General features: G+C 42.1%; 2 protein-coding genes and 1 pseudogene across 3 annotated transcripts; 2 read left to right on the top strand and 1 right to left on the bottom strand.

The window, feature by feature from the left end:
- Window positions 1-32,526: 32,526 nt before the first annotated feature.
- Window positions 32,527-60,244, bottom strand: CHIC2 (cysteine rich hydrophobic domain 2). Its single transcript, XM_053404442.1, has 6 exons — window positions 60,068-60,244; window positions 43,713-43,767; window positions 43,410-43,565; window positions 38,844-38,900; window positions 38,615-38,674; window positions 32,527-34,441 (listed from the first exon to the last, which is right to left on the bottom strand). The coding sequence occupies exons 1-6, from the start codon at window positions 60,184-60,186 to the stop codon at window positions 34,391-34,393; spliced, it is 498 nt and encodes a 165-aa protein (XP_053260417.1). The 5' UTR covers window positions 60,187-60,244; the 3' UTR covers window positions 32,527-34,390.
- Window positions 60,220-64,385, top strand: LOC128421524 (scavenger receptor class F member 2-like). Of its 2 annotated transcripts, none has more exons than XM_053404445.1 (2): window positions 60,220-60,633; window positions 64,259-64,385. In XM_053404445.1, the coding sequence occupies exons 1-2, from the start codon at window positions 60,236-60,238 to the stop codon at window positions 64,260-64,262; spliced, it is 402 nt and encodes a 133-aa protein (XP_053260420.1). In that variant the 5' UTR covers window positions 60,220-60,235; the 3' UTR covers window positions 64,263-64,385. The 2 variants fall into 2 exon arrangements, with proteins under 2 accessions (XP_053260420.1, XP_053260419.1); XM_053404444.1 differs by having other exon boundaries at window positions 60,220-60,660.
- A 2,633-nt stretch (window positions 64,386-67,018) lies between these two features.
- On the top strand, window positions 67,019-67,759 carry LOC128421522 (translationally-controlled tumor protein homolog; annotated as a pseudogene).
- Window positions 67,760-72,089: the final 4,330 nt, after the last annotated feature.

Below are 72,089 nucleotides of genomic sequence, written 5' to 3'. Positions count from 1 at the left end.
CGGGAGTTCACCCTGCCGACCTTCTGATCAGCAAGCCCTAGGCTCTGTGGATTAGACCACAGCGCCACCCGCATCCCTTTCCCCTAACAGTAAAGGTAAAGGGACCCCTGACCATTAGGTCCAGTCGTGGCCGACTCTGGGGTTGTGGCGCTCATCTTGCTTTATTGGCTGAGGGAGCCGGCTTACAGCTTCCAGGTCATGTGGCCAACATGACTAAGCCACTTCTGGCGAACCAGAGCAGCACACGGAAACGCCATTTACCTTCCCACCTGAGCGGTACCTATTGATCTACTTGCACTTTGACATTCTTTCGAATTGCTAGGTTGGCAGGAGCAGGGACCGAGCAACGGGAGCTCACCCCATCATGGGGATTCGAACCGCTGACCTTCTGATCGGCAAGTCCTAGGCTCTGTGGTTTAACCCACAGCGCCAACCGCATCCCGCCCCTAACAGTAGCTGGTTGCAAAGAGAGATGGAGGCTGTTGAACTGATAGCCCTCCACAGTTCAGGCCACTCCTGCCACCACCAGCCCACCAAACTACATCCCACATGTTCAAGGTTTGGATATTGGGCCCAGCATGTTGTCTGAAACAGGCAACTGAGAGGAAGAGATAAGTAATGTGAAGTCTTGAGAGGACACATTTAAAAACTTGGGTGCTATCCAAAAGCTTGCTTCAGAGTTATAAGTGGTTGTTGTTTGATGCAAACAACACAGGGATGTTTAGAAATGTGTTAAGAATTCCCCTCAGGAGCTTGGATAGGTTTACCTCTTAATTACTTACGAAGCTGCCGTACAGTATGCCATTCCTTCCTGATGTTTAATAATGCTTTTGAAAGAATCCTTTATGAAGATGGATAGTATTGTAATTGTGCAGCTGAGGAACTCGCGGGCTGTCAAAGAAAACAGAGGCCAGTTTATCACGGGTGAGGCTGCGTTTTTCATTATCCGCCACTGTCTTCCTCAATAGAGTTTCTATTAAATAAAAACAAATTGACCACTAGGGAACAGATATTATTAATGATCATCTTTATTGTTGTTAGCCATGGGCCATTGCAACTTGCCAGTGAATGATTAGATTGCATATAGCAAAATATCCTGTACTGAAATTGTGAATAGCAAAAGGCTCCTCTCATCAGATGAAGCCCAGCAGAAGATGTCACAAAGCAAATACAAATGTCAACAAATGGATATATTGTGCGATTGAAATCCAGCCCCATAAGGAGAGATTCAGTAATGTGCTATGCCTTATTCCTACCCATCCACCAGCAACAGACATCAATGCATGTTACTGCTAAACCAAGTTGGCTCATAATTCTAAAGCAGTTAATAGAACTAGGAGAGATTGCAGACCCATGATTCGGTTTCCAGTCAACTAAAAATGCTATCTTCTACTGGACTGAGCAATATAGTAAGACTTGAAGCCAAAAATGTGTACAGCCTGCAAAACTGATGAGCCACAACTGCATCCTCTGCATGGTGGATTCCGGGTGATATTTTGGCTTTTTGCAGGTCAAATGGATTACTGAGCCCCTGGTGAGCTGCCAATCACAGCTAGTAGTTTGTATTTCTGGTTCCGATGGTTCACAAAGTGTGTAAGCCTGAATGTACAACTTTTACAGAATTAGATACAAATTAATATAATTATTTTTTCAGGCTTTTTTATATGTGATTGAACTAGTATTTCAAGACACAGAAATACTCAGCACTGCACCAACAAAGGTATAGTTGTACACATTTGAACTTTACACATGCTCATTGGGGCTAGGTTAGCTGAAACTCAGAGATGTTTCTCTTTCCCTTTCAGAATTTGTATTTAACAATACCATAACTATATGGGGTGGCATTCAACTAAATTTTACTCGAAGTGGACTCAGAGTAGTCATGTTCATTACTTTCAGTGGGTTTGCTCCGCAGAAACCTCAGTTCTATCCAGTTTTTAAGACAGGGTTTGATACACTGGTGGAGTTTAGTGAAGTTTAAAGAGAATGTGACATTTCCCTTAGAATGCTTCACTATTTATTATGCAGTAATAGTGACCTAGAATAGAGAAAGACTGCTAAACTTGGAACAGATCATGTCAGGGGGTGGGTAGGTGGGGAAAACTTTTGAAGGTTTCAACTTCTAAATGTTCCAGCAGCTGGCAACCTCCCACCCCCAAATGATCACCACAGAAGAGGCAAGGGTAGGTGAAAAGATAATAAATGTTAATTTTATGTGTTGACCTCTGCGGCCTAGTTGCAGCAGGGGGAGTCATTAGGCAATCTCTCGCCAGACCACCCATCACCTTGCATAAACTTTAGCAGAGAGGCTGTTGAGGACAGCAGGATTGCCAACGTCTTAATGAGCCACTGTAGATGAGCCTTTAAAAATGGGTCAGTGTGGTGATATTTTAAAGTGTGTGCTAAATGTCTGCATCTTTGGTTATAGAGAAATGGCTGCTTACTCCTGTAAGTCTTGTTTGGCGACAACAAAATTGGGGGGGTTCCCTAGCTATTTTCAGGGAGACGGGGTGAAATTCAGGGAGGAGTATGCGAATTTCACCAGCATTCCTCTGTGTTGCCAGTTGTCATGTTCGTAAATCCCCATAATTCCCTCAGAACACCATGGTATAACATTGTTCCAGGGTATTGTGGGAAACGAAGGCTGTGTACACGCTATACCTGTGAAGCACATTCAAAGCACATCGTTTCCCTCAAAGAATTCTGGGCCCTGTGATTTGTTGATGGTTGAGGTGACTTGTTAAGTCTGTGAGGGGTAAACTACAGTACCCACAATTCTTTGAGGTGAAAAGGGTACTTTGAATGGCTTTAAAGGTGTACTGTGTACATAGCCTAAATATGGTGGCCAGCTTCACAGTAGAACCAGGAAAGTGTTGCTGTGTGTGTTGCACACCCCAATTTAGAAATTTATTCCACACCAATGTTCCAAATGGGAACCCATGGAGGGGGTGGGGGGAAGTCACGGGATTTGGAGTAATCTCTGTATATGGATATATATTTGAATTTTTATACTTTTGTATTTGTAAAATCAAATAAAAATGTTTTAAAAATAAAAATAGAAATTTATTCCACACCACTGCTTTCCACCACCACCCCAACTGCAAAAGACTGGAAGTGGTTCCGTCCTCATATTTTACCTCAGACTCCCCATAAGATTTGATGGTTCTTTTGACACCTGTTGAAGATGTTCATCTTTCATTAAGCCTTCAAAGCTGGTATCTGTATTAGTTTTGAATTGATTTTATAGATAGGGTGTTGTTTTTATACACACACATATTTTCATTGTTTTTATACATGCAGTTGTTCTTGATAAGTTTTTATTGCATTGTAAATCACTTTGGGATGCCACAAGGGAAGTGATTCATAAATGAAAAATATAAATAAATAAGATTCAAACTGAACATTTAAGTATTTGAAAGCTTGGCCCAATCCTAGTTTAATCTTAATTCTATAAAATGTGTTACCTTCTGATTTCTACATATCAAGGCACTGTTAAAAGTCACAGTCTCAGCCCAGGCTGTTTTCATTTGCTTGTTTTAAATAGTCAATTGGAAACTGCAGTTGGAACAATAGTTCCTAGCCAACAAGGAAAAACAACCCAGGCCTAGCTCTAAAAGTCTTCCTGACAGCCCAAACTTAACCTTTTCTTGCTGCTGACACATAATGCAAAAGTCTTCACACCCAGCCCAGGTTTTTAGTTTTTTTAATTTATTTCAAGAGTTGTAAACTTGGGATAAACAATCCACTCCCCCTTCATGTGTGGAAATTTTGTAATGTGCCCACAAGTTAGGAACGGTAATGTGTGTTCCTCACCTTCGCTATATTTTGTTGGACTGATTTTACATGCTCACCCATCAGTAAATATTCTTTGGGTGGTTTACACCAAAATAAACAGTAAGACAGCAAAGAACTTCCTTTCAAAAGAGGCTGCCTAAAACAACTTACGGTCCAAACTGAAACCACAATTAAAGCAGAATTAGAAAACCTAGGTCTTTATTCACCTGGGTTATGCTTCAATTTATTTGGCAGAGGCACCCAGAACAGGGCCGCTAAAGAAGGTCCAGGTAGGCATATGTGGGAGGAGGGAATCTTTATGTAATCTTCTCCCAAGCAATTTAGCGTTTCATCAGTTAAAACCAGCATTTTAATTGAGCCCTGAAATAGAGCATTGTTTCAGAGCTCCAAGGCACTGAGCAAGTCATCAGTTGATTGGCCAAAGCCAGTGGTGTAACATGGGGCAGGCACAGGGGTGGCTGCCCCAGGCACAAAATTGTTAGGGGCACAAAATTTCAGCACCCAGTGCTGCCTCAATATACTGTAGCTGTGCACTTCAGTCACCAAGCTCCCTTGAAAATGGCTTCTCCATGTGAACGAGGAAGTGACCTCTCCAGACAATGGAAAGGCTCTTCTTTCCTTTGAATGCACATCGATACTCTGTCTGTTTCCCTCCCACCCACCACCCACTTCATGGAGTCCCAGACACTGGCAACCCAAGCTACACCACTGGCCAAACCTCCCTCCATTGGTCATTTCCCCCACCCCCCACTTGCTGTGACCAGCAGCAGGACTTTAATTTTTCTCTGTAGCAAATGAGAAACTAAGCAGTAGGTCCTCGCAACCTTAGTAGTCAGTCTACCGGTGGGGTGGGAACATGCTTGCTGGAAAATCAGATACATCAAAATAGTTCATAAATGAACTTTGGGGATCTGGTGTCAAGCCTCACCATCCATTACACCCTGGTGCTTGGGCTGGAAATAGCAAAAGTGTTATGCTCTTCATTGGGTGTAGATGTTTTTGCAAATGACATTTCAGAATGTAAATATGCGACTACATTTCCTGGAAGAGTTTGCAGCAGAATAATTTGACTTCAATTTTCATCTCCTTTGACCCACATTTGGCAGCAGTATACATTAGTCCAGAGGATTCTCAGCCGAAAATAAAAAATATTACTCTCGCTAAAATCCGGTGCTGACACAATCTGTTGCACTGCTTCAAAAGTGATCATATTTATCGCCGTCATTGTGGTGTCCATCTGCTTTCACTTCAGGGGCTACACATGTTTTCTTAATCAAAGCCGTTGCTCTGTTGTGTTTATGGAGGATCATTATTTTCAACTTTAGACCTTCCTAATCCCAGGAGGGGAAGCTTTAACCACAAGTTTGCTTCCACGCCGTATGACATGCAAGTGACCAACAATTTCTAGTTTGTCTCTAGAGATTACAGAGTGGGCTGTTTGCCCAAAGTGCAGGGAAAAATTGTTTCTGACATCAGGATTAAATTGGCTCCAGAGATTTCAGCAGCTGGCAGCCAAGCCAATCACATGCAACTGTACGTATTGTACTGTATGCAGTTTGTTTAAGAGACTGTCTGCAAGTTGTGTGTATCTGTGTAAATTAGTCCTAGCGTTGTGGCAAATTCTGAAATAGAGAGGTAGGCCAGGCACAAGATTTTACATACATTCCCACTCAAACCCTCTTGGATTGATCCCCAGATTATGAAGGATCAGGCCCAATCTGCATTTATCTATATTGCTTCAGTTCCTACAATGACATAGCCCCACCTCCATTCAGTAAGTTGCATAATTTGGGGGAGGCAAAATGATCTACGAAACTAGTCTACTCATACTGAAGCTGATTTCGACGGCATTACCTATAGCTAACAAGCACTAAAGTAATCCATTCTGAGTGAGAAATTCAAATACCTGAAATGCTTCCTAACTGGCTTATTTTTGGTAACACAGAACTCCACTATTTATATATATGAAGTTTACATTCAGTTGTAGAACAATACATAACGTTGCAGACCTAGGTCAAAACAATCAGCAGCTAATGGAAATTAAAACCTCACCGTTTCATTGAAAACCACAGCCTTGGGGAAAATGGCAGACTATTTCCCTAATAGGTATCATCACTAATAGCAAGGAAAGTGCTTGTTTGGGCTTTTGTTTCATTTCAAATAAGTTCTAATTCACAAACTCACTATGGATGGTCTGCAGAGCTGTATGATGACCAGGTGCAGAGATTCTATTTTGGTTCTAATCCCCTCCCTAACTCCTTACTGCTTGGCAGTTAAGCATTTCCTGGGGTGCGTGGTAATAACAGGCAGCTGTCCTGTCAATTCCTCTGAAAAATGAGCTAATAAGGCAAGCAAATGATTAGCCTTTCATGTCCTGCATCTATATATTTTCTGCAGTTGTCCTTAGAGATGGCTCAGGTAAACACCCCGGTGTTCCTTAAAGCACCTGCCAGTTTCAGGGAAAGGGAGAAAGCTGTTGAATATTATTTGTTAAAGCAAAGGTGTGTTGTGGTAAAGAAAACTATAGTGGTAATAAAAAATGCCGTCACTTCAGTGCTTTTTTTGGAAATGACACCTATAATTGCTGAGCAGTGGTGTAGCATGGGGGGAGCAGTGGGCCATGGCCCTGGGTGCAAAATTCTGAAGGGACGCAAGCAGGTGCTCACACTCAAGTGCTGGCTTCCATCGGGATCCCTGTCTCACCCCAGAGAAAGTGGCAGAGCAGCCCATTGAGGGCTGCTGCTGCTGCTGCCCAGGCACATCCTGGCAAGCCCCCTCCTCAGCTCCCTGTCCTTCCCTGCCTTCTTGCCTACAGAAGGGGGTCTCTGAGCCCTGGAGGCCAAACTGGCCTCGTCTTGCTACCACATCCCTGGCAGAGGCTGGCAATCGTGGAGGCACTTGTTCCTTGCTCGGGGCATTGCACTTCCCAGATGGCAGCAGGAGCTGCCCAGGCCCACGGTGAGTGGGCACGGACGGAATAAAGTGGGAAAAGAGTGACCCCATTGTGGGGATTCACCTGCCAAGGGCCATGTCAGCAGGTGGGACTCCCCAACTTCATTTCAGGGGAACGTTCCAGCGGCATTGGCGGCTTGCCTGCCCCGGGCACCAGCAAACCATGTTACACCACCATTGTTGAGCATTCATTTAAAGAGGAGTTTGGATCATAGTTGGTTTCTACACAAACAGATCAGCAACCTCAATCTTTTCCTCTTCATACCATTATCCTATGATTATTTTTTTTAAAAAAATGTCCAGACAATGTACAAGTTGGGCCTGCAACAAAATGTTATGGTCTATCCTAACATTTTAGCATGCATGCTTCTTTTTGTGGCTTTAGTCAACAGGACAGTATAAGCTGCAAAGAGTTGAAGCAGGCTGCTGCATCACCATTTCTGAATTTTGCTTTCCCAACTGGCATTCAACATTCGATAGAACTACTGAGCATGCTAAATCCTTATTGGGCTCTTTTGCCTCATCCCCCATGCCCACCCCACACTTGGGTACCTCTGCCATAGTTCATTCCTATAGTGGAATCTCTGGTTTCCCATTACATTTGAACAGGGCTGTTGATTTCAAGGAAGAACCTCTCTAGTAGCAAAGTTTGGCTGCTGAACACAAGCTAACAAGGCTATCTAAACATGCTTATACATTATTTTCAGGGGAAAGGACATGCCAATTAAACTTTGTTCTCCATTTGCTTTCTGGATGTCCAAGCACTAAATTTGCATAAAGTGAAATTTGAGAAAGAGGGAGAAAGAAAGGGGGAGAGAGGAAGAAAAAGACAGAAAAAGGAGCCCCAAAATTTACCGCTGCTGCCCCCATCTCTGCCGACAGGAAAAAAGAGGAGAGGTAGGTGAGCACCAGGAAGGAAAAAGAGGCTCCGAAAAACACGTGGCTGAGCCCCACCGGAGCTCCAGCGGCAAGGAAAACAGCGAAAAGCCTCATGACAAAGGAGAGCACAGAGGGCAAGAAACTACCCTCTTTTTCCCCCTTTCTTTTTCTTTTTCTTTTTTTTTATTTAACCCCCTTTTTGTTAACCCCTTCCTCCTCCCCCTCTCTCTCCCCCTTTTTTTTTTAAAAAAAAAATATCTAAAAATCTTTTCTATCCCCCCCCCCATATACCTACTTTTATCACTCTTCTTTTTAAAAGAGGGGCCACTGCTGCTGCAGCCACCCTTTACTTGACTCCAATCTCTCCTCTCCCCCCCCCGGCTCCCCCCTTCTTCTTTCTTCTTCTTCTTTTTACTCCCTCCACCCTTTACATATAGCCTATCTGTCTGTCTCTGCTTCTGAGTGCACTCCCAACCCCAACTTCCACCTTAACTGGACCCCAGTACAGTACCCCGTTGGGGTATATACAACCCCCTCCGAAACAAATATTTCCCCTGGCCCCACCCCCTAATCTTTTGCATCTCTACCTGCTGACCCCCTCCCTTTATATGAACTGTCTGTCCGTTAGTCTACTCATCTTCTTACCTGCCCCCCCCCCGCTTTGGCGGCACCGCTGAGGCAACTACAGAAGCCCTACAGAAGTTCTTAAAACACAGGCTAGAAGTGACACAAATGACCACCTAATCCAAACGCTCTGCACAAGCCACCAGCCAAAGCCTGATCAGCTTAGCAACCCAACAATACTCAGGAACCACCACTGCCACAACTCCTAACCACCGCTCTACTCCAAGAGGATGCCAAGCCAACCTCAAACCAAAACCATTAGGGAGACTGAGATGCCACCAACCAGGGAGATGGCAAACAATGCTAAGACCGTAACTCCCCTTCAAGACGATGACCGCCCAGTAACGAAACGAGATCTGAGGGAAATGGAAGCAAGATTAGAAGCACGATTAGAAGAAACACTGAAGGCCACAATGGCTCCCATGCAGGTACTAATCAACAATCTAACCTCCAAAGTGGAAGCTCTAGAGAACAAAAACCAAATGCAAGAAAGAATAATAGAGCAATACCGGGAGGAGAATGCACGAGTGAACAAGAAACTGGACGAACTGGTAAACCAAATGGAAGCAGAACACAGAGAGATGAAAATTAAGCAAGCCGACCTTGAAGACCGCAATAGACGTTGTAACATCCGCTTCCGCAACTTTCCTGAAAAAACAGAGGAGAAAAGCCCAGCAGACCTAATTATACACTGGCTGAAAAACACAATCCCAAGCCTGAAACTTGAGGCAGATGACTTGGAGAGGGCTCACAGAGCCCTAAAACCTATGCCAAAACCCAGCGCCCCCCCAAGAGACATCATTGTATGCTTCACACGCTACAAAAAGAAGGAAGAGGTATGGAACAGCATCAGAAACTTAACCAACCTTCGATATGGAGAAACCCCCATCCTGGCCTTACAGGACTTATCCCAGGATACCCTAAACCGGAGGAAAAGCCTGCGCCCATTCACCCAGCGCCTCCAACAAGCAGGGATCAAATACCGATGGGGCTTCCCCTTCCGCCTCATTGTAACAACTAATACAACACAACACACGGCCACCAACATATCTGAGGCCCTGCAACTACTAAAGAACCTTGAACTCGACCTCCCACCGGAATGGCAACCGACAAACCCACCAAGTGACAGCCCCAACCACGAGGAAACAACAGCAAACAACTGGACGACGGTACAGAAGAAAAAGAAACAACAGAAGCGGCACAACAACGCAAACCAATACAGGCAAGCATCATGCTCAGAACCGTCCCGCCGGCCATACGACACAAGAAAGCAGACCAAGATTAACCAAACCAATTCATCGCAGATGGACAACCCTACAACAACAACCCCAGCTGAATGAAGCAACCAGGAAAAAACCACAAACTGAAGGACTGGTGATTCCCCCCCCTTTTCCCCCTCCCCCCCCCCCCAAAACATAGATTTAATTAACACCATCAACATCCCCCCCAGCCCCGCACCCCCACAGAAATCCTCACCCCAACACCAGTCCAGACGACCTCAACCATACTCCCCATCACCCACACCTTCAACATCCCCATACTCCATACTAAGGAAAAACAACTCCAACCTCAATAACACAACCCACAATCAGGCTAAAATCTGATACCCAACCAGCACTATGGTGGCACCAGAGCGTACCAGCACCCACATCCCCACCCCAACACACCAACAATGTTGCTCAAAACATTGGCAACATTGCTTATGAACCTTATACTTGACAGCGACGTTACAAAGTCACTTCACACTGTCTCGCTGATCACCCCCCATCGCAAACAACAGGGGGGATGGCCTGCCCTTGAACACGGCCCTCCACACCAGCTGAGACCTAGGACCAACCGGCTAAATGCCAGATGGCCCAAAACACCCCAAACAAACACCTATATGACTACATATAGGAAACTCTCCACAACTTACCCCCTACTCTTTAACCCAAATCTTACTCTAATCCCACTAGCCCCCCACCCACCACACCCTAGGTCAGCGCAACCCCACTGGTTCTTTAAACAACACGAAGAGAGAGACACAAGACAACCCGAACGGGTTGGCAGGGAATCACCCCACATAATAGATAAGCAAGATGGCTAACCTTAAAGCAATTACATTAAATGTGAGGGGGCTGGGAAACCCCATCAAAAGAAAGCGCATCACCTCATACATAAACACCATGAAACCACACATCACCTTCCTACAAGAAATACACAACCCACCCAAAGGCAGCAAACTCCTGAGCGACCCCCGCTTCAGTCAACAGTGGGTCGCACGAGGCTCAGGGAAAGCACGTGGTGTAGCCATAATACTTAGTAGAGACCTGAACTTCACTGCCACAACAGTCCTCAAGGACAAAAAAGGCAGATTCATTTTCGCTAAAGGGACACTAGACGGCAAAATCAAACTGACAATCGGCTCCATATATGCCCCAAACGCGAAACAATTAGAATTCTTCCAGAAGACACTAAACAAATTCCTCTCCTTCTCTGAAGGGGAAGCAATCCTAGGAGGGGACCTCAATCTAAATATGAAAGGTATATCCCTGAAAGATATCCACCCTACAACCCCATGGGCAACCTTCCTCCGAAGGAAACCTCCAACAACTAGGAACTCTTACAAATTACTAAAATTGCTAAAAAACAGGGGTCTCTACGACATCTGGGGTGAGCAAAACCCGGGAGACATCAGCCATACATTCCAATCGGGACGCCATGATACAGTGTCCAGACTGGACAGCATTCTACTCACACAGGGTCTGATCCCCTCAGTAGAATCAACAAACATAGGTAACATTAAAATCACAGATCACGCCCCAGTAGAAGTCATCATTAAAATAGGAGAAGGAACACAAACCACCCCATCATGGTCCTTCAGCCCCATCCTAACTACAAACAAACAAATTAGAGAGAATCTCACAAAAACCCTCCAAAACTACTTCGAGGAAAACGATGTAGACAATATAACAACCCCTCTCCTATGGGACGCAATGAAAGCGGTCACCAGAGGAGCTTGCATAAAAGAGAAAACATTCCTTAAAAAACAAACCACCTCAAAAATTAGCAAAATAGAACAAGACATCACAGCCCTCTCATCACGCTACAAACAAACAGGATCTAAAAAACTTCTCAAACTTATAGAACAAAAAAGGAGAGAACTAGACTCCTTAGAAATCAACAAAACAATGATCAACATTCTATACTCTAAACAACGTTTCTATGAATATGGAGGGAAAAACTCCAGATTACTAGCAAATAGATGTAGGAAAAAAGCACTCAAAACAAGAATACACTGCATCACCAAAAAAGACGGCAACATAACATTCTCCCCCAAAGAAATAATCTCAGAATTTGCAGAATTCTACTCCAACCTATACACCTCCCATAACCCACCAGAGAGGGAAATCAAAAAATTTCTAGCAGGACTGACCATGCCTACCCTAACTGATGAGGAACAGGAATTCATGGACAGCCCTATCACCCCAGAGGAAATAGATGCAGTCCTCAAAAATCTGAAACCACACAAAGCCCCAGGCCCAGACGGCTTCACAGCAGAATTCTATAGGAAATTCAAAGAACCCTTGATGCCTTACATGACCCGCCTATTCAACGACATCATAAAAGGGGGTCCCATCCCCAAAACCTGGACCCACTCCAAAATAGTCTCCATCCCAAAACCACTAAAAGATAGCCTCAAAGTAGAATCATACCGCCCAATCTCATTAATAAACCAAGACTACAAGATATTCACATCAATCTTGGCCAACCGCCTAAAAATCTTCCTACACAAGTTAATAGCCCCAGACCAGACTGGCTTTGTCCCTGGTCGCAATATAACAGACCCCATCAGGAAACTACTGAACCTGATCGAACACAGCAAGGCAACCAAACTCCCATTGACAATTATGTCCTTAGACATCCTCAAAGCCTTTGATTGCTTAGAGTGGAAATACATATTAGCAGTACTAACTAACATGAAATTTGGCCCCAACTTCCTACAAATACTCAAACAAATATACTCCCAAGCCTCAGCAAGATGCAGAACTAATAATATGGATTCTAATACTATAGCTATCCAAAGAGGCACGAAACAAGGATGCCCACTGTCTCCCTTCTTATTTATCTTGGCTCTGGAACCCTTAGCAATCCGCATCCGAGCAGCCACAGACATCAAGGGAGTGGAAATAAAAGGCAGAATCTATAAATTAGGGCTCTTTGCAGATGACCTAATGGTCACAACACCAGACCCCATAAACACAGCAACCTCCCTAATCAGAGAACTCAACACATTTGCAATGGTGTCGGGCCTACAGGTAAATTTCACAAAGTCAGAAGCTATGTGCTTCAACACCCCTCCTCACACCCAAAAAGAACTCACGAAGGTCACCAAAATAAAACTTTGCCACACCAAGTTCAGATACCTAGGGGTACAAATAACCAGAAACCTCAATAAACTGTACCTCCACAACTACAAGCCCCTGTGGCGACAAATTAACAAAGACCTAAAGAGATGGAATAGCATGAATTTCACTCTCGCAGACAAAATAGCCATGATCAAAATGAGCACACTCCCAAAACTAACCTACCTATTCCAAACCCTCCCAATCTGGATCCCCCCAACCCAACTCCGCAGTTGGCAGAGAAAACTACACTCTTTCATCTTCTCACATAAAAAACCAAGAATAAGCCCCAAATGCCTGCACCTCCCCACCTCAGAAGGAGGATGGGGAATCCCCAACATAGAAGCATATTACATTGCCAACCAAATACGACATATAATCCCATATATACTCAAAGATGAGACAAAACAATGGGTACACCTAGAGAGGGACACAATTGAAAATACCTGCACCACAGCATACCCACTCCTCCCAAACAAACTAAAGAAAATTCCCACAACACTCAACAGGTACACACAGACCATGCTCAAAGCATGGAAAACACAAATAGGCAAACTATCCCCAACCCCATCCCCACTAATCCCCCTGGCGTACCACCCATTATTCCACCATGCAGCACAAAACCTCCAGATAAAAACCTGGCGAACCAAAGGCTTATATCGCCTAATAGACTTTTATAAAAATAACAAACCTTTGTCAACACAAGAAATACAAGACAAACTAGAAGACACCCAAATGCCCTGGTTAACACAACACCAACTACATGCCCTCTTAAACAACCCAACAGTAAAATTAGCAGCAACTAGGCCCCTGACAACCTTCGAAAACCTCCTCCTAACAACAAAGGGAAACAGTAAAGGGACGGTATCCGCAATATACAAAATACTACTCCAAAACCCCACAAACCCCCTAGACGCAATCAAAAAACAATGGGAGAATGACATAGGCTATGAGATTAACCCCACGCAATGGGCCAGAATGTGGTCTAAACCTCCCTTTAAATCCATATCAATGAAAAGAAAAGAACTCACACTGAAACTCACCTACAGGTGGTACCTAACACCAAGGAAACTAGCGCTAATACGCCCAGGAACCTCACCAAAATGCTGGAGAGGGTGCACCTCCACAGGCACATACCTCCACATGTGGTGGGAATGTCCCAAAATCCAACTATTCTGGGCAACAGCCATACGAGAAATATGTAAAATAACTAAACAAGTATTAGATATCACCCCAGAATTGGCCCTACTAAACATCTTCCAAGACAACAACGCCCATTTACACCACAAAGAACTCATAACCCACCTACTTTCAGCAGCCAGAAACACCATAACCAGACACTGGAGAGACCTGTCAGGAGTAAGCATGGACCAATGGTACCAAATAGTATGGGAAACAGCCCTACTGGAAAAATTAACTAATAAACTGAAACTGACACGGGGACAAACAGAAGAAGACACCTTCACTCCGATATGGCTCCCCTTTATCACATACACAACCCAACAGGACAATGACAATAATCCACCAACAGCATACAAATCAATATGGCTAACCTGATCCAAAACACCCACCCACCTCACTCACACACGAAAACAAAGATCACCACAGCCAATCACAAACAAACAATCACACCGTACGCCAACCCCAAACTCTCTCACCACCAAAGGAACACAAGTGAACAACACAAACAACGCTGACACCAAACTCTACATACACTAAGCATAATAGAAACACCGCCACCCGACCCCACCCCCATCCATCTTCCCTCTCTCCACCCCCCTTTCTTTTTCCTTTTTTTTCTCTTCTCCTCCTAATGCCTCAACAAATGAAACGGATTTGTAAAAATGTTACATGGGGAAAAAAAAATACGAGGCATTACACTTTTGTAAAACAAGAAAATCCTAAATAAAAAAAAAAGTAAAAAATAAAAAAAAAATAAAGTGAAATTTGAGGCTCCTTGGGGGTTACAACTTGGGCAAAACATCAGAAGAATTTCATGGCAAGCAAAATATTTCTTGGACTGGGAAGGTGGGGATTCTCATATTTTAAAAAGAAAGAAAGAAAAAGAAAGCAATTGGCATAAGTCAAAGTGTAGAATGACTGTGATAAAACACCACAAGTACGAAAGGAAATATTGGGAGAGTTTTTTTATTTTAAAAAATCTATCAAACAGTCAAGGCAATCAGGATGAAGCTAAGCCATTGTATCAACACGAAAGCAGGCAAACGTTGCTCGCCAATTGGTTGGCGCTAACAATGCTTGAAAAACAATACGCTGCACAGAACATCTGGCAGGTTGAAGAGACCTGGGCACTCGGTGATTTTCAGCATGCTACAAAAGAACATTTATTGTAGACACACCAACTCTGTGTTATAATGGCTGCTATCCAACATCCAATGAGTTGCAATTAAGCTCCTCTGTAATTATGATATGAATAGCATAATCCACAGGCTCTGATGAAGTTCACATTTGGTTAATTGTACAGTCTTGGTTGTGCAAATCAGTATAAACAGTGGCTATTCACTTAATTGAAATAGTTATGGAGAATCTTCAGAATTGGAGAAGTTATTCTGGTTGAGTACAGAAGCGTTTGTTTCATGACGCATTTTAAGCACCCGTCTAATAGTGCTTTCGTCCACCTCGAATTCTCATCCAGCAAACCTGTCGATGTTTTCCATGTCACAGTAAAGGACACTACTTAGGGGAGGATGCTGATGGCAGATTTATAAAACGTTACTCCAATTTGTTTATTTGAAACAGGTAAAATCACAATTACTACAATGGGGGGGAGGGGTACAAAAAAAAAAGATCCTGGGTAGCTGAAAAGACCTCCCCTAGTCAGCTGCAAGCGGAAAGATGTGTTATTCTGTATCTTTCCACCTGCATCTCAAAAGCCAGGATGGCTAATTTCCAAAACATGATGGCACATTGTGCTGCACAGGCCTGTAAATGGAATTTTGTGCAAGAAAAACAGTTCTATACATTACAAGCTTAGCCTATTACAGTAAGATTTTGTCAGAATTGTTTCTGAGAAGAAAATCCGAACCAAAAATCTGTTTCATTGGGTTAGCGTGTGTATGTGTATATATATATATATATCTATATATCTATATATCTATATATATATATCTATATATCTATATATATATATCTATATATCTATCTATATATATATATATATATATATATATATATATATATATATATATATACATATACACACACACACACACACACACACACACACACACGTACATACACACACAATAGAGAAGGGCAGGATTTTCTTAGGAGGGACAGAACATAGCAATGAATAAAGTTGCTACAAATCAGGAGGAGGGGTAGGAGAAAGGCCTTTGTCACAAGCGGTCTAAGTTGTTTGAAATGTCACTTTAAAAGGACTGTCTAGTGTCTCGTGAATAGACCAGGATTTTCAAATTTTCTATTGACCTCAAGTCCTCCTTTGTTTTGTTTTTACGTTGAGAACAGCGGTGCCTATTCCTAGGAAGCCGCAGACTGCAAGTTCGTAGGTATTTAGCTAAGTTCCAGCCTATTTGAAAGGTATTTAGCATTCTCTGTTGTTCTGTGGGATTTGTCGTAAATCTTGAGTAAATATACTTAGCACAAGCTCAAACAACTGAAGTTTTGAATTCTCAGAGGGCTCAGATCTGTAAGCCCTTAAAAAAAAAAGTCCCTTGTTTAAAGAGAGATAAAGGAAAAGAACCTATTTGTCAAAACAAACATTTCGGTGTGGGTGTGTGGGTGTGTTTGCGCATGAGAGAAACGAATACCAGACATTATCTCTCTAGGAAGTGGCTGTCCTCCTGGGCTTTGGGGTAGCATCTTTTATCTAAGGAAGGAGACCTATTCTAGGAATTAGGCCCATGTTTCTTGAAGTGGTAGCATCGCTAAGAAACCCCTGAATCTTATTTTCCTATTGCCTTCTGTTTCTCTCCCTCAGATGGCATTCAGAAAGTTGTCTTCAAAGGGCTCCTATCCTATCTCTGGTTGCCAGGAGCTCCCTCAGACAGGGATAGACATTTTCAGAGCGAATGTCTCATCGAAATGCTTTGTTCCCAGAGATAGCTGAATCACTATTGGGTTGAGTGAGCCGGAAAAGAAGACATACTGACCATTTTAGCTGGTGCCCTGATCCTAGGGAGCAGCGTGACATGCAGCACCGGGAAGTAGGAACTTGGCTCTGTGCCTGGGATGCATAGCAAAGTCAGCTATGGCCGTTGCAGCTTGGGGATGGCATTTTGACGCTCACGAGTACAATGACTTGGATCCTAAGAGAAGTTAACTGAAGGAAGTTTGCAGGAGAAAAGTTTTCCACCTCCCCCTTTGCCCTGCCTTGCACTCCCACCCCCCACCCCCACCCCACAAAGCAGGATGGAACATTGGACTGCTGTTGCCATTTTAAAAAAAAAATCAAAAACAGGGCTTGGCTCCTAAGATAAGTAAACTAATGTTGTTCATGAAAGGAATATTTCCCCATCCCTTCCCTCCACCTGCTTCCTCCCCCTCCCAATGCATTGACAAGAAAGAGGGTGAAGATTTGCGTGGTATTTGCATATGTTAAATTGCGTGCATAAATGCCAAATCAGAGATTGTTACTGTAATTTCAAACGGAAACACAGCACGGCTCTTGATGGGCATCTTTAAAAGCCTTACTCTCTCTTCTTATGGTTCTTTTTCTGTAAAACAGACTTGAATCAGACAGTCCTTCAATCTTTCCCCTGTAAAGTAGGACACATGGCCACCTTACCTCTGCCCTCATACCATGACCAACCAAGCTGAATACATCCCATGCATCCTGGCCCACCAGAAGTTTGATAAGCCTCCTGTTTGAGGCATAAAGAATATACATTACACAGGGTCCTGTTTTCTTTCCTCTCCATTTTTTACTGAACAGAAATCTGCCTAGACAAGGCAAAGAGGCAGCTTAAAGTGTTCCCCACCCCACTCCAAAAAATGAAATATGGCATAAGGGACTGGCTTTCCTGAAGGAAGGAAATTCTTCCTCTTACAGGTTTTCAAAGTACTGTAAACCTTTTTGCATGCAATTGTAAGTCTACCTCTCATTTAAATTCAGAAGAGAGATGGGGAAAGCACTGGGTGCCACAATTTAAGGATATTGACAAGCTGGAACATATTCAGAGAAGGGTGGCTAAGATGATCAAGGGTCTAGAAACCATGCCTTATGAGGAACGGTTGAGGAAGTTGGGTATGTTTAGCCTGAGTAAGAGGAGACTGATGCATGATATAATATGATATACTGCATGATATGTGATATGTGATGTGATGCGATGAGATGAGAGCCATCTTCAAATATCTAAATGGCTGTCACATGGAAGATGGAGCTTCTCTTGCCCTGGAGGCCAGGACTCTTAACCAATGGCTTCAAGTTACAAGATAGGAGATTCCAACTAAACTTCAGGAAGAACTTTCTGACAGTATGAGCTGTTTGATAGTGGAATGGACCCCCTTGGAAGGTGGTGGACTCTACTTCCTTGGAGGATTTTAAGCAGAGGTTAGACGGGCATCTGTCATGGATGCTTTAGATGAGATTCCTGCATTGCAGGGGACTGGACAAGTAAACCCTTGCAGTTCCTTCCAACTCTACTATTCTACGCTTCTAAGAAATCCAGGTGTTCATCAGGCAAGGCCAAGACGTTGGCAACAGTTTGCTGCTCTTGCATGTGTACATACCATATACATTTAGAGGACATGACTTCTCCCAATGAATGCTGGAATCAGTTGCCTGAGGCAGCTGCTTCCCTCTGCCTCAGGTAGGGCTGGTCCTTCAATTTTCAGAAATTTGGGAAATGCTGTGTTAGACTCTGCGCACAGTGGGTGGTGTCTCATTGCTCATAGAGACTAATCACGTAAAATGAAAATGGCTACTGTTCAAAAGGACAGAGGCAATCAAACTTTTTTTAAAAAAGATTTGAGAAGAATTAAAACCAAACAACATGGATTGCCACAGTAAACATTTTAAAAGAGAAAACTTCCAAATTGCCTTGTAATGTTTAGGATAAAAATGCAAAGCTTTTGAATTGGTACTGCTAAAGAGCCTCTTGTAAAAAAATCCTACACAGATCTGGCTCTGGGATTGTGCAATCTGCCATGGGAATGCTTAGCTCTGTGATTGGTAGAATGCCAAGCATTTAAAATGGTTTTGTGTCAGCATAATGATTGCTCCCAAGAGCTTTGCTGGGGAAGGTTGACATTAATTAAACTACTAAGTAATCAAGAACTTGTATTGTAGGATCAGGAGAAGGGCTTGGATCCAATTGTTTTCAAGGTTTACTTTGGCCTCCCTCCCCTGCCTCAGTGCACCATATATGCCAAATGTCTCCCCATTGATGAAGTGTGACAGTAATGTCAAGCGAGTGGCACTGAGCCTGCTATAGACCACCACGACTTATCCAAGCTACGTTCTCAAACTAGGAGGCTCAAAAGCTAAACATCTAAGGACAGCCTGTGTAGTCCAGTGGCAAAAGTTCCGACTTGGGTGCAAGGGATTTGAAGTGCAACCACCACACAATCTCTGTGAAAAAGGAAAATAATATTTAACAAAGACTGCACTCAGTCACTAGTTTCCTCAGAGGATCTCTTTGAAAGGGGAGAAAGGGGTTGGGGGCGTCAGTACTTGATTCTCCCTCCCTTAAAGTGACCCACCAACAAATAGAGAGGGAAAGTTCATTTCCACTCTGTCTCTATTTAAATTTGCCCTCCCATTGCCACGTCAATCTGATTTTTTTTTAATTTAAAAAATACATCATGAAAAATTGAACATTTTCTACAAAATGTGCATTATTGATATGCATTTTACCTCAGTATGCATTTTTTGTAAGCACTCTGTTCTCAATATTTCTCATGTATTTTAAAATGAAATAAAATTATATTTTGTACACTATTTGCTTTTCTTTGCAGACTTCACTGTTTCCCTACACAATTTCCCCATGAGGAAGGTAATTTGTATTCCACTTTACTGAGGAGCTAGGAGTATTCATTTTAACCAACACCACCCAAATCTTAACTTTTATTTTAATAGCCCTATCTCACGGCTTAAGTATTATCTGTACTGTATTACCAGGTGTGTGTGTGTGTGTGTCACATGAATCCACACAATTTCTGATGCATAGGACACAGGATGCTGGAAAGAAAAATTAAACTAGAATTCTCCTCCTTGACATATTGGGTGGTATTCAACTAAATTGTACTTAAGTAGCCCTGTTGAAATGAATGGATCTAACTTAGTCATGTTTACTAGTTTGAATGGGTCTACTATGAACACTACTGGTTTTCCCAGTAGTGATGTATGGAAGTGAGAGCTGGACCATAAAGAAGGCTGATCACCGAAGAATTGATGCTTTTGAATTATGGTCTGGAGGAGACTCTTGAGAGTCCCATGTACAAGAGAGTCGGCTTGTACAAGAGATAATTCATAAATGAAATCCAGCCTCTTTCCCCATTGCATGTCTTATGTTGACAGATGGTTAATGTTCCAAACTCTGGTCCATGGGGTCACGAAGAGTCAGACATGACTAAAAGACTAAACAACAACAAGACTATGAACAAAATGTGGTTGAATGCCACTCCTCAATATTTTAAACCTTAGTTAGAAATCAGTTTTATGAGTGAGTTATGGATGCCACCCCAAATTGAAAAGCCAGATAACCCCATTGCTACTGTTTCCTTTCCACATTACTTTTGCCTCCAATTTGGCAACGAACATGCAACGATGGTACATCTGAGAGGTCTGGATTTGGCCCTAGGTTCTCCTATGGCTGCTCCCTATTCTCAAATGACTTCCATAATCAAGACACTTGAAGAAGAAAAAAGTAACACTATCAAAACCTCAGCTGAAACCCATTCCATCACCCACGCACCCAATCTCTATTGAGTAGCCCTAACTGAAGCCACTTAGATCACTTGAAAACAATGTTGTGATTGCAGTATCTGGCCTTATCTGTGAGAGAGCTGAACTAGTTTTATCTTCAAAGTGCACGAGAGGCTTCATTTCACGTTCTCTGAAAGCCATTCAGAAAGATTATCTCTGCGTATGGAAGGACTTTAATTAAGGCAATCATCGTGCTAATGGAAAGTGGTGGAATAAAGGCGGCGAATAAAAGCTAATGGTAAAATTATGTTGGCAGTGGTTTTTAATGGAACATTTACCTCCTTGCCTTTTGTTCACGGCAGATGAGTCATTTAAAACGACTCCTTCCGAAATTAAATATATGTATATGTATACGGTTGATCTATTGGCATTACAGACTCTGCTCCTAATTCAAGAAGTGTACCTCTAACTGTTATGAGTGATCCCATTTGAGCACAGAGATTTGTGTCATAAACACTTTAGGAGGAGAAAGGTTGTAGCAGAACATGAAAGCAAGTTAAGAACAACTGGAAAAATGATTCTGCTTGGTACAGAATACTAAAATGAGATGCTTCCGTTGTTGTTGTTGTTGTTGTTGTTGTTGTTGTTGTTGTTGTTGTTGTTGTTGTTGTTCTTCTTCTTCTTCTTCTTCTTCTTCTTCTTCTTCTTCTTCTTCTTCTTCCTCCTCCTCCTCCTCCTCCTCCAACTGTGCACAGAAATTGCATTGCAAATGTACATCAGGCAGGTTCATTATACATCTTATCACCTAGAAAACTGATCTCTTCACCAAATCTTTATTACGGTTAAACACAAATTGTATTGCAATCTCACAGTATGACTTCAGAGTTGAGTGACATCCAAGAAACTGGAACAGTAGGATATCTTGAAGAGCAAGTTTCAGTCCGCATGAAAGTTTTACTATTGCCACTATTATTAATTCCAGGAAAACTGGAAAAGGGTAAAATGGAGCGAAGTGTAGGAATGATAGTTCATTTCCCCCCCTCTTCATTAATGCTATTCCGAGTTTTCTAAGCCAAAAGGTTTCTCTTTGGAACACCTATACTTTTAATGCTTTAAAACAAAGGTAACCAAAGCAGTGTCTTCCAGATGTTGTTATTGGTCCCCGCCAACATGAGCAGTGGTCAGGGATGGTGATTATTGGAATCCAACATCTGGATGGCACTGCACTGGTTACCCCTACCTTACATTCAATTTTGGTGGAGTTCAGCTCATTCTCTTTTCTCAGAACTATATGCAGCATGCTTAGATGTATTACTGGTGTTATTTTCAACTTGAAAGCTGGTCTCAAGTCCATAAGCAGTATGGATTGGATTGAACTATTAGCTTTGTTACTTACTCTGGGCTCACCCCCAAGTCCTTTGCAACTCAAATGATGGTGAAGATGCACGAGTCTGCCTAGAAGAACTGTTGCAAAACATATTTTTTAGGGTGAGCTTTCTTCTCCTCTATTAGCCATGAACTGGGTGGGAGCAAGCATAGTCATAGTCAACCAAGATCTACATGTGGGGTGTAACATAAGCAGTAAAATACAACATTTCCTGTTTGCCCAGAGTGGACACACAGGGGAAAGTTGCTCCAGCCAGGAGGACTTCCTGTCACACCTGGTCTGAAGCATCCTCCCCCTGCCTGTGACCAGGTAGATAGGTGTGACCCTGGCAGACCCTATAAAGAGGCTAGTCATGCAGCCATCTTCCTCTCTTGACCCTTTTTCACCTTCTCCCATTGTGATGCTTTTGCTGTGTGCCGGCTTTCAGCCAGCAGCACATGGGCTCATCCCTCACAAAGAATGAACTCACACTTCTCTGTAACTACAAGCTAAAGCCTGCCTGTGAACTGAACGTAAGTAAACCTTATTACTTTTAAAACACAGACTGTTGTGTCATTATTGATTTTAAGAGGGAGCAAAAGGGGATTTACCTGGAACAATCCAATCTGGACAAGCCAGACTGGACTGCTTAACTCAAATGGTTCTAACGAATCTACCAGCTAGCTTCCTGCTATGTACAAAGGAATGTGCTCTGCTACAAGCTCACTAGCGTGAGTGAGGAAGGATAATATTTAATCAATATATTGTCTCCTACTATCCACAAAATTCCCACACTATAGGGCATGGATCAGCCTGTGGATCAAATTTCCCCAGTCTTTGGTTCTTCAAGGTCAGTTCAATGTAGAGTACATTACAGAAGTCCAAGTGGGAGGTCATTAATTAATCACTGTGCCAGGCTATTCCTGTGGAAGAATGGTCATAGTTGGTGCACCAGCTGTAGATGCTGGGCAGACGCTTTATGCCACTGAAGTGACTTCACTAACAAAATGGTGCCAAGGGGAATCCTCCAGAATATACACTTGCTCCTTCATCAGGAGAGGAACCCATCAAGAAGAGGGCATTCCCCAAATTCCCAGACCTGGACCCTCTAATCACAGCGTCTTCACCTTATCAGGAGAAGTTCAGTTTCTTTGTCCTCATTCAGCTTATCACAACAATTAGGCAACAGCTCAGAAATTGGATGGTGTCACCTGACTCTGATGAGCTGGAGAAAACAGAACTGGGCGCAAACCACATATTGGCAATAGATGCTGCCATGCAATAGTGGTGAAAATGTTGAATTATCTCATGTCCTTTTTAACTCTTATTTTTTTACCAGGGGGCTAGTGCAATTCTAATATACCCCATGCAACTTTTAAGGGTCGTTCTTTAGAGTCTCTGCTGATTATTTTCCTTGAGGGACCTAACATTTTCCTTACAGAGCAAGCTGCAAAGAATTTTAACGTAACAATAGCACTACGATCATTTCAGTTTCTTGAATGTTTTGTATGAGATTTAATCCACTTGTAATTTCATACATTTCCAAGTAAACAACTTTCATTTCTAAGGTTTATGGTTGACGGGGAGCAAATAAATGATGACATGTTATTTTTATAGACAAGTTAGAAATAGCCAACAACTATTTAAATTTTTGGAAACCCACTTAACAAAATCTAGCTGTATGTTTTTACACATATGCACTACTTAGGAGAAAGTTTCCCATAAAATTCTAATTTTATTTTTATTGCATTTTACAACATCCCCTTCCTCCAAGAATTTTGGGGGTAGTGTACCTCACTCTCCACCATTCCATTTTATCCCCACAACAACCCTGTGATGCAGGTTAGGCTGAGAGTATGACTAGTCAAAGCTCAATGAGCAAGCTTCATGGCTGTGTGACGATTTGAACCTGGGCCTCCCAGCATCTACCCTCCCAGCATCTATCCTTTATTGACTCTCAAGTGACAAGGCATAAGTACAAAACGGGTGCTCTAAAGGTATTTGGTAGACATTTCATTACTTTGCTGTTAGTGGACAGTTTGCAGTAAATAGGAAAAGGTTTCACAACTTTCTCCCCACCCCCAAAATGCATTGCATAATTGAAAACATTTTCTGGGCGTATCCCAACACAAATGCTTTGCTCACATTGACTCATCCACCTCCATAAGATGGGGCCTGAAACGCTACCGCTTCTAAAGCAGTGTACCATATTCTTCTAACATGGAGACTGGCTCTACAGCTAAATCACCATGTTAAGTTACCGTATTTTTTGCTCTAGAAGACTCACTTTTTCCCTCCTAAAAAGGGATCCCTCTTGCTGTTCTGGCTTCTGAGATTCAGAATATTTTTTTCTTGTTTTCCTCCTCCAGAAACTAGGTGCGCCTTGTGGTCTGGTGTGTCTTATAGAGCGAAAAATACGGTAGGTGCTGGCCAGCTCTGAAAGAGCTGAAGTGCCATAAAGTCTGGAGAGCTGCATGTTCTTCAACCCTACTGTAGGCCAAAGAGAGAACCTTAGGTGATATGTACCTGCCTTGGTGCCTTACACCCAGAGATGGTGAAGCTTGATGCAATGTCCTGTCTCCTACATGAAACAACGGAAAGCCCCAAATACTACAGGGTAATTTTCTCTGCCTCCTTGGAATGCTTTTCTACATAAACTCCAATGGAAGGGGGAAAATAAATCTGCGCTTCTTCCTTAACATTAGCTGAACGGTTCTTACAGACACTTACCACCCTAGCAACATTGTTGGCCACTGCTAATCTTGACTTTGTTTCATCATTTTAGGCATATGCCCGGGGCTGTTTTTTCACAGGAACTCAGTTCCAGCACCTCTCAGATGGGCACCATTCCCATTATAAGAGAACAAAGGAGGTGTTCCCGGCGAGTTCCAGCACCTCTTTTTCTAGAAAAATAGCACTGCATATGAGTTCATACTCACCAGGCTTTTCATAGTGGGACGATCCTTCCCATCACGCACGGCAGAAACACCCTATTTGCATTATCACCTTTTTTTCACGAGAGGGATGAATTACAGTGGTACTTTGGTTCTCAAATTTAATCCGTTCTGGGAGTCTGTTTGACTCCCAGAACAGTTCAAAAACCAAGGTGTGGCTTCCGATTGGCTGCAGGAGCTTCCTGCACTCAACTGGAAGCCACGTTGGACGTTCGGCTTCCCAAAAACGTTCACAAAACGGAACACTCACTTGCGGATTTGTAACATTCGGGAGCCAATTTGTTTGACAACTAAGGCGTTCGACTAACCAAGGTACCACTGTATGTGAAAAGTGTGTCTGGGTAGCCCACCTAAACCCTGTATGAGGTTGTGTACCTGGCGAGGGTAAGCAAAAGCTGAGCAATTTGCGAACTCAGGCTACTGTGTAGCCAACACCACACTACAGCGGTACCTCGGGTTAAGTACTTAATTCGTTCCGGAGGTCCATTCTTAAGCGTAACCAGAGGTACCACTGCACATAAAAAATGTACGCACAATATTACATACGCTTCAGGTTACAGACTCCGTTAACCCAGAAATAGTACCTCGGGTTAAGAACTTTGCTTCAGGATGAGAACAAAAATCGTGCTCCAACGGCACGGCGGCAGCAGGAGGCCCCATTAGCTAAAGTGGTGCTTCAGGTTAAGAACAGTTTCAGGTTAAGAACGGACCTCCAGAATGAATTAAGTACTTAACCCGAGGTACCACTGTAACAGGAAGGATTCTCATCTTCTTAGTGGCCCAACTCCCCAGGAAAGTTAGGATCTATCTTGGCGATCAACCATGTGCTATGGGGTAGCTGAGGATTAGCTCCATTTCCCATTGGGAAGAAAAGCTCCACCTAGCTCCACCTGTGCCCTCTATGGCACACCCCACCGAAGCCAATTTGTATCTCTGAACTTCCACATCAACACCTAGGCTTAGAGTTCAATACTGGACAGGGCTTTGAGGAAGAGGGTGTGGGACACAGAGAGAAAGTGACAGCTTCTCTCCATCTTTCCCAAGGAGGAAGAGTCTTCACTCACAGTTAGACCACAGCTTTGTGATTGCCCATATTAAATCAATGAGGTAATCCACAGAGAGCTGGGTCTGCAGAAAGTGGGTGGTCTTTGCGGATGGAGGCGCTCTCTCCCTTCACCCTCTCCGAATCTCCCTTTGGCCCAAGCCAGTTCCTGCAGCTGGAGGGAAGGCAGGCCGCAGACTGTCCCGGCACATTTCTTCATTTCTCACTTGAGTGCTCTTCTTTAGTTGCTTTTCAACTGCCCACTTTATATCGGCTTCATTACACCACCGCTCCATTTGTCATGCAAATCGGGAAACTCAGGGAAGTTTTTCTTTTGGCCTTGTCTACGAAAGAATACCGAGAGGTATTCAAAACGTATTAACACAAATCAATGGCACCAATAAAAGCAAGATCTCCTTAGCAACATAATCTTGATTGCAAAGGGAGAACTGAGAGCATTTAGCAGAACAGTGGTCCGCATGGAATACGCATTTGTCTGGAAGAATGCAGCACAAAGCCTAAAAGAGGGATGCTGAAAAAATCCAAAATTAACTCACACTGAACAGTTACTCTTTTTTTTCAGATGTGAACAATTGGCTACATTAAATCTATCATGGGCTTTTCTGCTCAGCAACATTGTATCATACCTCTTTGCAAAGTGAAATTACAACACCCTGCATGCTTCAGAGTAGCTCTGGGGTGTTTTTTTAATTATACATAAAAAGAGGCTGTTAGGGATTTTTTTTTTTTAAGAAAGTAACTAAAAGGACTCCTAAGGGGGAAAGCATCACACAAAGATAGAGTATGTTGTTTAAATTTAAGATCTTGCTTATAGCGCTGGGCAACATTTGGGTATTGTAGAATATGGCCCAGGGTTATTACTGAGGATGTAATAAAAAAGCATGTATTTAAAAATAGTACTGAAGACGCTAGGAAGTATTCACAGATATAATATTAACTGGAGGTTTTGCTGCTAATGTTGTATTCTCTATATGTAGCTGGAGCTTACTTTGAGGATACAATACTTCTGACAATCTCCTACACAAGTGAAAAGACAGAAACTGACACTCTGAAGCCCCTTTACAAGTGAGAAATATGAAAAAAAACATTTTAAAATTAAATGGAGGAAATAAATCTTTATAGAGCATTGCTGTTAAACAGAATTTTGCAAAATGTCTGATCATTCCTGATTTCTGACTTAGCGAATTCAAACTTTGTTAGACAAAAACACTTTAGGATTTTTAAGAGCAGCCCAACTTGCAGAAACGAGTTAAAAGGTTTTCAGCAACATCCATTCTCTCTCCTTTGCAAAGGGATTTCATCAAATGTAGACCATTCCATGCTCAAAACTTCCAAAGAGATTTTTGGGCATCTTTTGAAAAATGTATTTGAAGAATAGGAAGCCAAGCTCATCAATGAGCATTAAACCTGCTTGTTTAAAGAGAGTCCAGTGTTAATTGTGCCACCAAGTTTAAATTTCCTTTGCTTTTTTAAGGCATTTATTACTAGCAATGTTTTCAAAATAAGTTTTTTCTTTTCTATCTAAGAGTGTTAGCTGAAATTCTAACCACGCTCACTAGGAAACAAGTCTTACAAAACTGGGATTTACTTCTGAGTAAACCTTTTAAGGACTGGGATAATTAAAAACATTCTGGTGAAATGAAGCAAAATGATTGTGCATACCACAAATAAATGAAAAAGAATGCACCATATTGAGGTTAGAAAGGAAAACAAGTCTTGATAAGATAGCTTCACAATTTTATTAGTTTGTAACATACAATTTAGGAAATTCTCTAGCGAGACTTCCAAGTGGAATACATTCTAAATTTGGGTCAGGTCAGGAAAAAAATGGTTGATATTTAGAAAAAAAATTGTGGAATTTGGCTAAATGGATTAACTTAAAGCAACCATAACAAATGTAGTTAAATATGCACATATATATTTTAAAACCCATCCATCTTTCCTGTCTACCTATGCACTTCATACCCAAATTGTAGCATCTAACTGCAGATATTGGATTTGATGCACTTTTTATGAAAAAAAAAATGATACTTTTATTAAATGATCTCTAGCTTGGTCTTTTAACTATGTTTTCATATGGTGGCAAACTGAAAGATTATCTATGATTAAGACAATGTCATTTCATATCTATTTTCTGATATACTACATGAGATTAACAGGATTTCCAAAGATACAGTCAAATGCATCCTATGTGTCAGTCATGTAGAAGAATCAACTGAGCTACACACAATGACAACAATCCAGAAGGCCGAAAGTGCACAGGGCTCCCATTGGCTGGGTATGAAAAGGCTAAAAACCATGGCCAGGATCCAGAAAAACTACTTAAAGCACGCCCAAGGGCTTCGGCATGCTCATTGCAGATATTTTCTTTTTAAAGAAGTTCACTTTGAACAGCAGACTACCATGCTATATGACAAGCAGGTTTCGAAACTTCCTCTGTTTCAAAAATGGTTTGCCATCTATGGGTTACAGCAGGGAGAGAAGCTGCTGTTTGGGAAACACTTTGGATGCATGGAAATAGTCACAGAGTCATTTGGATCATTACCACAAAGAAACCAGGTGCTCTTTGCAATACTATATATATATATATTCATATATTCTGTATTACAGCCAACAGGTGCTATCTAGAGAAATGTAGGAATGCATGAGTAATTAACAGCTAAACCTTTGCTTGTTTACTCAGAAGTGTACACTGGATTGTAGTCTACAATTCCATGGGGTTTACTTCTGAACAAACAATGTGACTGGGCTGTTGGCATTCTCTCTTTAGCTTACTTCCAATATTAGTCTGTTGAGAAGGATATCTAACATTACAGACCCATTTTGCAGTAGGGTATACTGGGAAAATATCGAACATTCTAATTAATCCTTGCTATCAATGTTTGTAGCTTCTCACCTTTGAATGGTATACATGACTATACAAGCTCCTAGCAGCCTTGTAACTAACTTTTGCCTTTCATTAGCAGCTCATTACAAGACTCTTGGTTGTTTCAGCTCATCCAACTTTAGTGAGGCGAATGCCACCGGAAACTGGTGTCAGTGGAGGAACGATATGCAGTGTTGAAAGATCTCCTTGTGTGTGTAGAATGGGAAAGGAGCAGATTGGGAAGGCAAAACTGGGTATGCATAATGGAAAAGCTTTCCATGCTGACACAGGAAGGTTCATCTCCTTTCTGGATGCAGGTTATCTGAGGGCTCGCTATGCAAGGTGACTTGAGTCCGCGAATGGGAACAGTCTCCTTGGGATTTTCTTATCAATATATTGCAATCCACTGCAGGAGCCGGGAATTCGTGAAGCAAATTTCCCTGATTCAGTTCACACCAGTGAGGGCTGTCAGCAGAAGAGCTCACTTCAATTTGTACGGTAAGTTGCGCTGAGCGAAATAGGAGATAAAATATTCGCTATGGGAATGCTGGTCTGTATGACAAACGTAACATCTAGACCTATGTAACATCTAGACTTGCTGTCTTTAGGACTGAAGGAAAGGACTAGAAATAATTGGCCCTATATCAAACCTGTCACTCCATGCTAAATATTAGCTGCTCACAATACCACTGCAATATCTCTGCCAAACTACCAAAATGACATGCTTTGTCGCATTGTCCTATTGGCATAACCTACTCTAAATTGCCCTGTGTTAGTTTTCCAAAAACCTTGAGTGTCAAGCCAGAAGTCACACACTGAAAAACATGCATTTCACTGAAACATACATAGCGCATGATGTTTAACTATGTTAACAAAGCAGGAATTAAATTTTCAACAAAAAAACTACAATTCAATCAAAACAGGCAGCTTATTTAAATACAAACCCATATTCAACTTTCTAAAGATGATACTGTACAATACGTTTGTTTTGTTTTGTGTTAAGAAGTTTTATATAGGCTGCTAGACTGAGATTTTAATTTTCAGGAAAATGGTACAGTTGGAGCATGTTTATTTCTAAATTTTATGCTAGCAGTTACAGCTGGCTGACATGAAACCCAAACTTTGAAAAATGCAGTGCACAGAAACATTAAGGAAACACTTTGTTATTCCCTCTACTGAAGGTAAGTTACATTCTCTAACCAAACTAGCACATTTTCACTGAATATTTCAATTGGGCCATTCATCTGACAGGAATAATTGGCACAAAACAAAGAACAATTGAAATGTAATATGCAATTTATAGTTGCCCGTGTGCTTATACTGCACTCAAATCATTTTTTTAACTGAAGTGTTATGTTACAGAATAATTGACCAAATTTCTAATGCATAGCCTTTGGACAGAATCATAGGTAACTGCTGAATGTGCTGAAGAACCAAAATATAGGGAGGAATTCAAACTCCTGCTTACCTAAGTAGAAGTAATACATTTTGATGCAACTTTCATCTTTCAGTGCTACATATACAGAAGGAAAAAGGTTATTTGAACTGGCAGAGAGCTGTTAATTCTTACTTAATCCTTACAAGAGGGTTCTTTCATTTTGTTTTTTTGCTGTCAAAAGGTTTACAGTGCAATTCTACGCCAGTTACTCAGAGAAGCATGTCTTCTTGAGTTGAATGGGACTTGCTCTCTAGTTAAGTGTGTAGCCTTAAGCTCTCCTGGTAACTGTGAAATGAATAATAGGGCACATGTTCTTAAAGCCTGTACTACGAAAATGCTTGCTTTACTGGAGGGCAGGGGAACAAGTCAGACATATAGTAACCTATCAGGGATTTGATATATCAATTTTTGCTACCTGCCCGTAAAAGCAGGAAGTCTGTGAGGCACCTGATGGGCTGTTTTCAGTTTTCTGCGTCATCCACAGTTCTGAACCAAACACACTTCAGATGAAGATGGGGCAACTTGTACTGTGACATCATGCAGCACATTAAAACTGTTACAAAGCTGGGGGGAAATGCCCATGTTTGAATACTTATGGGCATGTACCCAGCTGCTCCTTTAAAATGAACAAAAGGTATCAGCCACCTTAGATGACATCCCACAACACTCTCACTTGAATAAATCTGAACATGCCTCTGAAATATCTTTACATGGAATTGAGGGGATATAATTGGGATTTTTTATTTGCCTCCGTGTTTGTGTCTTTGTAGCGTTTTTCACTATCATGTTTTCAAATATATTGCTACCACTACATGGGATAAAAAATGGTTGATTTTTTAAAAAGTGAGCCATATAGTACCCCCCCATTAGCAGCTACATATCAAAATATGCATACTGGAAGAATTCAGCTACTACTCATTTTTGTGCTTGTAAGTGCTGGAGGGTCCAACTTCCCCTCCCCTCCCACGCTTCAAAAAGCCAAGCAGATAAAAACAACAACATGGTAAGTGAAATGCATACAAAACAAGAAATAACAAGCAGCAATCCATATCATTCAAACAGACTGCCAAATTAGCAGTTACAGAAGAAGCCAAGAGGGTGGTCAAATGTGGATTTAGAGCAGGTTGAAGCAATCTCCTCCTGCTGACTCATGCAAGTAACGCTTATCCACAGGGTTGGATTGCCTGAGTTGCATAACATGAGATGTCTTCCATGAGATCTGTGACCAGGAAAGTTGCATGTGATTTACGTTCACAATTCCTCTCCTCTGTGATGACATGCAAGACCCCTCATTTCAGGTTCTGCTGCTCGCACAAGGAGACCACCCGTGTGAGTCATTCTTTTGCATGTTAAGCCACCCAGCAGATGGTCTCAACCCACTTAGACATGAAGGTTAGTGAGATATTGAAGTGGTTCTCACCCTCCTTGGGGTCTACCTAGTCCAAACTAACTTTACATGCAAGATGTACCCTTTACAGAAAACAGAAAATACAAGTCCTATTTCAAGCAGGCAGTATACAACTGCCCTTGGGAAGATTAGTTTGACGAAAAGTCTGCTGAATGAAGTAACAAATAGGACAAGGAGTTCTACTGAATAATGCACCAGTGACTCTAAAATCTAGTCTCTGCACACCAGCAACTTACATACACAGAGGAACTCCAACATGCAGATAGAGTTCTTGCACATGCAAGGGATTCTCCATTTGCTTCGATAGACATGGAAACTCAGCACATGCAAAGAGATGGAGAAGAATTCCTACCTTTATGAAAGTGAATGGAGAAGCCTAAGGCCCCAGAGTTCTGGAAAGGAGCCAGTTTTTACAAAGGCTCTGGTCAGTTGAGCAATACCAATGGATTTTCCGTCTTAATCAAGGCCACAATCCAACACAGATCTAGCCACAATTAAGCCTCCTCAGATAAACCAACTTAAGCAAACTGTGTTAGATTATGGCCCAAGTCTGTATTATGAAGGTGTTTCCAAAGCATGCAAATGTTTTAACACATACAATAGAATTCTCATCGATAAGGGGAAATGCTTTATAATTCTTTCTTCAAGGAAAAGCAGATCATGGGACAGCAAATGATCGTTTTTGGATATTTGTTTAAGACTACGCATTTTTAAAGCCCTTATATTTTAAAAAGCATATAGTAGGCAGATACTGTCTGCAAAGAGCAGTGCACATGAGCCAGCCAAAGCCAACTGCATGGTTTTCAGTGGGAAAGAGTCCCACTGAAATAAATGTGATATAGAAATGCCTACCTTTGGCCAGATCATGCCCAATTATTACCAGATTAAAAGAACATTTTGGAAGAACTGTATATTGTGATATGCAAAAATAGAGCCCAGACAAAAGGTGATTTGAAATACTTTCCTGGAAATTCTTTCCTTTACAAAAGATGCTTCTACTAATGAAGATCTGCTATGAACAGCAAGCATTGAAAAATACACAATAAACATATCTGTATAATGACAATAAAGTGAAACTGTATTTAAATGAAGGAAAATGGAATCCTTGCAGTGGGGTAAACTTTTCATAGTACAAATAGTAAGCAGAATGCATTTGTTGGCTATTCACATTATTGCTCTGCTACATGAAGAATGGGCCCTTAACATATGTTATAGTTCATGTACGTTAAGCTAAAAAAACAACCCCAAGCTTTTCAGAAATAGTTGTATTAAGTAGGCTTTAACACAATATATGAAGATATGCACAGCCAAAAAACTAAAAACTGCCCTGACCAAAGCATACTATCACATATCCATTTCTTTTAATGCTTTCTTGTGCAATCAATAAACAGAAAGCTAACCATGTAAACATAGAAAAGAGAAAAAAAGCTGGGATGCAGTAAGTATTTATCCAGTACATTCAGTAAGCTATTCAGCCAAATCACTAATTTTTGATTTGCACATCTGATAAACAGATGTAAAAATCATCAACACATCTGTAGCTTCTGGTACAATGTTGTAAATGTTTTACATACAAAGACTCCACCTGAAATAATTATAGAAACTTAACTGTGCTCAAATCCCGCTGAAATTAATGGGATTTCAAAAGTTAGTCACAACTAACGTAACCCATCAATTTCAATAGGAATTGAGACTGCCTTTCTCTGACCTGGAGCCAAACACTGCAACATTTAAAAACTCAAACTACTGAAGTATTTAACAAATATTTTTCTGACAAGCTTGCATCCTTGTGTACTATTAGATCTAGTAAACAATAAAAACAGTAAAGCTGTTACATGGCATTAGCCACAGTATGTACATACATAATTCTCTCTCTCTCTCTCTCTCTCTCTCTCTCTCTCTCTCTCTCTCTCACGCACACGCACGCACGCACGCACGCACACAGAGTAGGTGCACACATACAAAAAACTGGTCTATTCTGAACCAGGATTAAGAGATTGGGATCAGGTTTGGAAATCACAAATTCCACTTCCCCCTCAATCCCAGTTCTCTTATTCACATCAGGATTGACCAGTGTTTCGTGTGTACCAGTCCCCCATGAAATACTAATTATTTTTATGATCCTGAGCAGTATTAACCACTGAACACATGCAAATCTATCACAAATTCTTCTAGTGGAATACTAGCAATCCAATTTCAAGTTTCTTGAGAAGAACATCTTCAGAGTAGATGGTACTTCTTCATGGAATAGAGAAATGCGCAAAGGTGAACCAATGTTTGGGTGTCAAGAAATGCTGCTTGTCGCCTCACAGGTGGCTGATTTACGTTCCAGAAAGGAGAAGGAAAAACTCTGATATATACAAGTATGTCGCTGGCAAAATATGCAGAGATTCAGAGAAGATGCAAGTGCATAGATTAAAGTGATTGCCAATTTTCACAATTTATATGGGGTTAAAAATAACTTCTCACTTATAGCTATTTTTGGTTTTATGTTTATAGCTATATATGTATATATACACACAGAGAAACACACACATACATAGATATATGTATATATAAAGTCTCTGGAAAAATCAGGATACATCAACAACGGAAAAGGGACAGGAAATAAATTACACTGACGTCTGCGTGAAATGACTTCCGCAAAATTTGACAAAATGCACTTTGAACATGCCGTTACAAAAGAAAAGAATGAAGAAACCACAATATTATGTAGAACCAATGCTATATCATCACCAGGAGAGCACCAAGCAAGGCACCATTGGAAAAAAAGACAATATACTTGGGTAAGTCTCTAAAGTAAAGCAAATGCTAATCTGGTCGGAAAATTGGTGTCTTTGGTAAAAATTCTATAAGAATGACCTGTGTAAAAGAGAGAAAGAAAAAAATATATACATTTAGTGAGTAATTAATGGCACTGTCCATTTTTAAACATCTCAGCAATGTTAAAGCTTTTACTGTGCTAAAGGAAAAACTATGGATGGGATCCAAACAGTTATGTGAGGCACATGTACCCACTTGCAATTCCCAGCAACTACTACTACTACTAGTAGTAGTAGTAGTAGTAGTAGTAGTACAGACGTAGCTTTGAAGTCAAATGGAATCAGTTCTGGAAGTCTGTTTGACTACCAAAACATCTGAAAACCAAATCATGGCTTCTGATTGGCTGCAGGAAGCTCCTGCAGCCAATCAGAAGCCACGGAAGCCCCACTGGACGTTCAGGTTCCAAAAGAACGTTTGCAAACTTCCAGGTTTGCGGCGTTCAGGAGCCAAAACATCCAAGTTCCAGGATGTTCAACAACCAAGGTATGACTGTCGTAGTAGTAGTAGTAGTAGTAGTAGTAATAATAATAATAATAATAATAATAATAATACCCCACCCATCTGGCTGGGTTGCAGATGTAGCATGTAACCACCTAGAACTAGGGTGGTCCCTTTTCACACAGTGCAATGTTTTTGCTCTTGCAAGAGGTTGTGATGCTGCTATCTTTACTAATTATCATCATCATCAATTAATTAATTTTCTATCCCGCCCTTCATCTGAGGACCACAGGGCAAATTACAATATGAAGATACAAAAATGCACAGCATAGTAACAAACAAAAATAATAACCCCACCACCACCTAGCACAGTTTAAAAGGACATAATAAGCCAAATGGCAAGGGAGACGGAGAATGTATTTGGCTGGCACCTAAATGAAGGCACTGGGTGAGCCTTCCTGGGGAGAGCACTACACAAGTGGGGAGCCATTCCTAAAAAGCCCGTTTTTGTGTTGCTTCCCTCCGGACCTCTAACAGACGAGGCACACAAAGATTGGTTTGATGTGTGAAAAAACACAAGTTCAAAGCCCTCCTTGTGCACACAGAACTAGTTGTCTTAACTATTTGCACGACGGCTTACAGATACATGCACAAGACTCATTCATGAATTTCTGAAAGAATCAGTTGCTTGGTTCGTAAGGTTTTAGCCAAGTAAAATAAACACAGTTATTAATACAAAAATACCGACACAGGCAAGTAGTCCTGCATAATGAGGGCAACTTTGGCCTGTGCTTGCCTAACAGAGCCACAATGCCATAGGGTAAAAATTTTGTGAAACTGAAGATAATTTTTACAAGAGTTTCAAAGGAAACATGCCAGTGAGCAAGACTTTCTGTGCACCTAAACAATTACAGCAGCATTCAAAAAGCTAACAACCATTTAAGTGTGACCCTTTAAAAGGAAGCTTTGTTAAATGTAAAAGCAGCACTAAGACTACATCAGTTGTGTATCTCAGTTAAAATTAAGTTAAGCTTACAATTTCAACATTTTCATCCCCAACCCCACCATTCCCTTTTCTTTTGGCATTCAAGGGTTACTGTCTTCACCTACAAACATTTCTTACTTTAAAAACTGTTCCAAGTATATCCATGAATACAGAGAATGATCACTTCATGTATTGTTTTGTTTCAAGCAGGAGCAGGGAGGTTATATCCTATTCAGTTAATTAATTTTGGTTTACAGTCTTGGGGGAATAGTAGGAAAGTAGCTAGATTACTAAAACATGTTCCCTCAGTCTTTTGGACTACCACATTTGGCCCCTAGTTACACATGTGATTGTTTCAACAATTAAAATGACGCTTTAGCAGGACAAGAGATGATCTCCCCAATGAAAACAAACAGGTAAGGCAGGAGGAACTGTTTATTCCATTTCCCAATTTATCTACCTTCCTAACTGTGGCAACACTGAGATGCTTACCATGTTATACAGCAGCAAGTCTCTCATTTTACTCAAATGCTTACTACCCTTTGCAGAATTGTGAAAGATTAATATTCGGCTGGTTCTGAGGGCACATGTGTTTCTATTTGAGAATAACTTATATAACTATAATGAACAACACAGAAAGTGACCCAAGTCTGCAGGCCTCCTAGATTGATCCAGAAGTAGTCTTCAACTACATATTGCCTATTTTCATAAGGGGAGGGGAATGTTCCACTGAAGACAATAGCATGGACCCAAAGGTTCCCCTTCCATGAATGGCAAGTTTCTGTTTTGGAACCAACACATTGCCCTTTTCACCAAGTAAGTGTGCAATTTAGTTGTAAAAAGTTTAAATACAGTGCTGTTGGTCTATCACAGTGGTTCCCAACTGGTGGTCTGTGTAACCCAGTGGTTCCCAACCTTTTTTCTGGCCATGCCCCACCTAAGCATCTCGAAAATCTTGATGCCCCCCCATGGCATATAATTCTTATTATTCAAAAAGTGAACTTCTTTAGGAAGTTCTTTAGGAAGCCTAAAAGGCCATTAACTGTTAATAACTCATTCTCAAATTGTCCCCCTTAAAAATCAAACTGCCCCACTGTGGGGCGTGTGCCCCACATTGGGAACCACACGTGTAACCCATTCAGGGGGTCTGTGGCACCATTCACATAATAAAAACTAACATAGAGGTATCCAAATCTTCAAAAGTAGGAGGTCCATGGCTTGGCTTTTGAAAAACAGGAGGTCCACAGTATTTAGATCATTGGGAACCACTGCCCTATCGCATTTCCACCAATAATAAATGTTGCCTAAAGGGGTACCTGAATTTAAACTAATTTTTAAAAACAATTCTACATTGGGCTGGGAAATTACAATAACATCTTTCATCAATGCCTGAACACCTTCTTGAAAAACACTAATTTTAATTAGGCACATTCTCAACATAAATGTGCTCAGGACTGTGGCCCTCGAATGTGAGTGAATTTTTAAGAGACCAGAAGCATTCAGTAATGAAAATACAAAACTGAATTCTTTACACAGGCCAACCTCAAAAACCTGTGTCAAATTTTCTTTCTTGCCTCCAATTACTGTGAAGTTATCATGAGTCTATGATCATAAATTAACATGTTCACTATAATAGATGATAATAAATTAACATGTTAAGTATAATAGATGTTAAAAAGAAATAGTTAGTTGAATAGAACTACTCTGGAAAAAAGGCATTTTAGGAAGTCTTTTATGTTTTAGGCTAGATATAGGCCTTAGTACTTCCCCTTTTCTTCAGTGCTAACAGAAAAGATGATTTTAAGATAATTTCTAACTATTTAAGCACTGTTTTAAATCAATCTTTTAACATACTGTCTATAATGCATGTATTATGTTAGAGAATAGACAAGATATATAATTAAAAGGCATGGATGTGTTAGAAATAGCTAAAGCTAGATGCCACTGGGGGTTACTTTTAATTTGTTAACCCCTGCTTGTGTTTTTTTAAAAAAATATAATACTAGAATATTTTGCAATGGCTTATTTGTTTTAAAGCAGTTAAGTATCTTATCACATGCCACTTTCCATAGACACAACTGAAAAATTTAAAGGAGCAGCAAAGTGAAATGAAGTAAGAAAAACTACAAGGACTGATTGCTGGGTGGGGTGTGGGGGACAGAAACAAATGCACCCCATGAAAAGTCTTTCAAGAAATCCTCCTCATCTTCTGTATAATCTTTAGAGCTAGAGAATGAGAGCCAAAACTGACACATCATGCTCTTATTATCAGGCCTGACTTTTAAAACATTTGAATGAAGCTAGTAAAAGCTCAAGCTACTTTCAAGACTGCTGAGGTATGGGGGCAGTTAAAATCGACAAAGTCTAAAGGTTTCCTAAGCTCCAACAGCTTAGTTGAAAGGTCTCCTTCCATACACTGAGACTCGATTAGCATTATATAAAACAGTCCACAACTAACTCGCTGCGTAACCAAAGTTGCAGTTATTCTTTTTATACAGCATCTGAAAATTTCACACCCCATCAACGCACGTTCAAGCTATTTTATCTTGGCAATTAATTTATTATTTTTCCCCCGGAACACAGTGAAGCCTTGTTTTCAAGTCATTCATAACTTTATAAATCAGCCCTGCGCATGAAACCATACATCTGTGAACCGTAGAAAATCCTTGCCACTCAGGCGATTAAGCTCCTGACACCTTTGCTGATTAATAATCGTGGAAAGAATAAGATCAGAAGCAAAATAAATGATCATTTAATAGAGAAATGCACAAAACAGCCCTTTAACTTACATATTCCATCATGTTATTCGATTCACATTTCCTTTTGCTTAGCCTCCAATGCAAGCACAGCTAGACAACAGGGAGAAAAAGGGGGAAGAAAAATGAGCTGTGTTTTATCGCCGGCACAGAGACTAGTCCATTTGTCCAGCTTTCATATTTCGCGTTCAACAAAAGCATCTGTTTCCATACTGTGCAATTCAGGCCCCAGCAGTACGAAGCTGCTCCCTGCGGCACTCACCTTGTGGTATAACCTATTGTTTTCCCATTCTAATAACTTCTCAATCGATCTTCGTGTCTGGAAGACAAATGAGAAAGAATTTTACTCTTGAGCAGCTTTGGAAAAAAGTTTGTTTTGCAGCTGCCTTTGTGTGGAAAAGGTGGCTGGGGTGGAAGAGAAACGTGGTAAAGGACAGCAACTTCAGTACAGGGTGGTCTGCCGTACTGCAAATTTTCTGGTATTAATTATAGCTAGGATAAAGAGGTGTGTGTTTCAAAAAATGGTTTCAGCGACCAAATAAAAAAACAACACTAAGAAATATTTAAATGGCTGGAAAATGTATTTATCTACAAAGCTGTACATTAATAAAAGGCTTTTTAAAAACCCAAAAGTGCTTTATTCACTAACACTGTTAAGTGAGTCAATTTAAATCCATTGAAGTTAATGGAACCAAGCTACCTCATAATTCAAGTAACTTGAAACAAACAGACTGCAGATCAAGCATGGGATAGTTTCCACATACTGTGCGTAGACGTTATGATAACTACAATTCATACAAAATGCCATGCTGTTGACTAATTTCACATACTGGAGCTCTAAAATGTTAATCTACGGTTTCTCATTAATGCACAAATTGTTCCAGAATATTTGGAAATCTGCACATTGATAAGTCCCTTGAATTTAAGTTATCCAGCTTTAAGAGAACTATTTAAATCCCCTTGCACTAAATCTGCTACTCTGAAGATGCAGTTGGTATTCTGATTTAGAAATACGTCCTGCTGCTGTTTATGGTCACTTGACTGCCGTATCATCGACTGCTCAGTAGTAAAATGGGATTTACTAGTCCTTATGAATAGGGAGGATAAATCACAACACCAGGTGTTGAGATGAGACCAGAGTTGCAGGTGCAGACGCATGGATCACTGAGCCTTGTGGCAAATTCAACTTCATACAGCTGCAGCTTCCTTACAAGGCAAAGAGAAGTTGGGGAGGGGGAAAGGGGGGGCTGAGAAGCATCTTGCACTTCAACTACTGCTAAAAAGAGGTGCTATAAAATGCACACTGGTGCAGCAAGTGAACAAGCATGTTTTTTTAAGAACTACTTAAAAGCATTCATCATCAAACCTACTCAATATACACGAAAGGCAAAAAATACATATAGTGGTTTCTTTTCATTTATAACAATCACAAGAGCATAAACCTGAACTCTAGCTACTTGAAAGAATCAACTTTGTTAGGCATGAATAATTATTAGGATTTTTTTTTTTTACCTTTTCATTATATTTCGAAAATAGAAGGGATTCCCAAGAACCCTGGGGCACATTTTAATAGCAAGGACAAAGTCATTACATTGTTTTTTAAAGTTCTGTTCCTTTTGGCCAATACTTTTTATTTTATTTTATTAAAGACAGTGCCTGCCCTCTAACAATGATCAGCAGACCTCACTTGTTTCTTTGTCAAGATAGCCTTTTAGAGTCTGCTCTCCTTTTAAATGAAAATAGGGCAGCAGTTATGGTCACACTTTTGTTAATTTAGTTGCCAGTCAGCTCCAAATCAAAAGAAAATAAGGCTGCAGAGTGTAATTAACATTCAGTTCAGTCGTTTTGTCCCTTGTCTAGCCCCCTAAGCTTTGTTAAAATTGCCATCTGAATGCTGAAGGCTGTAGGGAAATCGATTTGATTCTAATCGCACCATGAAAAGAACATGATCTAACTGCTTTCAGCCCTCCGTAAATCTGTACTAGGTCTTTAGCACAATGCAACTTCCAATTTAAAAAGCACTGAATGTCTCGTCAATGACTTTGTGAAGAAAAAAGAACAAGGAGCAGACATAAAAATTCCAATAGTTGTTTAAGCATTAAAGCTCATTTGCATCACAGCAAACCTGAAAAGGGCTGACCTCTCAAACCGCCTCTCAGGTCTATGAAGTTGTAGCCTTGACAAGCTCACATTGACAGAGCTCATTGACTCTGAAAGGCTACTCTATCAATGGTGAAAAATGGCAATAGGTTCTACTCCGAGCAGGCATCTGCCTGCCCACCCGCTGCTAAACCAATGGCAAAACCGATTCAAAAATGTGAAGCTACCTTGTAATCTTCCTTGCTAGAACCTTTTAAATAATAGATTAAGACTGCTGTACAATTTAAATTTCACTGCCTGCACGGAGGGGAAGGAGAAAAGACAGAAAAGAAAGCAGCTTCCCAAATACTAGGGGAGTTAAAACACTTTGCACCCTAGAAAGGAAAGTGAATACAGAAACTTAATGCAACACTACGAAGAGACATCTTTTAATGAAACAAATTTTAACATTCAACTATTGTTACTCTTACTGAGGGGATGAAGGACTTAACTATGAAGTTAGAAAGGGCACTGAATTTGAAGGAAACATATTAGGCAGCTTAAAACAAATTATTAGCAGTAGTAACATGTAGAAGACAGATTGTGCATCACTCGTATTTCAGTTTTAACACACTCTGTTGCCAAAGCCTGAGTGTAGGTAACACTATTGTATACCTCAAGCATGTAAGATTTTTTTCTCTACAAATACTAATTTTGTAAATTATTATTTGTAAGTCGTCGCATGTACAAACAGCTTGCAACATTTATAAAATCACTCAACAATACCCAACCCCGTCAGCCATACAAAAGGTGAATGAAAGTTTAAATGAAACATTAGCAAGTACCTCTCAGCCGGGGGAAGAAAAAGTGAATTAAAGAGCGTCGCACAATTCTCGACACCAAGCTTCCTTTTCCCTACTTGACAGGTGAAGGGGGGGAAAGACTTGCACGTGCAGCTTAATTAATCACCGCACTTGACATCTCAATGATTTACAGTGAGGAGCAGGTGAGGACATTCAAAACCCAAAAGGGACTCTTGATTTGAGTAACTTTCCCAGCTGACGGGGATGACAACCCTGTAGTTTTTCCATCAGTGGCATACTAGAGAGCACATTATTTGCTAACAACAACGATGCAAAAGTTAAGTAGAAGAAAGTTTACTAGGAAAATTTAAAAACTAAACGTGGCGGTTGTTTCTTCTTTCAACATCATAGTTAACCATGAAATATTTTTTTTAGTTCAAAACCACTCTTGTTATGAAACTATACACAATTATTTATGTAAGCTGCATCAAACAGGGTTTGATACAGGAACTACAGAGAGATATGATACACTTGTACACGATACACTTGTGGATTTATCCTATGCATGTTTGCCAAAGGAGTCTTACTGAGTTCAGAGAAACTAACTCCTAAGCATGAATGCACAGATTTGCAGCCTTTTCTACCTATTTTCTATTGAGTAAAAAGCTAAACAACCCTAATGTAACAATGAAGTAGTCTTTTCCCTCGCTAGATTAAAAAATTTAAATTTAAATTAAATCATTTAAAATTCCAGATTGAATGTAATCCTTATACTAAATATAACACTTTTCCTTCAGCAGTCACCTGCATCATATGAAAATCCTATGTCCCCCTGCTAGTAAATGCAAAACGACCATTTTCAGATTTGGTGCAACCCATTCTAAAGCACAAAGTGGGCATTAACTTAAGTACTTCAATTGCTAAAGAGCTCAAACACATAATACATTAGTCTTTTAGAACAATGTGTAATGAAACTTTAGAGTGCGCCAAAAACTTTTTTTTTAATTGTTCCAGCTTTATTTTGTAATTGCACATAGATGAGACTAGCTGCTAGGATTTAAATACAGTGATACCTTGGTTTAAGAACAGCTTAGTTTATGAACAACTTGGATTAAGAATGATGCAAACCCGGAAGTATGTGTTTTGGTTTGTGAACTTTGCCTTGGAATAAGAACATGTTTCGCTTCCTGTTGAGTGTGTTCCATTTGTAAATTGAGTCCCCCGCTGCTATGGGAAAACATGCCTTGGTTTAAGAATGCTGTGGTTTAAGAACAGACTTCCGGAACGGATTAAGCTCGTAAACTAAGGTACCACTGTACTAGGAACTGTGAAAAGCCTTCATCCCAGGTTTGTGCATGAGGAAAATCTGTGGACATCATGTCAATGTTGAGTGGCAGGGTGTCAACAGAATTTAGAGAGCTTGTGTTTGGTGGCTAGTTATATATGAAACTTTTCCATGTTCATTCACTTGTTAGAATTCCTACCCACCCTTCACCATAAATTCCAGGGCAAGTTACGGAAATTATAAAATATTCAAATCAATTAAATTACAGTCATGGTAGATCCTAGGATTATCCAAGTGGGCAATGATATGTCTAAGCAACTTTTAAAAAATAACAAAAGCCTCTGCTGGAAATTACAGTACCATTCCCTCAGTTCAACAGTAACATGAAGACGCACTAACACAAAATTGATAAAATCTTTATATTCACATTTAACAGTTGAATTTTCCACAGTGACTAGTGTTAGTTTTCTGTGTACCTTCAGCCACTATAGAAGTTGAAACCACTGTATTAAGCAAGCCCAGGAAAGTAACATTAACATTAAAAATTAACATTAAAAAAAAGTATTTGTAAAGCAGAATAAGGCACAAAGGAAAGAAGTCTTGAACTTGGAAGCTGAGGTTATATGATAACCCATGTGGCAATGAGTATGATCAAACTTACTCTTTTACTGAGGCAAATCACTGGCCACATACTACAACCTAAAGTACAGCAGCAACAAAGGCAGCCACAAAGCAGCCATCGGACATTGACTGGAAGATTCTTCTTAAGACAGCTATTCACTCTGCTGATGCTGGCTTTGAACTCCTCAGGTGCAACCTGCAAGAAAGAACCATGAAGCATTGTGATAAATCTAATGTCTGATTTACATTAACAAATCCATTTTTGTTTTAAAAGCAACATTAAACTCACAAAATTACAATCTCTGTCAACTCTCCTTATGAATTTCATTCCACGGATACTTACTTTTCCTGTTAAGGATGAAGGAAATTCTGCTTCAAATTTGTTGCTCAGTCCAAACCTGCAGACAGAAAATGAACATATTCTTTAACTCTACATGGTATGGCATGCTTTACAGGGTAATTTTATTTGCTTTGATAGGAAAAATAAAGTCAGGGAACTACATTGCATAACCATAAGCTCACAAATGTTGGAGGGAATATATTTTGTCTCCTTTAACGTTATGTATTTACTGTGGCAAGTGCTATAACAGCTACACCAAACACTATTGATGCATAAAGTTGTGAAGCAAGTCTCACTGAAATGTGAATAATCTATTTGGAAAGTGCACTACCAGCTCAAAGTCGCTTATGCTTTAAAAAGCTATGTTTGCATGACATAAATATAGCTAAAAAACTGAGAGCAAAGATTCCAGAAGAAAGGACAAAACTTAGGGACCATGAACACATTCTTGTGCGTTTCCAAATTGCTATGGAACTATTACACAATCCACAGCATTACAGTGGTACCTCGGGTTACATACGCTTCAGGTTACATACGCTTCAGGTTACAGACTCCGCTAACCCAGAAATAATGCTTCAGGTTAAGAACTTTGCTTCAGGATGAGAACAGAAATTGTGCTCCGGCGGCGCGGCAGCAGCAGGAGGCCCCATTAGCTAAAGTGGTGCTTCAGGTTAAGAACAGTTTCACGTTAAGTACGAATTAAGTACTTAACCCGAGGTACCACTGTATTGACTTTTTATCCTGCACAGTCTTCCAGCCTCATCTTAGTTTGTTGATTGGGTTTAACACTTTTCCTCATTCATTTAAAACAAAATTTATCTACTAAAAGCAAGTGCAACTGAAGGGATACCCGTATGCATTCTGACATTCAGGAATAACCCCGTATTGGGCAAGTAGAAGAGACAACAGCTTGCGATCCTATTATTCAGCTGACTGCATCTTTCTGTTGTTGGATTTGTCTGCATAGGTGTCTCCCCACTTACACCGGGGTTACATTTCTGGGTACCGCTAGTGAAATTATGTATCATGGGGAACACCATCTAAAAAGTCTGTAAACACCTTCTAAACTTCACCAAGCGCCACCAAAAATCCACTAAACTCCACCACAATCACTCCCTCCAAACCTCCTTTCTCAAAGTCCAACTCTCCACAGGCCTTAAAAGGTCAGTTCAAAGACTCATGCGATCACAGTTGCAAAGGCTCCTGGAACTGCTAGTTGTTTTCCTGCTCTTTTTGAGCCATTTTTGCAATTTAAATCAGTTTATTTCCCATCACTGTGCACAAACATGTCTCCTTTAACGTATGTATGCACACTGTGCACAACCCAAACACATCTACTGGGGAATCTCAAGAAATATGCAGTCCTCTACAAAACTGGGGGGAAAGATGAGATTAATCATGCATGGCCATTCTCAGCGCCATACTATGTGAGAATGGAACTGCAACATTGTTATGGAAAACTAGTTTGGCATGCATATGGCTAGCATCTGCCAGGGAACTACAAACATCTGAAATTCCCCAATATGTACCCACTACCTCCTGGGTTTTTATGGACAGGCTTCGCTTCGAACAGGGAATCTCTGGACCACTCCAAGTTGCACTAACTGCCAATTATTTTCTAGCTCCATTCAAGGTGCAGACCACCACCTTTAAAGCCTTGAAAAGTCTGGAACACTACACCTGCAAGAATGCTTCCCCCCACACCTGCCAACATATGCAGGGAAGGCCTGCTGCATAACATCAATAGCAAACTCGGGTGATTCAGTGACAAAGGGCTTAAGAGTGAAATTGGTGCAACTGCAAAATAAGAGGGCTACATCAGCAAACAAAAAACAAATAAAAATCCAAAACGAAAACCACCAACAAACCAGCAGGTATGCTATGGCTTCCAGAATGTTAAGCGTCAGAAAATAAAACTGGGAAAGTGTGTGCATGTGTACATGAATGTGAGTGATACAGAGACAGTGAGAGAATTGGCCCACGTAAAGCGCTGTGGGTTAAACCACAGAGCCTAGGACTTGCCGATCAGAAGGTCGGCGGTTCGAATCCTCGTGATGGGGTGAGCTCCCGTTGCTCGGTCCCAGCTCCTGCCACCCAGTAGTTCGAAAGCACGTCAAAGTGCAAGTAGATAAATAGGTACCGCTCTGGCGGGAAGGTAAACGGCGTTTCCGTGCGCTGCTCTGGTTCGCCAGAAGCGGCTTAGTCATGCTGGCCACATGACCCGGAAGCTGTACGCCAGCTCCCTCGGCCAATAACGCGAGATGAGTGCCGCAACCCCAGAGTCGGTCACAACTGGACCTAATGGTCAGGGGTCCCTTTACCTTTAAGCCCCTTACAGATTACAGTATCTTGAAGGCTTAGTAATGCAGAACTATGGCTGACATGCTGAGCACTCTTGTTAGGGGGTGAGGATGCACTGCAGCATTGTGTTGCAGGTCCTATTTGATCTACCTGTTGAGTAACTACATTAAGTGGCAACTTTTCCATAATAATAATAATAATAATTTATTATTTATACCCCGCCCATCTGGCTGGGCCTCCCCAGCCACTCTGGGCGGCTTCCATAAAAACCAAAAATACAGTAAAATATCACACGTTAAAAACTTCCCTGAACAGGGCTGCCTTAAGATGTCTTCTGAATGTCAGGTAGTTGTTTATCTCTTTGACATCTGCTGGAAGGGCATTCCACAGGGCGGGCGCCACTACCGAGAAGGCCCTCTGCCTGGTTCCCTGTAGCTTTGCTTCTCGCAATGAGGGAACCGCCAGAAGGCCCTCGGCGCTAGACCTCAGCGTCCGGGCAGAATGATGGGGGTGGAGACGCTCCTTCAGGTATACTGGACCGAGGCCGTTTAGGGCTTTAAAGGTCAGCACCAACACTTTGAATTGTGCTCGGAAACGTACTGGGAGCCAATGTAGGTCTTTCAAGACCGGTGTTATATGGTCTCGGCGGCCGCCCCCAGTCACCAGTCTAGCTGCCGCATTCTGGATTAGTTGTAGTTTCCGAGTCACCTTCAAAGGTAGCCCCATGAACATTCAAAGTCTTTTCAACACTTTTCCCCAAGAAATACTACTTGCATTCCTCTTGTCTTCAGTTTTAGGGGCAAGTTAAAGCGTTATAGTTCCAATTAAGCAACCAAGCCACTTTTCTTACCATTTCTATTGCTATATTTGTGTTTTAGTTATTGCATTGTTTTTCTTGTTGACTGCTATATTTGATATTTTATTGCAGCCACCTTGACAAAAATAATAAAGGACTGCCAGTGTATTTAAGTATAAATAATGGTGTCTATCGCCAGACATGGTGTCACAGTGTGCAAACATGTCTACCACATAAACTGTGAAGTGACCTACTGTGGAATATGTAGTGTAATGAAGGGCAAGAAACTGGGATCTCAACTTGCAGGTATATTGAGAATCTTCCAACCCCCGGTTCCAAGCCAGAGTGTCGTAACAGTGTAAATTTGCAGCTGGGTTAGAAAGCAGTTTGCAAGTTCTTTGGTATATGTGCACCTCAAAAAGGTGTACAGAGGAATGGGAGCCAATGGAACTCTCCCATAAGAATTTAGACACTTTTGCAAAGTATTGAAAGAGTATACAAAGTGGACCAATTCTTAGGACACTTTTTTAAGAAATTAAAAAAAGAGAAAGGCAGCTACTGTATGTGTATGAATGTTTGACTGATGCAAAGTTACATCAAATAAGCTATACACTTCAATCACATTCTAGTTATTAATCAGATTTATGAACAGAAGATCTAAAGTGTAAGCCAAGGAACTTCGGCAGAATCTCTGGAAGTAATCATGTCATCCTTAACCATAAGTGACTCTGCAAGGTCAAGCGGCTGCATTTGAAATATCTTAAGCTCTTAGGGCATGTGTTATTCTCTCATCTTGACCTCTTTCTTTCTAGTAGTCAAAAAAGTCTGACCTTTTGCTCCCAAGAACACAATTAACTGTGGAGAAGAGATTACACCATAAAAAAAGAATCATAATGAACCATGATGGCCTGATAATTAGCCACTAATAACTCCCATGCAGAGAAGAAGAACATAGGAACTGGGATAAGTGCTCTACAAAGTGTTAAAATATGTGCAAGACTTCAGGAATTGGTCCTGTGGTTGTCCTACCACATCTCATTTCCCCCCTAAAGTCACTGGAATAACTAGTGGTCCAGACGTACTGGGGACCAAAACAATTTCACGCTGGGAGAAGCGAGGTTCAAAGTTTTGTATACTTTATCCATAGGAACCTGGGCCTCGCTCTCTCGCTGACAGGGATATCAAAAACTTCCACAACACACAGAAACCTGAAGCCAAATACATTCCGAACACTACAAAAGCCTTAAAAACAGAATGTTTACTTTTCTTTCTTGAAATTTAGAACAGAAGTCTACCCAGCTGAATGAATAAAACCAACTGATTTTTTTCTATTTTTTAAAAAGTGTGGTTTTAAAAATATGGGCCAATATGAAATTTGAATTTAAAACATACAAGTTAAAATCTATACTTCCCTTCTGATCATTACAAATACAATGCAGTAGGCCGTGTATCACATTTGCTGTTTTGGCAAATTATGAAATTTATGATTAGCATGGAAATTTATTTACATGTTATGGAAAAATACTGCTTAATTACCACTTTTGCTTCTAGGAGGTTTGGTATGTTTGTGCCAAAAAACAACACACTTAACTCTCTATGGTCTATTTGTTCAAATAAGTGATACAGTGGTACCTTGGCTTATAAACACTTCAGGTTACAGTCTCCACTAACCCGGAAGTAGTACCTTGGGTTAAGAACTTTGCTTCAGGATGAGAACAGAAATCGCACGGCAGCAGCGGGAGGCCCCATTAGCTAAAGTGATACCTCAGGTTAAGAACAGTTTCAGGTTAAGAACAGACCTCCGGAACATATTAAGTTCCTAACCAGAGGTACCACTGTATTGAATAGTGTCCTGACATGCAGAAACCCAAACAATTTGATAGTTGTATCTCTTTCACTAAGTCTTTTATGCTCCTAGGTATTCTGCATATAAGCATTACTTAGCTGCATATCAGTGTGTTTTAATTATGACAGCAACCAATGAGGCACATTTATTCAGCAAATGCCCAATTTACAAGACAGGAAATCTGATTTAAATCAATCCATCATCACAGCTAGAACTCCAACAAGAACAAGTAAAGACAGATAAGAAGCAAGTTTCCTGTTCTCATACTTTAACAAATTTCCTTTTGTAGAAAGAGGCACATTTGCCAGCAGCCAAGAAGTATCTATGCTTGCAGAACGCTCACTCACATACACAAAGTACCCTTCCTTTTCACTCCAAGGTCTTTTCTATTATGTCCAGCATTCCAAAGCTCTCTTGCATAGACAAGTTGCATTTATCCAGCAACTTTAAAAAATGCTACAACTGAGGGCAGTGACAGCACACAATACATGCTACCCCACTAGTGTCGCATCTGAGGCTGCCCTATTTTAAAAACATTTATTCTCTACCGCAGCAGCTTAGAGGATCAACACAAAGTTCCCTTTGAAGGAAAATCAAGGATGCATGACTGAGAGGTCCACACTTCTATATGTGCTGCCATTTCAACAACAAACTTGTCAAGGTGAAACCTTAATAGCTATTATCACTCAGTACACACAAGTGCTATATTACCACCATTTGAAGAATTCATAGTTATTGCCTCATATGAATTATTCATGCCTTGAGGCAGAAAAATAAGGGGATGGGTCCAGAATAATAACAATAACAATATAATTTTATTATTTATACTCCGCCCATCTGGCTGGGTTTCCCCAGCCACGTTGGGCAGCTTACAGCATATGTAAAACATAGTAAAATATCAAACATTTAAAACTTTCCGATACAGGGCTGCCTTCAGATGTCTTCTAAAAGTTACATACCGTATTTTTCGCCCTACAGGACGCACTTTTTCCCCTCCAAAAATGAAGGGGAAATGTGTGTGCGTCCTATGGGGCGAATGCAGGCTTTTGCTGAAGCCTGGAGAGCGAGAGGCGTCGGTGCGCACCGACCCCTCTCGCTCTCCAGGCTTTAGGAAGCTATCCACAAGCCTTGCGCGCCTGGTGGGAGTTGCTCCCGGGCTTGCAAGGCTTGCGAGCAGCAGCCTGCAGCCCGAAGCACGGGACGCCCTCCGGAGGGCACCCCGTGCTTCGCGCAGGTGTCCATAAGCCTTGTGCGCCCGGGGGGAGTTGCCGCCGGGCTCGCAATGCTTGTAGGCAGCAGCCTGAAGCCCAAAGCATGGGGCGCCCTCCGGAAGGCTTGTGGATAGCAGCCTGTTCTGGGGTTCCCCCGGCCCCAGCCCAGCAGCTGGGGGGGAAATATTTTTTTTTTATTCATTTCCCCCCCCCAAAGTGAGGTGCATCCTATGGGCCGGTGCGCCCTATAGGGCGAAAAATACGTTCTTTATCTCCTTGACATCTGAGGGGGGTGCATTCCACAGGAAGGGAGCTGTAATAAGGCTGTAAACCTATACCTGCCTAACTGAGAGTAAGCCCCACTGAACTCAATGGGATTTGCTTCTGAGAAGACATGCCTATATTGCCTTATAAGTTAGTTACACTTAGGTCATATAGAAATCAATGTGAAAAATTCATGTCCTTCTGATTTCACTCATTGATTTCCCTAGTACAACTAACTTTACCAGAGTTGTTCTGTAAAAAAGAATAATCACACATTCCAGGAAATGAGTCCACTCTACTACATTTAATAATAATAAATAATAATAATAATAATAATAATAATAATAATAATAATAATAATTTATTATTTCTACCCCGCCCATCTGGCTAGGTTTCCCCAGTCACTCTGGTCGGCTTCCAAAAGAAGGTTAAAAATATATTTTAAAACATCAGTCATCAAAAACTTCCCTAAGGGCAAATTTCTCCTCCTTCCCACACAATAGGGGGATCCAACTACAAAATGGGCCACAAGAGTACTTAGACATGGAACCCGTAAACCACACGCCACCTTGTCATGCAGAGGGAATGGGAGGGAGGCCAAAATTTGACACAACCCAGTCCAGCCCTCACACTGCCATCCCAAAACTGGCTAAGCAAGGCACTGGGCTTTGGAAAGGAGGCAAAAGGCGCTGTCAGTGTCCTGGACCCTCCCACCTCCTTCCTAAAGCTGGGAAAGCACTAACTATGATTTGGGAAGGAGGTGGGAGACCCTGTCAGAGCCCTCATGCCTCCTTCCTAAAGCCCAGTATTACACTTACCCAGCTTGGGTAAGACAGCACAATAAATGGTAGGGGTGTCAAATGTTTCCAAGGGCTGCCCAAAAAGGCTTTGAAGGACACATGTGGCCCTCGGGCTATGCGCTGGACCACCCTAGAATCATTTCTAGTAGAAAGAAAATTTCAGGTTTTTTCAAAGCAGAGGTGAAAGTCATATGTCTGTGGTGACTGAAGCAACAGGTGTGACTTTTACCTTTGTACGGCAAGCTATGCTCCACCTTCACAAAAATAAGAGGTTTCTATACCCAAACTCCACACACTTTTCTCTATGTTCCATCTCAGCAAGCAAGAAATATGAGCACAATTCAAGGAAACATTCCAGCCAGGCAAAAGCCCTTGAGGAAAGCATGGAACAAGGCTGTTGAAAGCTGTTGCCTGGACAGAGGTGATGTAGCCTGGAAGAGTCCCATGGAGGTTACCCTTGCAAACCCTCTAAGATTAACAAAAGGAATTCTGTATTGAAAAACCATCTGTATTTGGCTCCTGAGCCAACACCAGTCCTCATAAATAGTGTTCATGTGATCACTGGAACCAAGTTGAGTCTCTTCAGAAGACATTCCTCCAGAAAGATTTCAAGCATGATAGTGTTGGGAAGAAAGTCAGGTAAATGAACTATAATGGCTGCTTCCGACAATACAGCTGTTAGCAGCAATACCTATGCAAGCTAATCTCTTGACAAAAAGGCAAAACAACTATCCCACCCCATCCTCAAACAGAATACCAGCAAAAAAAGAAAGCATGCCACCCAACAAGCAATTAAAATTGGGAGGGGTGGGAAGCCCTTGGCAGGCACAAAGGGGTCCTGCTGCCCAAAGACAGCACCCCAGATCATACAACTGCAGTAGTTGGAAGGAACTCCAAGGGCCATCAACCCCATGCCCCATGCCCCATTCTACCACCTTCCCTTCCACAGTCAAACAGCTCTGTCAGAAGGTTCCTTCTGATGTTTAGTCGGAATCTCTTTCCTTGTATCTTGAAGTCATTGGTTTGGGTCTTACCCTCTGGAGGAGAAAACAAGTTTGCACCATCTTCCATGTGACAACCCTTGAGATATTTGAAGATGGTTATCCTATCTCCTCTCAGATTCCACTTTTCCAGGCTTAACTTATACAACTTCCTCAACCATTGCTCATAAGCCTTGTTTTCTAGACCCATGATCATTTTGGTCGACTTCCTCTGCACATATTCCAGCCTGTCAATATCCTCCTTAAATTGTGGTGCCCAGAAATGGGCACAGTACTCCAGGGCAGGGTCTAACTAAGGCAGAAAAAAGTGGTACTATTACTTCCCTTGATCTGGCCACTATACTTCTGTTGATGCTTATTCATGTTACAAACTTATCCATGTTGCAATTTTCACTGAATGTCTTGTGGAAGTGGTCCTACAAACAAAAGTCTGTTTGAAAACAGTGTTGGAACATACTCAATTTTAGACAAGTTGATAGAAGAGCCAAGTCTCAATGCTGATTTAACACTGGAATTAACTATATATCCTGAAACAATGCATGATACTGCGAGTTACCAGTGTTTTAAATGATATGACAGATGTGTTCGGTAAACTCATGTCTGAAAAGAACTGTGATCTAAAACTAAGTCATAGCATGTACTATATTATAAAATTGATGCTTTGGAAGGAAATTATTAGTGCAGATGGGCGTGGGGGTTTCTGTCAGTGCTGATCAGTCTACAGCAAGCCCCATGGTAGCGCTTTGAGGTATCAACAACCAGCTAATCATAAATTCTTCCAAAGATTTCAAACCATGAGGCAAAGGAAAATGGGTTACCTGATGTCACTGTGACATGAGGTAAATGACAGGCAGTTGGTCCCATCAACCTTTCAAAGTTCACCTGCAGAGAGGGGAAAGAGATAAGGAGCTGACCCACTGGCCAAATCCTGCTCTTCCCTCCACATTAAAGTGTTGTTACAAAATCTTTATTTTATATGAAAGACACGTGCTCTAAAAGAGAAAACTATCCTGTCCTAAGTATAGAAATATTAAACAGATTCAAAGTTATGATACAATAAACATAAAAATTCAGGCTATAAATGAATGTTATATAAATATTAAATGCATGTTTTGCAAAAGCATTCAGCCTGATTTAAAATAAAATATACTACCGTATTTTTCGCACTATAGGACGCACTTTTTCCCCTCCAAAAATGAAGGGGAAATGTGTGTGCGTCCTATGGTGCGAATGCAGGCTTTCGCTGAAGCCTGGAGAGCGAGAGGGGTTGTGCGCACCGACCCCTCTCGCTCTCCAGACTTCAGGAGAGCCCCACTGCCAGCCCCACAAGCTCGGGGGACAGCGGGGAGGCGGAACGCCGCCATCCCGCTGTCCCCCGACTTGGCTAGAAGGCTGGCGGGGGGGAGAAGCCTGCTCCTCCCCATCGCCAGCCCCGCAAACTCGGGGGACAGCGGGAAAGGCGCAGCGCGCCCTTCCCGCTGTCCCCCGACTTGGCTAGAAGGCTGGCGGGGGGGGGAGAAGCCTGCTCCTCCCCGTCGCCAGCCCCGCAAACTCGGGGGACAGCGGGAGAGGCGCAGCGCGCCCATCCCGCTGTCCCCCGACTTGGCTAGAAGGCTGGCGGGGGGGAGAAGCCTGCTCCTCCCCGTCGCCAGCCCCGCAAACTCGGGGGACAGCGGGAGAGGCGCAGCGCGCCATCCCGCTGTCTCCCGACATGGTTTGGAGGCTGGCGGAGGGCTTCCTCCTCCCCCAGCCCCGCAAGCTCCCAGAGCGATGCCAAAACTGTGCGCAGCTTCGGCATGGCTCTGGGTCCCGTTCTGGGGGAGGGGGAAGCTCGGGCTTCCCCCGCCCCAGCCCCGCGCCTGGCGGAGGGGGGGAATAAATTTTTCCCCTTTATTTTCCCCCCCAAATCTAGGTGCGTCCTATGGACCGGTGCGTCCTATAGTGCGAAAAATACGGTAGTTATTCCTTTTAAATTGTATAATTACCTAACACTTATTATGTTTGTCAATTAGGTCAACTGAGCAACATTCCATACCTTAATTAACCATTTTCTAATCTAATCAAATTGCTCTACTGGAATGGCTAGGAAAAACAAAGAGTAGTGTATTGTTGAAAGCTAACAGATTTTCTTGTGGCATAAACTTTTGTGGATTAGAGTCCATATCATCGATGAAGTGAACATCAGAGGAAATAACACAATCTTCTTAGCTTGCCTATGCTATTTGCACACCTGTGCTGCAAAAAGGTGTTCTGCTTACTGATCAAGCTTTCCCCTTCCACTGTAGCTGTTAAATTAGCAGGTTTGGGTTATTGCTATTACTGCTGTTTTGAATAGTCACTTTGAACAGTGGGGTCAAATGACCATTAAATAGTCCTCTAAATCCACATATATTTTTGTAAAGCGCTTTGAGGTTGTTGTTGTCTTACAATCAAGCAGTGTATAAATTTCATGAAATAAATCTCTCTGGCAACTTGAGGACTCCATTCATCTGATGAAGTAGGCTCTTGTCTATGAAACTTCTATGCCACAATCTGCTAATGCTTTAGGCCAGGCATGGACAATCTGCACCTCCTGGCCTAATTTCAAAAGCTCTCTGCAAGCTACCTCCCTGGATGTCTGAGAAGAGTCATCTGCCCCACACCCCACAATCCACTAAGCCAGTGGTTCCAAATCAGCAAAGTACTGCAGACACCCTGCTTTTCAAAAGCCAAGCCATGATACCTCTGTGGTAGTTTGTGTTATGTGAATGGTACCACCATACCCTGCAACATGTCCCAGTGCAAAACCCAGGACACGCGTTTTCCAGGCCGTGCAACAGCATAGAAGGTGTGGTAGAAGCAGGGAGAGGAAATGGGAAGCCCTGCCTGCTAGCAGCATGCAGCTGACAGATTACCCTCAAGGGAATACGGTGTTCCTTCCCCCCCCCCTTCCAAGTTTTCAGTGCTAAAAGACTTTTGTGCATGTTTGCTGTAATCAGGAAGAGACTAGCATAGTTACTTCTCTGGAATTTCCTAAAACAGTGCACTTTTATACTGGGTCTCCTAGGCATGCAGATTATTGGCCACTGTATACGGAAGATAAAACAGAATCAGCAGTACAGCTTCAGAATATACTTTGATGGTGTATTATCAGCTGGTGTAGATCATACAGGAAGATATTCCCAAAGGCCAGAATCCCTCCTGAGACAAAAGCTATATTCTATAACAACAGCAACCTCCAAAACAAGCCACCTTAGAGAAATTCAAACAATACAGCATTGGCTTGTTTATTATTGTTGTTCTCAATGTACTTTGTAAACTCTCTGCTAGGGATCAGGTCATTTCTATGTTCTAAAGACAGCCAAGCAGAGTCCTGAGACTACATAAATGTTAATATTAACATTTAACATGTCTTTGTCATTTTATGATAGGGATTTTTTTTTAAAAAAAGACAAAGGACTATATTTATTTAGGCTGCTATTACTTATCATTAAGGTTTTGATATACGATCTGTTATGCAGACGTTTCAAGGCAATGTACAGTAGGACCATAAAATGCAAACCAAAGATATACAGATACAATTAAAATCAAGTGATCAACATTCTTCACTTTGCTATTATATCAGTTCAGTTATGCGGACACAAATAGACACTAAGCTATGCAAATCCTTGAAGGTAAATTTGCGGACATATATTTGATCACTGAACTGATATAGCCATAGATACTGCTAACCTAGCATTATCATCCCACACTACATAACTTCCCTAAAGCAAATCCAAATGGCAAGCACAAGCTTAGTCTGTAAGCCAGCCTTCACTAACCTGATATTCTCTAGCTGTTTTGAACTACAATTCCCATCAGCTCCAGCTGGAATGGCCATGTTGGTTAGAGCTGATGAGAGTTGTAGTCCAAAAATCTGGAGGTCACCAAGTTGGCAAAGGCTGCTGTAAGCAAATGTGCCTACACGTGACCTCAACTGCAAACTATGGAATAGACCTATAATGATCAAAAAGACATTTAATTAGACAGATGACCCCGAAGTGGACTATACATCTGACTAGAATTCTATTAAAAGAGGATTAGACAATTTCATGGAGGAGAGAGCTATCACTGGCTATTAGCCATGACGGCTAGGCTCTGCCTCCACAGGTGGAAGAAGCAATGCTTCTGAATAACCAGCTGCTGGAACTCACAAGAAGAGAGAATGCTCTTGTGCTCAAATCCTGCTTGGCTTCCCATAAGCATCTGCTCAGACACTGAGAAAACAGGATACTGGACTAGATAGGTTTGAGAAATAATTCTCAAACCACTAGACAGTCTTTTTAGGGTATCTAGACCAGTACTAGATAGCAGGGCCAATGGAATGCAATAAATCCAGGAGGTCTAACTTCAAGGGCCATTCTAGCCTTTAATTCATTGAGCAACCTCAATTCCTCATCTGTACAATGTGAATCATAACATTAAAAGTTGTAAGGGTGAGCACAATATCTCACTTAATTAAACATGGTATAGAAGTGATAAATAATAGGATTAATAGCAACATGATGGATAATTGATTAATTTTTCACTGTAGAAAGTCTCTCTAACAGTAACTGGTTTACTATGAAATCTAAATTTAATACCAATGTGTTAAAACATACACATTTCAAACTGAAACGAATATCCTTTTAATAGGCATTAAAAAAGAAAAAATTGTTTACATAAGAGCAATAAACTGGGATGAGGGGGAGAATCTGACATCTGAGGTCAGATATTATAAATATAAAATAGGCCATATTCCTCTTGAACCAAAGAACTGACAAGCTTTTAAAAGAGATAGTATTCAGGTATCCGGTATCTCACCACAATCATCCACTTAAGCTTGATGATCTTGAATTTCTCAATAACTACCCAAATTCTACTGTGTGTTCAGTTTCTCAGGTTCTCCAAGCAAACCAGAAGACTGTCATGAGGGAAGATAATCCAGACATCAGAAGTTTGATGCCATGAATATTTTGATGATATTCAATTTGCCTGCTCCTTTCCTTCTTACCCTAGGGAAACTGTAAAGGTTCTAATCCAGTGTCTAAGATCAGTGAAGGACTGGATGTGGATTGACAAATTGAAGCTTAATCCAGACAACACAAAACACAGATCAAGGAGTGACAGTTCAGCTTGTTTTGCATGGAGGTTATGCTATCAGGTCTACAGTTAGGGAGACCTCCTTGGCCTAGCCTTGATATTGGAAGTTGAGATGGCAGATGAACATATGAAACAGGTGCAACTGGTGCACCAGTCTAGAGACACATGATAAAACATGCCTTAGTTATCGCATAACTGGACTACTGTTGATGCACTTTACATGGGACTGCCTTTGAAGAGCATCTGGAAACTTCTGTTGATACAAAAAACTGTAGCAAGGATTCTGACTCTAAAGCAATTGGCTCCTTTTGCTCCTCCAGAGGCACTGCCTACCAATTCATATCAGGATCAATTCAAAATGCTGGTCATTACATTAGAAACCCTGAATGGTTTAGGACCAGGATACCTAAATAACCTTTTTAATTTTGTTTGGCCCTGCCAATCTTTTGAGATCAAAGGAAAGAGGCCCCTTTTGCACAGCCTGCCTCCATCTATGATGCACTTGTTTGACAGAGATGCATGAGTGAGCCTTCTCGGTGGCTCTGGTGTCCTTCTTGACCTTAATACATTTTTATTTCAGCAGGTATTCTACCTAACTTATTAAAGATTCCTACTTGTTTTTATTGTTTCCTTTTCACTGTTCTGTCTTCATTTTGTTTTTCAATTTGATTTTTAGTTGTTTTCCATTTAATCGTTAGGATAGAAACTCTCAGAGAGATATCAATACATACATTAATGTCCCTGAATACATACAGAGAGGCAAACAGAAAGCCATTAAGTTTTGCAATTCTACCCACCACCAACCATAGCTGAAAAGAAAAATCTGTAGTATAAATGTATGTGGGCTGCATGATCAAAGTATTTTGATCATCATTAACCAACCAACTAGTATACACACACATTCAGGAATGACAGCATGGGAAACTTCATTTAAATAATTAATTTAAATTAATCATTCTCAAGGTGATTTAAATCAATCCATTTCAAGTAGCATTACTTGTTTGTACTACTGGCTATATCCCTCAACATCCTGGAAATACTCCATGTCAGGAACACAGGACTGCATACTCAGTGTAATCCTAAACTTGTTTCGTCAGAAGTAAACTTCACTGAGCTCAATGGGGCTCATTCACAGATAGCTATAGAATTTGCAACCCTTATAATATGAAATGAGATCTAGTTTAGAAAACAGCAAAGTAAGTGACCCAGATCATATACTGTACTATAAATGCACTCATAGTGCTCTAGACATGCCTGTCATTTTTGTTAACTGCTGTATTTTAAGGGGAGTTTTTCACATCATAACTACTTGGCAGAAAGCTGAAACATGTTATTATGCGTGTAGGTTGAGACTATGACTAATAGAAGCATTAACAACTTACATTCATCTATAGCACAGCTGGTCATGTATAAAAACACACACTTATCCAAATCCCAAGTGTTCTACTTCCTGACATGTCATAATTATTTGGTTTAGTACTTTACATTCTGCTATTAGTCATAATGAATCTCATTAGCTTAGTTTCCCTATTGACCCAATGACGAATTGTGTTTGTATGGAATGCTAGTAAAAAGTGGAGTATGCTCTACATACAAGCATAGCAATAATGGACCTGAGATCACATCCCTTAGCAGTAGGGGATACAATTACATCTGTGAGTATGCACAGACGTTTTGGGATCTCCCAAAATAGGGAAGTCTATGTCCAAACTTGTGACAAGCACAAAATGACATTAAACTTCCCTAGACATACATAATTCTTCATAACAGACTATTCCACAACAGAGCACCTGACCTGCCAGCTGTACTTCTAGGTCCAGAGAGACAGAAGAGCAAAAAGCATGAATAGGTTGGAAAGCTTAAAGCTGCCTGACATTCACACAGCTTGATGAACAGCGCTGAAAGTATATAAACAAATGAATATAAGAATATGGACCAAATTTTAAATGATGGGTTGAATCAATCTCATTTATCTACTCTATGCATCTAAAAACATGGGGGAGGGGCACAGGAAGAGCTGGAGCTCCTAGCAAATCCTAGATGGAGGACACTGGATCATAGAATCATGCAGTTGGAATGATGGATCCAACCCCCTGTACTATGAGGATCCAACCCCCTGTACTATGCAGCTGTGGGACTATGCAGCTGTGGGACCAAACCTGCAACCTTGGCATTATCAGCACCACACTCTAACCAACTGAGCTATTTGGGTTTTTAACAATGTGAAGAGAAAAGAGCCTGGATAATAAACACAAACCTCTGAAAGGTGAGTAGAGGAAAGAGCAAGACAGCTGAAAACCCTTATTCTAAGGATATTGTTCAGAAGTACTATAACACTTTACATTACTTTATCATGACCTTGGACAATACACCAAAACTATTCTGATGAGGAGCAAAATCAGTCCTGCTTCACATCTGGATTCACTGAGTGGATTGGAGAAGCACAATTCCTTTACCTCTCAGTTCATCTTTCCTTCCTTCATGATGACCTACCTCACAAAGCTAAAGCAAGAACTATATATATATATATATATATATATATATATATATATGCACGCCACTACACTGTGGTAGCACAGCAGCTAAGGAAATGTGAGACAGACAGGCCTGAATTCGAATCTTACCTCGGCTTATCTAAGGGCCCTAAAAAACCAACCAGCTTCAGACCCCACCCCATTTGCAACACGGAGAAAACAGGCCTATCTTACAGGGCTGCTGCAAAAGCTTGCAGAGACAGCATTAGCAGCATAGCCTGCTGAAAGTACACATCCCGCTTAGGGTTGCAGCAACTCTTTGTGTTTATAAACACAAAGAGTTGCTGCAACCCTAAGCGGGATGTGTACTTTCAGCAGGCTTTGAAGGCGGAAGGGTTGCAACGAAACTGGACTGCAGAAATCCCCCGCGGAAGGTCAGAGGTGTCTCGACAGGAAGGTGCCAGTTGGGCCCTGCCGAAGCAGCTCCTCGTTTCCTCTTCTCGCCGCCCTCCATCCCTCTTCGCCCACCTCGCTCCCCCGTCTCCCTGCTTCCTCCCTTCCTTACACAGTGACATGGCCGGAGCCGCGCACCACCACCGGGTCCGGCGAGTGCTTGAGCAGCTGCTCCTCCAAGGCCCGCTCCTCGTCCTCCTCTTCTTCGTAGATCTCGTCGAAGTCCGCCATGGCCGGGCCAGGCCGGGCCGCGAGGAAGAGGAAGCAGAAGAGGCCGAGGATGAGAGAGAGGGAGAGAGAGCCAAGAGCAGCAGCAGCAGCAGCCGCTTCTTGGGCCGCCGCCGCCTCCTCCGAAGCTCCGAGCGAAGCGGCCACCGAAGCTTTTCCCTCTCAGGGCCGCCGGGAGGAAGCGCCCGTCATGGTCCCGGGGAGGGGGAAGAGAGAGACGGACAGGAACAACAACAATAACAACATCCGCTCTCCGGCGCCGCGGCAGCCACTGACTGGGAAGCCGAGGGCGCCAAGCCCCGCCCCTTTCCTCGCCGCGCGGCGCTCTCGCAGGAGCACGCACGCACGCGCGAGAGCGAGGGAGCGAGCGCACGCCGGCCTGAGACAGCGAGGCCGCCGCGGAGGCCCCCGAAGCGCACGCGCCGCGCTCGCGCTGCTGTTTGAACAGAGGTGCGGCCAACGGCGGCCGCGCGGCTGGTAGCTGCTGGCTGGAGGGAGGAAGTCGGCCTCCCGGGTGCCATCTTGGGAGGGGAAGAGGCGTCGCCTGAAGCCGGATCGGTCGGCTTGTTTAGCGTGGTCGGCCTCGGCTGCGAAGCCTTGGGTGCTAGGGGGAAAGGAGGCCCAGGGACTCGTTGGAACTTCTCATTGGTCAACAAATAAAACATATGCCTGAGCTGACTGGCAAGTTCAAGTCTTAGCCTTGCAGCTGGAAGCCCATTCATGTGGTGGGTCTCTAGGGTAGCCACTTTTGTTCTGGGAAAATAAGAGGTTTGGGGGGGCGGCGATCCCCCCCAATCTTTTGCTGAAGTGAATTCAAAGCAATCAATGACAATCTATTGCAGTCTAACAGGACGGCCCCTCTGGAATTTGTCACACATGCACACATGAATTTGTAGATCTCTCTGTGCTTGGTCACCCAGAGCTTAAATACATGGCCTTCCACGTGCCCTATCAAACACATGCATTTGGAGAGGATCCCTAATTTGGCATACAGAGAAAGAAAGAGAGAAAAAAGCTCAACAGCTTTGGCTAACCCTCTCCCCCCCCCAGAAGAAAGCTCAACAACTCTAGAAATATTGATTTCTTAATTTTGAGTTCCAAAAAATAGGGGTTGTCTTATACATGGGCACATCTTATATAGAGAAAAATACGTCAGTTTAAGATTGGGCACGTTAAGGGTAGTATGGCTGTAGATGTAGTTGCTGTCAATAAGATTTACTTCCGAGTAGCTAGCTAGTTTAGGTTTGCAACCTTACACTGCAATTCCAGCTCCCTGACTAGGTTTGTCCAGAAGCGAGTAACATTGAGCTGGATGGGACTAAACGTCAAACGGCATTTAAGGCTGCTATCTAAACCACACTTGGTGGAGAGAAAACCACATTAGACACTGGGGCTCGCTTCTAAGCAAACGTGCATAGAATCAGGTTGCACAGCTACAATGCTGTGCACACTCGTTGGGGAGCAAGTCACACAACAGCATACTACAGAGTAAAAATGGGACTGCCAAGGTGGGTGCTTACTTCCTGGGAGTAAGACCTGCTGAATGCAGTAGAACTTACTTTTGAGTGAACATATATGGAAGCAGAGTGAAAACATAAAGTGGTGTTTTCACTCCCAATCAACACTCCTTGTGTTGTTTTATATGATAGTGCAGTCCAAAAACATTTAAACAAACAAAAAGTCTCCTTTTTATTTCAGTGGTTTGGATTTCATGATCAGTTTTTCCTCTATGGCCTTTTGTTTGCAAATATCATATGATTAATACCAATAGGAAATACATTATTTACAATGAATTGGGGAGGGACAGAGTGCGAAAGCAAGGGATAAATAGCCCCTCCTCCAAACCATAATTATAAAAGCATTATAAAGAATCAGGCCTTCTAGCTTAATGACTGCTAAAACCATGGATGGGTGCAGCTGGATGCTACTCTGAAGGACCACATGATACAACTCATTACTGAGGGTAGAATCCCTTAATCCAGAAAGAATTTGTAACATGCCGGACTTAAGGAACTTCTTGTGTTCCGCATTCTGCTCTGCCAAGAAAACCTCTTGGATGCTTTTGAGCATTTCATAGACTTTTCTCTTTCTCTCAATCCTTCATTAAAACAAGGAATGTGTGTGGTCATTTGTTTTATACTTTCCTCCTAATATAAGACAACTGTAATCTTGCCTTCTTTGTTTGTGATCATCACTCCTTAAATATTAGGCATTTACAGTTGGTTAAATAGAGAACACCTGTATAGAGTGCCTGTCTAAAATTCCATCTCTAACACTGAGGGAAGTCTATGGGTGGGGGGAAAGTGATGTATGCTTCTTTTCTTACGTGACTTGCATTAATGGATTATGCTGATTAAATTGTAAAATTCAATTTTACAATTTTAAAAATTTACAATCTTTTAAAAATTAAAAATAAAATTCCATCTCTAACACTAATAAATCTTCAGGAGGGGAATTGTAGCACCTTTAAGACCCCAATATACAGAGCAGCATTTCCTTGTATAAATAGTATCCCTTTAATAAACCAACAATCTTATTTAAATTCTTCCTGGTGTCCATCTCACACCATAGCCTACAGTACCAGCTATGAGGAGGTTTTGAAAGGATTCTGAGTAAACTGGTAGCAGCGGAAAATTAAAGAAGCGCAGATACCTAAACTTGTGTTTATACAAGTAAGGCTGAGGGAACTGGTTTCCCTGACAGTGAGTTTTCCTGAAATGATTATAATTATAATTCATTTACTACATATTATGTTAAGTTCATGCTTTGATGTGCCTGCTTACAGCTGGCCACTGTTGTTGTTTATTAAGCAAAAGCAGCTGCAGGAGCCCACACACACTCCCGCCAAATGTAGATCAAGACTGGGGAGGAATGTGTGTGTTCCCTTTCCCTTCTCTGCACTGATTTTCTACCTCACCTGCAAGGCCAGCCCTACCATTAGGGAGAGCATGTGTGGGGAACCTTTGGCCCTCCAGATATTGCTGAACTACAACTCATCAACACTAGCAAGCATGATCAGGGGGTGATGGGAGTTTTAGCTTGGCAACGTTTGGATGGTCAAAGTTGAGGTAAACAGGCAGCTACTTCAGGTGGTAAATGACTGGGGGTAAGGAGAGGCAGCAAGGTGCTTTTTCAGGGGGTACTCAGGGGTACACAGTACCAGCACACCTTTTTTGTTAAAAACTGAGACACTTACTGTAACAACTTCATGGTGAGTACCAGCACCTATATTTCTAGGGGGGGGCACTGGTATTGGACGATAACATTGTGTATACAGTAGTATACAACCTTCCCTTTCCTTGCCAAACTAGACTGCTTCCCCCAAGTGCATTGGAGAAAGCTGTCCCATCACCAGCATGGTTGGATTCTGTGAATGAAATAGGACTGTGGGGGCATCTTTCTTTCACCTCAGCAGCTGCTAGGTGCCCCCAGATGTCCTGTTTTTCCTGCATATAACAAAAAATATTTGCCTCTAAGTAACAAAGGCTGCCTAAATAGTTCAAAGGAAACTGTACTGATGTAGCACATGTCAATGTACTGAATGCCTTTTCTTAAAAAATAAAAGAAAAAGTATGTTCATTTTAGCATACATAGCTCCTGTCAGCTGGAAAAGCCCAGAGCTATGCATTCCCCCAATGAATTTGCCTGTCAAATCACTATGATAAGTTATAATATCCTAACATCTTTTCCATTAATTATTGTGGCAAATTTTGATCAAGAGAAAATAACAAAAGACAGCTAGTTTCAAAACTGTCAAAACATTCCCATCTATTATTTTTTCATGGGCTTTCTTAATTGTCTGTTAATGTTTGGAAATACAAACATACCTGCAGTCTTTTAATCTAAGCCATTTCGGTTCACTAATGAACACCTTCTTTCCAGAGGCAGCAAATAAAATTATTCTACACATATGGAAATCTAGCTTTTTCTTATAAATTTGTTTTAAAATATCCTTTATTAATTTTCAAGCCAATGTTCCATAGTTTAACTACAACATACAGTACATCCAAATAACATGCACTAAGCCCAAACAAATGTGATATAAATTAATTGGGTCTTTCTTTTTTCCTTTCAGCTAGTAAGCAATATACCACTGGCATACAGTCTTGCATTTTGCCATAGCAATCCATATAAATCCAGAGGTGTCCAGTTGTTCCTTTTCCTGTCCTGTTCACAAAACAATAAATTTCCTTCAAATTCTACTGCATTTTATTGTCATTTAGCCTCTTGAAATTTTCAATACCAGGTTCTCCAGAATGCCTATATTTCATACTAGTCTCCATAACTTGAGATACAAAAAAGTGGAATGGAATGAAAATCTTTAATTACTACCAGCAAGTAAATCAGCATCTTCTATGTGCAGGGGCTTCATTATCTCCTTCAGAAATTGATAACAGTGCTGGTTTTAGGTTCTTCCTAATTGTTTGAATAGTTGTTTTTTGACATTTATTAAATATGGCACTCCCACTAGTAAATAATAAATCCCAACTGCTTCACAGCCTTTTCAACAGTGTGTGTCACTCATTTTATTAATTAGACTTGCCCTCTGCATTCAGCCCTCTGGACTGAATAGGTTATGAAACCCACTGGTGCGATCAGGGCAGGACTTGGAGGTAGAGTCCAAGGTCCTTCACAACAGCAGTGTTGGCTGGTGCCCATTGGGGGATCAACAGTACGTGGAGTCATCCTCTCCTTTGCTGAGGTCTACAAGGGCAACAGGGAAACTAAGCAGGAGGAAGGTGCCCACTCAACCCCTTGGACTGAGTTTTAAGTACGAAACAGTGGGGAGCTGGCTGAGGACAGGCAGAGCTTCGTGTTACAGAGCTACATTCACCCTCCACTGCTAACAATGAAGAAGAGGTGCCCCCCAGATGCAGCAAGACTTTTGAAGGACAACCACCTTTTGAAGTAAGCAAAGTATATACATTTCCACCTAAAGGAGGACAAGCTTTTCTCCCTATTATCACCTAGCTGCACCCTGAGTGATAATGTAGGACTTGGGATTTATCCTCATAGCTCCCATAATGGGGCTTAATTTCCATAAAGTGGAGGGTGGGAGAAAATAAGCTTTTTCAATCCTCATTTTGAAATGGTGGTCCACTGTGTGGCTATTCAGATGGAAGTTCTACACCAGGGGTAGGCAACCTAAGGCTTGGGGGCTGGATGCGGCCCAATCACCTTCTCAATCCGGCCTGTGGACAGTCCGGAAATCAGCGTGTTTTTACATGAGTAGAATGTGTCCTTTTATTTAAAATGCATCTCTGGGTTATTTGTGGGGCCTGCCTGGTGTTTTTACATGAGTAGAATGTGTGCCTTTATTTAAAATGCATCTCTGGGTTATTTGTGGGGCATAGGAATTCATTCATTTCCCCCAAAAAAGTATAGTCCGGTCCACCACATGGTCTGAGGGACGGTGGACTGGCCCATGGCTGGAAAAGGTTGCTGACCCCTGTTCTACACATACCCAAAGGCATTTTAAATTATTGCTCAAGCTGAAGTCTGGCGCAATTGGACACAAACAATTTCCCCATCCTTACTTATTTTCGGGGGGGGATCACCCTACCTTTTTATGCTTTTGTATCATTTGAGTTAGCTTATATAAATCAAAATTAAAATCACACAATAAAACCACACCTACCCATTGTGAAGACATTGTAATTTGGGGGAAATGTTCCCCTTTAAATAGGAACATGGGAGGTGCAGATTCAAACAGCTGTGCACATGTGTACATGAGTTGTGCAGATCTCATTTTTCCATGTGCATTCACACAAGTGCTTTCAGCTGAATCCTGTCTCAGTGTTTCCCATCCACACAAGGTGGTGGCGCTTGACAGGATGTGTTTGTATGTAAGGGACAAGATGGAACTTTTCAGTACCTCAGCAAGGGGCCAAATAGAAGCCCCCTAGCACCACCTTCTGAAAAGAGCCCTGTGAGGGTAACCACAGTATGACTGCTCCCACAGCCCAGAAAGATACCACAGCCAATGGGAATCGACAGGGTCACACTCCCCTGTCCTCCTCCAATGGAGGTCACCCATGAGGTTGTTTCTGTGCTATAACCACAATGATTCGGTTTTAGATCATCTGCCTCATGCAAGTGAGTCGAGAATTGGACAGCCACCACTCACTTGAGTATGTCTGAGTATATTTGAGATGGTGTGGGTCCATGGCGGCCATTTTAAGGAGCAACTGCACCACTACTAGCTTCAGAAGGTAATTGGAACCACTCCCTTTCTTAATGGGACAGTAATTACTTCCTAGAGCTGCCAAGTCAAGATGGCCAGCACTATAATAAGCCAAGAGGAGGAGGGTGTGTCAGTGGCAGAATGAGAGGGGCAGCAGATCTGGATCAGGGTCCTAGCTCACTTCCTTTGCTGGAGAGGCAATCTGCTGCCACAAAATGTCTCACCAAACAGCACACCTTAACTCTCTGGCTCCCATTGCCTCATGGTAAAGAAAGCTCTGTCCCCATGGGTGGGTGGGTGGGTGCAGCTGCTGACTTGGGAGTAGCCAGGATTTTTGTTAAGGAGGGCAGGCTTTTGTCAGAGGGGGCAGAACCTCAGAATTGTACCTCGGGTTACAGATGCTTCAGCTTAGAGACTCCACTAACCCAGAAATAGTACCTCAGGTTAAGAACTTTGCTTCAGGATGAGAACAGAAATTGTGTGGCGGCAGGGCGGCAGCAGCAGGAGGCCCCATTAGCTAAAGTGGTGCTTCAGGTTAAGAACAGTTTCAGGTTAAGAACGGACCTCCAGCTTTTTCTCCGCCTCGCTCCTTTCTCTCACCGGGAGTCGCTGCCCAGCCGCTCTGCTCCCCAAGGCCACCCGCTTGCCCACCCACTCGACACACCACCACCCAATGACGCCTCAGCCATGATCATCTACCGGGACTGCATCAGCCAAGACAAGATGTTCTCGGACATCTACAAGGTCAAAGAAGTGGCCAGCAGACTCTGCCTGGAAAGGGAAGATGGTGAGCAGGAAAGAAGGTGAAATAGATGATGCTTTAATTGGTGGAAATGCGTTGGCTGAAGGTCCAGATGGTGAAGGGGAGGAGGCTACTGTTGTCACCGGTGTTGACATTGTAATGAACCACCACCTTCAGGAAACAAGCTTCACTAAAGAGTCCTACAAGAAGTACATCAAGGACTACATGAAAGCAATCGAAGCAAGACTTGAGGAAACAAAGCCAGAGAGAGTAAAGCCGTTTATGACTGGAGCAGCTGAACAAGTCAAACATATCCTTGCAAACTTAAAAAATTACCAGTTTTTTGCAGGCGAGAACATGAATCCAAATGGAATGGTGGCGTTGCTGGATTTCCGTGAGGGTGGTATCATTATTTTCTTTAAGGATGGATTAGAAATGGAGAAATGTTAACCAGAGACCAACCCTTCTGGATCATCTATCACCATAATTGGCTGCTGTTCTTTATTCATCAACAAAACATCATGACTCAGCATTGTTTGAAAACTTGACTGATGCCATCTTGAGCATAATTTGATTTATTTTGACCCTGAATGAATTGGAGTGGAGGCATTGGTTTTTAAAAACTTGTCATGTAGGCTGTCTAAAATAAAAATAAAAAAATCATTTAAACCCAGGGGGAAAAAGAATGGACCTCCAGAATGAATTAAGTTCTTAACCTGAGGTACCACAGTATTGAATTTTATTGATTTGGGAGGTAGCCACCCCCTGCCCCCCACTAGCATAGCTAGGGGGCTGCGGGGGGGGCACACTGGGAGGCCATTCACAATATGGGTGGCACTTACCCTGGGGGGCCTGTAGTGCTTCCGAGCCACTGATCTCTCCTGGGAGTGACACAGTGGCTCAGGTGTTTGCAGGCACCGCGCCACCCAAAAAAGAGGCCTGGGGCTCGCATCCACCCACCGCCTCCCCCTCAGCCACCCTGCAGCTGATGCAGGCAGAGCAGATGCCAAGCAGGCTTCGACTCCGCGCAACATGCCCTGCCTGGTTGGCCATGCCCCATGGACAGCTTGCCCTGCCCCCTGGCTAGCTACGCCACTGCTGATCCCCCTTGGCTATGCCCATGGCTGCTGGTGCATTCTAAACTGCAAATAAATAAATTGAGTATGAATACACACAGCAGGACACCTCGCTTTTCTTCCCTCTACCCTCTGTGCGCTTGAGCAAAATGGCATTCTTGCACTGCCTAGACTAGCATTTCCTCTTTTTTGTTTTTGCTGCTGTATCACACTGTTAACTCATTGAGTTTGTGATCCACGCAGACCCCTAGATCCTTTCCACATGTACTACAGTGGTACCTCGGGTTACATACACTTCAGGTTACATACGCTTCAGGTTACAGACTCCGCTAACCCAGATATATTACCTCGGGTTAAGAACTTTTCTTCAGGATAAGAACAGAAATCGTGCTCCAGCGGCACGGCAGCAGCAGGAGTCCCCATTAGCTAAAGTGGTGCTTCAGGTTAAGAACAGTTTCAGGTTAAGAACAGACCTCCAGAAGGAATTAAGTAATTAACACAAGGTACCACTGTACTAGTAAGCCAGGTGCCCCACCGTCTTATATTTGTGCAGCTGGTTCTTCGGGCCTAAGTGCAGAACCTTACATTTGTCCCTATTGAAATTCATGTTGTTAGTTTGGGCCCAGTTCTCCAGTTCCTTTTTCTGTAGCAATTTTCCCCAGGGGATAAGTGGATGGGGGTGGGTCTTCCTCCATAACTTTTATTTAATTTTCTGCTTTACATTTTTGAATATTCATTTAAAGAACCTTAAAATATCAATGATTTCCCTTCTTCTCTTTCCATGGTTCATTTTGCATAACATAAATCCCTGCATATTTTATATAAACTAACCCATTCAGTATTTCATTATTACATCCATCAAAGCTTATTTACACTGTTGAATTTATCTTTATGCTGCTCATGTTTTCAAGTGCACACAATTTCCTCCCATATATTCAATGAACATTTTCCAATCTTCTTTAAACGTATGTTCTTCTTGTTTTCTTATTCTATATGTCAAATCTGTAAACTGCGCATATTCTGTCAACTTAAGCTGCCACTCTTCTTTGGTTGGGACCTCGCTCGTTTTCCATTTTGGGCTAATGAAACACGGGCTGCAGTAGTGGCATACATAAATAACCTTTTTTGACACCTGGGAATTTCCGTCTGAACTATCCCCAACAAAAAGGACTCTGGTTTTTTGGGGGGAAGTCCTTTTTTTAATTCATTATGAATTATTTCCCAATTCTCTTTTACCCTTTTAATGGTAAAGGGACCCCTGACCATTAGGTCCAGTCGTGACCGACTCTGGGGTTGTGGCGCTCATCTCACTTTATTGGCCAAGGGAGCTGGCGTACAGCTTCCGGGTCATGTGGCCAGCATGACTAAGCCGCTTATGGCGAACCAGAGCAGCACACAGAAACGCTGTTTACCTTCCCGCCTATTTATCTACTTGCACTTTGATGTGCTTTTGGACTGCTAGGTTGGCAGGAGCAGGGACTGAGCAATGGGAGCTCACCCCGTCGCGGGGATTCGAACTGCTGACCTTCTGATCGGCAAGCCCTAGGCTCTGTGGTTTAATCCACAGTGCCACCCGCGTCCCACTTTTACCCTTTTACAGGTCCACAAAACATGATAGAATGTACCCTCAGTCTTATTGCATCTCCAGCACTTATCTGATTCAGTGTTATACATCTTAGCAAGGGGAGCCTGTGGCCTGCTCAGTAATGTTGGACTACGCCTCCCATCATCCCTGATCGTTGGCCATGCTGGCACGGGATGATGGGAAATGGAGTCCGATAAAGGTCTGGAAGGCCGTACGTTTGCCTTCGGTGTCCTAAATCATGTAGATTAAGTTTGGAAAGCACTGGTGTGTGAGTGTGAATGGTGTGTGTGTGTGATTGAGAGAGAGAAGTGTTGATGCATGTTGTCTCTTTATGGTGCGGTGGGGAGAGAACTTGTTTTTCCACCCACCTCCAGCAACCCATCCTTACTAACAATCAGGATCTTTACAAAGTCTTTTTTGAAAATAATAATAAGGGGGGAAAGATGGGGGAGGAGGACCTCTTGCTCCGCTTTCTGCTGAATGAACTTCTTAGTTCCTCTAATGCAGTGGGCCTTTTGATGTGCTACAAAGCGCGTTACGCCCCAAGATTGTCTCTTCGGTCTGATCGACAAAACGCTCGGCTTCTGCATCAAGGGCTGCGAATGAAATGGACAGCGGGGCTGTCGAAACTCCCACGCTTGCTTGAACCCACTGGGACAATTCGCTACAATTTCCGTGAGAGAGAGGGAGAGAGAGTTTAAAGTTTCCAGAAGTGAACCAGGAGAAATGAAGGGCTGGGCGGGGGTGGGAGGCTGGGGTGCAAAGGAAAATAAAAAGGGGGCAGAGATTAGGATTCCCCCCCGCCCCCACTCCCCGCCCAAATCCTTGGCAACATTAAACTAACCAACTCTTTCCTCCGGGATGGCGGTCTTGTACCTTTCAGCCTCTAAAAATGTTGCTTCTCTATGAAGTCAAAATTTATGATTATTCAAATGTTGGGAGGTGGGGGCAGGTGTGGGGGGGAGAGAGAGAAGACTTTGAAAAGAGAGGAAGAAAGCGAGAAAATTAATATTGCAGCTGTTCTTCTGATTAATGAGAGATAATTGCTCTTGAAAAGTCACCCCTGTGGCATTTTGTTGTCTCCTGGATCTTTGTTCTTTTCCCCACTATTATTGAGGACTTTCTTGAAGACTAAGCGGTTCTTTTCAATTTTTGGTATTCAGAAAGTGTTGCTTGGTTACAGAGAATGGAGAGATCTGGGGCTATATTGGGTAAGATGTGCCACAGGCAGGAATATCACAATGCCACGCTCGGGAGAAAAAGGATGGATACAAGTTAACGATGCGCTTTCAATAAAACATTCATAGGCTTGTTCACGCTTTTAGAATGGCCTCATTAAGGGGAGCTGGGGCAAGCCCCGGCTTCTGTTTGCCTTTGCTCACACACACACACACACACACACACACACACACACACACACACACACCAGCGCTTGCTTTGTGAACTTTTCGAGGAGAGCGAAAGATAACGTGAAAAGGAAAGCTTAGATTCTACTAGCGCGATGGTCCTCTTTGCCGTTCCAAACCAGCGAGCCATGGTGGGTAGGGCGCATCAGGTTTTGCCTAGAGAGCAGCTTGGGTTTCCGGGACTGAGATGAGCGCGCACTTTGCATTTGGAAACCGGAGACTTTCGCGAAGTCACTGACTGAAATCCTTCGGGTGACGTTAGAAATCTCCCTCGCCCTCAAACCAGTAAAGGATCCGAGGGCTTATATGTAGATCCCTGGACTTTCAAAAACTTCTCGTCAACTCTAAAAGAGAGACACCCACCCAGAGAGTCTTAAGTGCGCATAGTGGAAAGTTAAGTCCTATTCTGCATTCTGCATTCTGTGGTTTTCTCAAATGCAGAGTTAGATGCGCCTCTAAGGCGATGGAGAGCCTAACAGGTTGGGTTCAACGGGACCACAAGGGAACTTCTATAGCGAGGATCGATCCCACAAGTAGGACTTGGAAACTGAACAGAGGAAGAAGGGTATTTTGAGTATAAATGATTGAAAAGATTAGCAACGGGGTGGGGTATGCAAACAGAAAGAACAGCCCTCTTACTCGGAAGTAAATTGCAACCGCGATCAAGGGGAGAGCTATTAATCTATGCTCGCTCGAAACCCCATTGAATATTTATGCACAATACTGCCATCCTCTACAAATTCACCAGGGAAAGTAAGGCCTGTTGGATCTCAGAGTATTTTACTTCTGAACAGGCATGATTCGGACCTCCAGCGTCGTGGGGAAGGGAGACACGGTTGCTCCAGCTTAATCCCATGGGCTTCGGGAATTCTTCTGGAAGACTAAATCCAGGATCATGTTGCTTGCCACTTAG

Source organism: Podarcis raffonei, chromosome 9, assembly GCF_027172205.1.
Source record: "Podarcis raffonei isolate rPodRaf1 chromosome 9, rPodRaf1.pri, whole genome shotgun sequence".
Taxonomy (NCBI): Eukaryota; Metazoa; Chordata; class Lepidosauria; order Squamata; family Lacertidae; genus Podarcis; species Podarcis raffonei.
Note: the sequence above shows the minus strand (reverse complement) of the source record. Positions and strands in the feature narration are given on the sequence as shown.

What these genes read in the sequence shown, in the direction of transcription:
- CHIC2 (XM_053404442.1), bottom strand. Translation starts at nt 60,186, where the DNA reads ATGGCGGACTTCGACGAGATCTACGAAGAAGAGGAGGACGAGGAGCGG. An exon ending in ACAATAGGTTATACCACAAG is followed by an intron (nt 38,675 to 38,843) that starts GTGAGTGCCGCA and finishes CCTGTTGTCTAG; the next exon opens with CTGTGCTTGCATTGGAGGCT. An exon ending in CGAATAACATGATGGAATAT is followed by an intron (nt 34,442 to 38,614) that starts GTAAGTTAAAGG and finishes TCTTTTACACAG; the next exon opens with GTCATTCTTATAGAATTTTT.
- LOC128421524 (XM_053404444.1), top strand. Translation starts at nt 60,236, where the DNA reads ATGAGAGAGAGGGAGAGAGAGCCAAGAGCAGCAGCAGCAGCAGCCGCT.